This window comes from Ixodes scapularis, unplaced genomic scaffold (genome assembly GCF_016920785.2).
Source record: "Ixodes scapularis isolate PalLabHiFi unplaced genomic scaffold, ASM1692078v2 PGA_scaffold4__175_contigs__length_147842914, whole genome shotgun sequence".
Taxonomy (NCBI): Eukaryota; Metazoa; Arthropoda; class Arachnida; order Ixodida; family Ixodidae; genus Ixodes; species Ixodes scapularis.
This window is the reverse complement of record NW_024609879.1, coordinates 144,685,934-144,748,439: the sequence shown is the minus strand read 5'-3', so window position 1 is coordinate 144,748,439 and position 62,506 is coordinate 144,685,934. Positions and strand designations below refer to the sequence as shown.

The window sequence follows — 62,506 nt, the reverse complement described above, 5'->3', positions numbered from 1 at the left end:
ATTTCAAGCTTAAATCAACCCTCAAAAGCAACCATTAAGGACGCCATATTGACATGCAGACAGACACCCTGTTATAAAACATTCATGAAATAGTATACACTTGCGCGGCGAAGCTTAGCGAATGCGTACTTGAAATTGAAATGACTTTGCCTTTCTTACCTATGACGGACGAGGCACATTTTGACAAGAAGACCCCGAAACAACATTACGCTCAACTCCGACAGTCAATGGAGACGTTGCACTCATCACCACTTGCCCGACCTTTCCGCTACCGCACCAGATCAGGTCCCTCCTTCCCCAATAGCCCCTACACGAACGTTGAGCATCTCCGGACCGCTTGCACCACAGCAATCCGAACTCCGCAGTACCCTCCTTTCCAGACTGGCGGGAGTGGCTGGAATCGGCGGTTCACGTCGATCAGCTGGCTCTTGCCAGCTTAGCGTAGGAGCACCTCTAGGGTCTTTATTTGACCCAAAATAAAATAATTTCTCTCTCTAGGTTGCGTTACACACCTTGCCAGAAATGTTTGATATTGATCCGGAGCACGACTCGAAATTTTTGCTATGCACCCAGACACCTCAAAAAGCTTGCATAGCCTCGCCTTGTACCTTCTAAGCCCGTGTTTTTAACAGGAATTTTTTTTAAAACGAACCGTTCGTATCTCACGGGAAATGCAGGTGTTTACATATGGCTAAAGCATTCATCCTTTTACCGGACTATTCCGTGGAGGGCAATGGTAACACAAATAGTGTTTCGGTTTACTTTCCATTGATCTTGCACAGATAGACTTGATAATAATAATAACGAAAGTATTATTGATAATAATCTTTTTTAGCGAATATTGATGCACTCTGGGCAGCTCGCAATGCTAGGCAGATAGGCGTAAGCCCGTACGCGTAAGCGTCTGCTAGCCCAGGCTTATCTCGTGCTTAAACAGCGGAAACATCAATGTGCCCAGCGCCGGTCCTCCTTACAGCAGGCGCTCCAGCGGGAGTGGAACGCGAAGCACGCGTTTCTCGTGGTCGCATGCCACTCTCATATTCTCAAAAAAATGTAAGAGCCTAATTCATTTTCACATTTATGTTCAGGTAAACATTCGGTTCTCTTCCATGAAAAATCCAACAGTGAGCATAAGACTGTGTACTGTTATAATCATGCAGGTGAGTAGCACTAATGCACCTATACAATGCTTATGGCCCAGGCGAAATGTGCATTGTTACTGGGCTGTGGACGTAAGTCCGGAGCATGACCTAAAGCATAGAACACATAAGCGGTGAAACTGGGCGCCTCGCGGCATCCGCCGCTCGCCGCTAGGTGCACCACGGGCGCACCTCGCGGCATTATCTGTATTGCGATCGACAGGGTACGAGCGACGCAGTGCCGCGTGGAAGTGACGTAGGGACGCCAGCACCGCGGTTACTATGATATTGCAGCGCGGCTCCCTTTTTCATCGCTCATGTGTCCCCTGTTTAAGAAGGTTCCTTACACATGACGAACTTCCGTTTCGAGATTTCGCGGGACGTCATCTTGAGAAAATTTCGTCCTATGTCGCCCTATGCGTGCAGGTAGCGTTTTCCAGCTTGCTTGAGTTGAGGTAGTCAACTAAAGCGTCGTAATGCGCGCAGGCAGCGTCGTAAGTTCCAGCACCAGCCAGAGTTGTCGAGAACATAAGAGAGCATCAGCCAAATGGTGGGCAGGCGTTGGTGGGAATGGGCTATTGCCTGGTCTAGGGTCCGGGGCAGCTGCCGCAGCCTGGCAATCGGCATATAAGACCGGGGCCAGGACAGCAGGTGCAAGGAGGTCTGGGCGGTCCATCTGCGGCAGCTGCACGCCTGCCGCCACGCTAATGGAAAAGGAAAATTACTCAAGGTTGTCTCAGTGTAAGAGGCCGCCCTCCTGGGCCCTAAGGTAGACTAGTGGGACCCGGCAAAGCCAGCAGAGCTCCGCCCCGCCCACCGAATGCATCACTGGAGACAGCTATGCCCCCGAAATGGAGGCGAGATCTCGTGCTTGTGCTGTCCCGGAGTCGGTTCGGCTGGTCTCGCCAACACAGCCGGGAGATGAAATGAATAGCCTCCCCCTATGTCGTCATATTCCAAGTCGCCATGATGTGGCGATTTGGTCACAGTGGTCTACCACCCTGCGGGTTGGGTCGCCAGGTTCTCGTTCAAGCGCTCTGGGTGCCAAGAGGGGCGGTTCCGCCCCCGTTCTGGACAAGTTGACCCCCCTGAGTGGGGTCGTCCAAGGCCGACGACACCTCACGCTCCTCCTCGACCGTTCTTCTAAGCAGCATTTCGTATGAAAACGAACACTGTTCGAAACGCAGAGAAAGACTGTACTTTAGACTGAAGGTTGTAACAACGGTCAGAGTTATCTGACGTTCGCTCGACGACTGCGTCATGCATCGTTCGGCTGCCGAGCCGAGTCCGCGCTCCAGGCTGCACGTAAGAATCGCCTAAACAGGTATGTCCTCTGCTCTCTCTGAGGCCCCTTGTCCACTGTCGTCTCGGTCGCGAGGCAGTAGCCCTTCAGGTCAGCCATGTGAACAGGGCCAAACTCCTCGTCGATATCCGCCGAGTGATTCTATATGTAAATCGCGACACTCGCGACTTTTCATCGTAAGACACTTCCCACTTCGTTGCCAGGGATGCTGCGAACCCACTAGCTGCGTTACTCACCGGGTTATTCCTTCTTAAGACCAAGTCCCCGGCGTTGGATTCCTGGGGACGATGGCTCTTATCGTATTTGGGCTGCCCGCTCGATCTTTTGTGGCATCAAGGTTTTCCCTAGCCTCGTGAAATGCACACGAAAAGCGATCCTTGAGCTCCGCTAGATACTTAAAATAGAACAGCTTGATTATCGGCTGCGGCTTGGTAACCCGTTCTCTAGTGGAGACGGTTTCTCTTTACCCAGCTTCAAAACACTGGCGTAAATTCGGTCGATATTTTCACAATCGTCCGAACGGCAAAGCTCATCTCGACGATGTGCTCGTTTCAGTCCCTATGTTACTCCGTAAGCGCAATAATCATGTTTTGTATGTCCCGATTCAGTCTTTCAGTGATATTGGCCTGATGATCATATGGTATCGTCCTCTTCTGCTTCATATGGAGCTCCAAACAGGAGTGCACGAACACCTTGCTAGTGAAGTAACTAGCGTTCTCGCCAGCGAGACATGTGGGTGTGTCGAAGAGCTGGAAAGAATCTAAAAACTTCACTCAAATCCTCTCTGGAGACAGCTTTCCAAAGGGGTACATCTCCACCAATTTCTAGAAATTATCAGTTACTACCAGCAGATACTGGATTAACAGGGGATCGAGTTCTTGGAAATTGGCTTGCGATGTCGCAAGCGACTATCTCCCACGGGTGATGACTGATCACCGCCGACTGCATTAAACACGGGGGTTTTAAACCTCTCGGTATCACCTTATGGTAAGCTGGGCAACTACGAGCATACCGAAATACGTCTCGCCTCATGCCCGGCCAGGTCTCGACGCGACATAACTTTTGAAGTATTGCTGCCACTGGCATGACCTGCTAGAGCTGAGTCGTGAAAGTACGCAATAAACTTCTTACGTGGCCTCCTGAGAATTACAACCCTGAAGGGAGAGTGGTTCCCTTCCTCTTCGTCGAAAGATTTGATGTAGCAGAGCAACAAACCGGTCTTCACCAACACATATGAATCGAACGGCGAATCAATTTGTCCGGCAGGGTTTCCGGTGTTAACTGCATTGTCCGGGAGTTTTCTCAGCACCCGCTGAGAAACTCATCCGTTTTCTGGGCCTCTAGCAGGTCTTCCTTGCTCACCGATTGTCCCGAAGCCCACGACTCTTCGCCCTCTCATGCAGCGTCCTACAACAACCACAAGCTCCGTGCAGCGTCCTACCGCTGCCACCAGTCCCGGATGCTTCACCTCCTCACAGCTGCCTTCTCTCTCCAGCGATTGTGCTTGACCCATTCGCACCCCGCGGTTCTCTTCATACACCCCGCGCTCCTCGCCGCCCCCCGATTTCGTCAGCTCCTTCCAACCACCATCCTGGGGCATCCAAGAGAGTGCGCCTGCCGCCTTGTTGGTCAAGTCTTTTCGTTACTCGGCGTATATGAGTAGCGCTGCAGGGTAAATGCCCAGCAAGCCAACATTCTCGCCGGCTCCTTAAGCCTCTGAATCGAGGTTAGCGCCGCGCGGCCCGTCTGAATGAAAAAAGTCGTACCGCCCATATAAATGTCAAATTTCTTTAGCACGAACATGACGGCTAAACCCTCATTTTCCCTTACGCTGTATTGCGCTCCGACGATGCAAGCGTTCGGCTAGCGAATATCACAGGGCGCAGCTCTGCACTGTGCTCCTCCTGTAACAACACCACTCCAGCACCATAGTCGCTCGCATCCGTTTGTACAACGAAATGCCGGTTGAGATCTGGCAAGTGTGGGATAGCTGTGTCTGCTATTGCCCTCGCTGGAGTTGCGAAAGCAGCCTCTTGTTCTCGTCCCCAGACCCACCTGGAAACTTTTTGAAGCAGCAGGTTTAATCGCCGTGAAAGCTCTGCGCATCTAAGAATGAACTGCCGATTACAGCCAACCGTTCCAAGGAATCTTTGAAGACTCTTTAGTAATGTGGTGTTGAATACTTAGGGATGGGCCCCAATTAAGGTACCGCCATCCGGCTTCAGTTCCGTTGTCAAGGATAAAGCATAAGAGGTTAACCCCTGAGGCTGCAAGCTGCACCTTCCATGAGTTGACTATAACCTAGCTGCCTCATTCGTCTCAACATTCTGAGATGAGATGGGTGCCCCTCCAACGACTTAATAGAACGACGTCGTCTATATATCACATGGAAAAGTTACGTTGAAACCAAGAACGATTTCGAAAGCATCGCTCAAGGTAACACGACCCATTTTCGGACTTATTTACAGCACATTCATTCCAATTCTACAAGTTTCGTTATTCCTGACCAGGACTATAGACGTTAACACATACTACTACATGTACTCATTTTTACCCACTCACACATACAGGTTTCATGAGATAAACTATGACAGTTCTGTTATATATAAGTTCTAATGAATCGCTTTGGTGGTAGCCGGCTGCGCTGAGACCGTCGCAGTCTTGGTACTTGGGGCGGTGCTGCTGTTGAATTTGGTTCCGCTGACCCTGGTCTCAACCGAGGTGTCGGAGCGACAGCTGTTGGCTGCCAGTCATGATGACTGCACATCTCCCTTTCTTTGTCGTTGTTTTTGTTTTCAGGGAGGCTTTTAGGCACAGTCACCTCCGGCGCTGGAACGGTTGCTAGCTTGGAGGCATTCCATACCTTGCCGTCCTCAAGTCGGTAGGTCCACCTTCCGACCTGCTGGGTTATGCGCGTAGGAGAACTGAAAGCTGGGCTTCCCTTAGGCACTTTTCCAGGCTTTTAGAGCGCAGCTCTTAGGGGCCCGTTTCCGGCTTGAGCGGCGTCGCCGTCGGCGTAACCGCGAGATCACGTGACCCCCGAGGTCACCCAGGTCACGTGACCCCCCGAGGTCACGTGACCCCCAGAATTCACGTGACTTCAGGGGGTCACGTGACCTTAAAGGGTCACGTGACCCACCCAGGTCACGTGACCCTCTGAGGTTACGTGACCCTCTGAGGTCACGTGACCCCCTGAAGTCACGTGACCCCCTGAGGTCACGTGACCCCTTGAGGTCACGTGACCCCCCTAAGGTCGTGACCCCTTCAGGTCACGTGACCCCCGAGGTCGCGTGACCAACAAAGGTCACGTGAGCCCCTGAGGTCACGTGACCCCATGAAGTCACGTGACCCCCCTAAGGTCGCGTGACCCCCTGAAGTCCCGTGACCCCCTTGAGGTCATGTGACCCCCCTAAGGTCATGTGACCCCCTTGAGGTCACGTGACCTCAAGGAGTCACTTATCCCTCAGTACGCTTCCATCTTCCTCCTCAAGAGCTGCGCTCTAACCGGCGTTACAGGAAATTGTAAACGGCTTTCATTTTTCACTCTGACGAGGTCTCCCACTCTGAAGCGCGGCGTCCTAGCCGCCCGTCTTCCATCGGTATATCTCCTACAGCGGTCTTGTCTCTGCTCTACACGCTCACGCAGTCGCCGCATCTCCTCAAACGGGTTCTTGAGGAACTCTGTGTAGGAAAGACCCAAAATGTGCAGCCTGTGTCTTGGCTTGCGACCGTGGAGCAGAAGAGCCTGAGACAACCCGGTGGCGGCGTGCGGCGTACAGCGGTAGACGAAAAGGTAGTCCAGGACTGCAGCGTGCAGTGCGCGGTTCTCGAGTGCTGCGCACTGTATGTAGGACTTGAGGGTTCTGTTGCATCTTTCCACCTGCCCGTTGGCTTGTGGATGGTAGTTAGAGACAAGCTTGTGTTTGATTCCCCGATGAGCCAGGAATGTTTTGAATTCCTCAGAAACGAACTGGGACCAATTGTCGCAGACGAGACTGTCGGGATAGCCCTCGCGCGTAAACACCAGATGTAGAAAATTAGTCACCGTTTTTGTGGTGAACGTTAGAGCAGAACTGAACTTCCGGCCATTTAGAGAAGTAATCCACCAACGTGATTACGTAGCGGTATGCCGGCGGCGCTCTCTCGAAAGGGCCTACTATGTCGAGGCCGACCTTTGACCACGGGCGATCCGGCAGAGGCACCGGTTGCAGAGGCGTGGGTGCCGCCTTCGCGGACTTGTAGGCTGTCTTGCAGATGTCACAGGCGTGAACTGCCTGCTTCACCTCCGCGTTCATGCGGGGCCACCAGTATAGTTCGCGAAGGCGAGTTGTCGTCCTGACAATGCCAGCATGACCTTCGTGTGCCCTAGCGATCAGCGTCGCTCGCATGCTTGTTGGGATGACAAACTGCTCACCCCTTAACAGAAGGCCGTCATCCACCGAGAGTGTGTCTTTCTGATCATGGAGAATGACCTCATCTGCGGACAACGCCCTCCAGGGTGGCCACTCAGAGATGATGTAGGTCATTACTGCAGAAAGGAGCGGGTCCGCCGCAGTTTCCTCTTGTAACTGCGCTTTTGTTACGCATTCACTGTCCAGGGAGACAAATGACACAATCTCTTCGTCGAATTGTGTTCCGCCTTCGTCATCTGGCACGGGAAGCCTGGAAAGCGCGTCTGCAACCTGATTTTCACTGCCCCGCTGGTACTCGACTTGGAAGTTGTACTTCAGGAGACGGGTCGACCACCGCGTAATTCTGAGTGGGCGAAGGCCATTTCCTCGGGTGTCCCGAGGAAATGAAAGCAGAAGCAAAGAAAGATGAAGAAGAGCAGAATGATGATAGCATCGAACTATTTACAACACTCTGAAGAAGATGAAGTGGAAATCGAAACTAGGTGAACACAACAGTCCGTCAGTAAGCTCACGTGGTGCAACGCCCCGCCGTGCATAGTTGCCAGTATAGCGCCAGTCGTGGCGAGTCGTGTCCTCATGGTGACTGACTGTACCGCCGCCCCTACGGTGTTGATCCGGGCCGAGTTTGCGCTGGCTATTCTACGCGTTTCCTCGTAGGAAAAAGGGTTCAAGGCCCGAAGCGGGACGGTTCCATCGTTCCCACGCTCTGTGACGGCCACGTGCGGTGCGGGGGAATCGACGTGAGCGCCTGCGGTTCGCCTTGTCCAAGCACAACCAGGCTCTAATAGCTCCTCGGAACTCGGAGGGGGGCGATATTGCAGCTCAGCGAGCAAGCCTGCTTGGACTCTACGTGCCTTCCAGGCAAGCCCTTCCGAATCATCAAAATCGCGTCCGCGGAGGTCTGCATTAAATCTAGCGTAAGACATTCACACTGACGAATCGCCGTAGTCACCTTCTCCGCGTTCGTCGCGGAAGTGTCGGTACGCGTGCAGAACTCCTGGGGCGCGCGAACGTACTCCACGAGACTCTCCTCTCAGTGCTGAGTGCGGCCGGCTAATTCATCTCTGATCGGTGTCTCGTAGTCCGGAGGGAGATACTCCTCTCGGAAGTCTACCATTGATTTGAACGGCCGTCGCAGCCCTCTCCAACGCGCGGCGTCGGCCGTCAATACAATCGGTACGATTCACAAGAGGGTCGTTTCATCTGATACACCCAAAGCGGTTGCGTAGGCATCTAGTTCCTGCAAGAAATAGTGCACGGATTTTCCGTCGGAGTTACACAAATACGTCGTTGTCGGTGTGTTCAACCGCGGCCGAGGTACGGACGAAGACGCCACATTTTGAACACTTGGCACGATGCCCATTTCTAGCGAAACCAGATCGAACATCGCCTTCATTGCACGCACTAGCTCCCCTACGTCTCCGCCGCTTGCCATCCGAGCTTGGGGCGAAGCCCCAGCCTCCGAGCGGTTGTGAAGCAGTGAGTGCCCTCACCTGCATCTCCGGCAACGTCCGACTCTCGCCCCTCGAAAGAATTGTCGTTACTCGCTCCGCCGTTGGATCTTGTTTCAGCGGACATCGTTTACTCACATATACACGTACGCTCGGAGGACTCGACGTGAATATCTCCTTCAAGAATGAACGCGGATTCGCGGTATCTGCGACTCCCCTTGGACTATCTAGGGCAACGACTGATCGAACGGGCCCCACCTGGGCGCTAAATCAATGTGGGATTGTTTTACCTTATATAACGCCCATTCGATCACAGTACGCTCCAGTACTTTCCAGCAAAGTCACACAACGCATCAAGTTAAATAAAACACTTTATCAACCCACATTTCGTCGCCCTCAATCCCGCTCTCCTCCGGATGCGGACGCAGCTTAAAACCTCCCCTCAATAAGCACTCCTCTACCGAAGACTCTAACTGGAGACCGTCAAATCAAGACTGCCCCCCCCCCCCCCCAACCCCTGCAATCTCCTTATATAACCAGCCCGACTTCTTTGTCTCCTGCCCTCTCTCACTCCAATCAAGGATCTCTTGTCCATATATGGCCGTGGGCACGGGCGAGCGCTGGGGCGCCTGTCCGGCAAGAAATCCCGGCTCGATACAGGAAGGCCAACCCAGACATGTACGCAACGCGTCATAACCAGTTTCTTTTGTCTAGTTATTTCTTTCGGTTACAAATAATGTATTCAGTTATCTTTATAAAAAAGAGAAATGAGAGTAACTTGCTTAGTTACTTTTAAGGATAACTAACGAGTAACGATATTTAGTTACTTTTGGGGACTAACGGGAAATATATCGTTTAAACAGCGTTGTTTTAATTTTAACCTGGGTATGCGTCTATTGCGGCAAGAGCAGATGAACAACCCGAATCAAGTAAGCGGTGATATAGTATAGCAACGTTTATCGCTGCCCACATCAGTTGAACTCTGTAGCTTGGAATGTCATCCCCCAGAGAACCCAGTAAGGCTCGTTGGTTGATCCTTCGGGAGTCGCGTACAAACCGAATGTAATCCTGGAGGCTGCCAACGCGGGAAGGCACAAAAGCCATTGTCAACTTCGGACTTTAGAAGTAGAGAGAAGAAAAGAGAAAGGGGAATCCCCGATCCTCCAGCTCTTATTGAAGCACAACACTGCCGTCCCTTGGACTGCGTCAGTAGAACGACTTTTCAGCGTCACCGGAGATGTATTTTCAGTGAAGCGGGGAAACATAACCGATGAAAAAATTGAGAGGCAGCTACTGCTAAAGTGGAACGACTACTGAAAAAATAGACCATAAAACAAAAACAGTTGTTTATATGATCGTAACAGTAACATGAGTATTAGCTGGCTACTTTTGAGGTAAAGTTACGCATCCATTTTGAGAATCGGTAACGAGTAATTTATGTAGCTACTTTTTGAGCGAGTAATGAGTAACGGTATTTTGTTACTCTTTTGGGGTAACGTGTACTTGCCTGAGCGAATCTCAGTGGAGGTTCGCCGGTAGGCAAGCGTGGAATGTCGGCTTCTGTACTCGAGACGATGATGGAGTCAACAAGTGTTCACACCAGCAAAGTGCCAGGGCAAAGTGTATCTACACCCTTTAAGAGTTTTGTCACGGGTGCACGAGTGCAAATATAAAGGATTTTTTGTTAAGTAGATATGCACAACAGCTTACTAATTGCATTACAATAACCACTGTCCAACGGATGCGGCTGTCCATCGCGCCCATTGCCCACGTTCTCCGGAGAGGTCTTGAGAGAGGACGTAAGAAAGAAAGAGAGAAGTCGGCCGCCGAAGCGACAGAAACAACTAGCCCACGAGGTATGGTGTGGAGTACACGGATGTTTCGGCGCTGCCATCTCACAGTACAATGCTAAGTAGCGGGGTGGCCTGTATTCCCCATAGTAAAGCCTTAGTCGCGTCTGTTGCGTGTCCATCTGCTCTGCCGCGCCTTCGTATTGTTCCGTTCCCGTTTTGGGGACTTGAACAGCAGCGGAGGCCTTGAGCGATTTATTGACAGCCAGCAAAGCGTGTGGTGTCTGAACTCACGTGATGAGCATGCTGCAGGTCTCCGCAAAAAAATATAAGTGAACGTTGGCCAAAAACAAAACAAAAAAAAAAAAAAAAACGTTCTCCTCGGCACAGAATATAAATAAAATAGAAAAACGGCCGGAAGCGGTTTACCCCACTTCATATGGCGAAGAAGTGTCGCTTCACACACCCTTGAAATGTCCTTTTTTGGACAGCCCGTAAAAAACACTATTTGGGGATTCTGCGTGTTTTTTCTTTTTGCTGTTGTGCTGGAGCTGGAATATTCAGCATTTATTTCCCCGCATATGACGGCTTGTGAGTCGTCGTGTTAAAGCTGTACTGCCACCACATTACAAGCTTTTACGTCCTACTTTCCGTGTTTCCAGTACAAGCTCATCCTATCAGACCAAAAGAGAAAATACAATTACTTCGTGACAAAAAAAGTATAATGACTTCTAACTTGAGCTAATAAATCACATGTGCTTATTGATATGTTGAGCAAATTTTGACGCAAAGCTGTGACTACCAAAAATTTGTTACAGTTGTTATTGTTATTATTGTTTAAGCGGGGTTTCGTGACCTTGCATATATTCGAAGTATAACTGTAAACATTAGTTGCGCGGCCTTTTTATATTAGGCCTATCATACCCGTATGTATTTATAACTCTATTTGCTGACTCGCTGTCGTCTATTGTTTTCCTTGTTTTGTTCTTTTTCTATTGTATGCCTAGTTTTTATGGCATTGTATTCGTACGTTACCGCATATATGGGCGCAACTCCTAGTGCACGGTTTTTAATTTACACTTTTATATCCTTTTGCGTGATCAATGAATAAATAAGTTATAATCTAAACTGTGCAATCATGTATATCAGAATGACCGAGCTCTTCGCACCTGCTCCTAATAATTCGCTGTCTGGTCACATTTTTTCCGACAATCTAGAAAGCTCTACGGGTGAAATTATATGGGCTAGTAAAAGCTGGAAGTACAGAGTATCTGGAAGCAAATTCTACAATTCATAAGCTTAAGGCTGAAGTACAAAATCAAAAATACAGTAACTATGACCTTGTCTTCATATTAACAAAGTAAGTATGTAGATTTGTCTTTAAAAGAAAGATGCAGATATAAAGGGGCGTCATATTCTCTGTGAATTTCTTAGAAAGTCCGAATTTCCACAAGCTTTGTGACTGAATGTGCACTTCCACGTGCAGGCTCCATCTTGCAGTGGCCAAGTCTATCGACACTTGCGTGTTTAGTTTCAACTTCCCTTAAGAGCGTGAAGCTTGTATTACCTCCGAAATTGCAAAGGCCAGTTGTTTTTAAATAAAATGCCCATTCCTCATTACAGTATTTTATGAACCTAAAATTGGGAAAATAAATATATATAAACTAATTGTAAAACTGATATTTCTGGCCTGAAAACAAAAATATAAGATACACCTCCAGATAAGGAAAATTTTGTAAATTGTTATACTAGGATTGTAACACCAATAGTGCTTACAATCGGCTGCATTTATGTTGCCTGGTTGTAAAATAATAATTATCACCAACATGCTGATGTTACCACTCTTAAAAAATTATTAGAAATTGTTTTTATGCAAGACTTTTTGAGAAAGTTTCAGGCATCGGGTAAATATAAGCAAACAATAGGAAATAAGTTTGTAAATTGAATGTAATTAAGCTGGACTCAAATTGGCCTGAATATTACTAAACTACAACAAAATGCTATAATTCACTTTCTTTCGTTTCTAAAAAAAGGCGCTAACTTATTGTTTATATATTAAGCCTATCAATTTATGAACTCAAAATAAAGTTCTGGAGCAGTATACGATATGTCAGCATTCAATTGATGCCTGTTATATTAAACCCTCCTGCAGGGGTATTGAAGAGATATATGGTTTCAGTGAGGTATTCCTTTTTCTTCTAATGATTAGACACGAAATGTTTTGCTCTAACCATCTGTATATCTGGCAAAAAAAAGGAATTTTGTTGCTATGAATAAAAAGCTTTTGTGAATTTAAAACTGCAAACTGAAATGATAGCATTTTAGACAAAACCCCGAAACTGGGGGGAAAAGAAGGACAACACAACACTTCTTTTTCCGCCAGTCTCGAGGTTTGGTCTAAAATGTCAAACCTTCACCAGCTCGTTTGCGCCCTAATGTTTTGTTCGTTGAAATTATAGCTCAATTTTCAGCTCAGTTGACGAAGTTGGCGTGCGATGAAGGTTCCTTTAATTTTTTTTTTTTTTAATGCCTTTCGAATCAATGGTACAAACTAACCGCAATCGTTTTTTTTTATTATTATTTTTGAAAATGACAGCTCGAGGTTGGACCCTCTCGGGGTGCTCCTTGTAACTCCTAAATTAATACTTTTTTTTTCTGTTGTAGTTCAAATATTCCAGTGTAAAATGGAGAAATATACTTTAAATACAATTTACTGCTCAACACGTTTCACAAATATTAGTGTCCACATTTATTCATCACGAGACATTGTTTCAAGCCAATATATATTTATTCACCAAAAAATTTTATTTAATGCTCCAGAAACCCATGAGGAAGGTATCACAGGCGATACAATATATGTGTTAGTCATATACTAGAAAGAAAAGTATGACTAAAATGACACATAAATTTGAGTCAGCAGTATCAGTAATACGCGATTATAAAAAAAACAGACACTTTTACATGTTTGGTGCACAAAACGTGCATGCTTATTAATAAAAGGCGAACTATAGGGAGAAATCGGCAATCTGGAAAATGTCAAAAGAAACGCGCTGGAGGCGATATTTGGATTACAAAATTGGTCGCACGATAGCTTTTGCCTTCGTAACTGGAATTATGGTGGTTTTGCTTTACAACCACCAAAATATTAACATTAAGCGAGACAAGAGTAAAGATGTATAAGATGTCCTTCAAGCTATATTTTGCATTCACTAAAGCTTTTCAGCGACCCTAAGGTGACCAGCGAAATAATAGAAACTAAGATAATTACATAGAAAGAAAAAGAAAACAGATACCTGGAAGTTATGTTTACGACGAATGTCAAATAGAATAATGAGTACCCACTGAAACGCTGATAACACGTTGCTTGACTTGTGTCTCTCCTATATATTTGTATTGATGTACAAGGTGCTACTAATTTTGGAGGAAAACCTCATTTAGGGGAGTTGAATTCTCGGCAAACTTTTTAAAGTGTATTACAGTACTACATGTCGTTGAAGAGTAGTCATACAATAGCAATTCTTCCAACAGGTCCGAATTGGTAAGAGTAGTTAAAAACACAGTGGACAGCTCACCACAAGGTATGCAACTTTGACTATTCAGACAAAACGCTAGTTAGCGACGTTCGCTTTGTAAGCCCGAAGTACCAATTTGTAAATATCTAAAAAAATGACCGGCACATAAGCGGAAATTAAGGAACTAAGAGCAATAGAAAGCGTGGTAATAATAATAAAAAAAAGAAGTGGAAACTGCACTTTCACCATATCTTATGACACCGTCATACGTAGAATACTTTTTTTAATCACTAAATCTCGCTGCGGGCTTTTACGTACCGAGGAGCGTACCACAGCTTCCAACAAAAGCGACACTGGTTATCCGTAACGTTATATGATCGCGTGAGCAAAACAATGGCAATAAACGACCACCCACGAGAGAGCTCTGATGCGGTGGGGACATTATCGCAGCAGATGCACCGAGTCAACGCAATCTAAATTTGGCGGACGAGACATATCACGCTCCAGGTCTAGGGGAAGGGGATCATGTGACAGGATCACATTGCCACCATAATCGCTTGACTACATTATCCGCAACATCTAATCAGAGGGACCAAGTAGCTGATGGCGCAGAGGACATCGCTTGCATGACGCGATTTTGTGCCTGTCTCATTTTCTGTTGTTTCTTTTTCTATATCGACAGCCCTATATTGTTTTCCCTGTAAACATGTTTTTTTGAAGAAGGCTTCTCCGCATTCCCAGCCCGCCCTCAGGCAGCGGCGAAAGCTCGAATCGCGAATGGTTTGAAGGTGAACATATCCTGCTTTGAGCTTTACTCATTTTGCGTCTTCTTCACCTGAGAGGTTTCGTTGCCAATAAAAAGGTACAATCTGGAACGATGACCTGAATGACGTGTATTTTGTTTTTATAATATCGGTGGAAATATTTAGTAGACGTTGGTGGAAATAGTTATTCGCTCCAACCCCCCCCTCCCCCCCCCCCCCCCCCAAAAAAAAAAGGCGGTGCGTGCAGCTACCAACGTCCCCCAATACTGATCGCGGTCAACTAAGGTTGAATTTGATTAGGTGTTAACCATGTTTATGATGCTACGGCGCAGGTTGAACACATAGAATGTTAAACTCTGATCTACCTTACTACGGTAAACCAATAAACTGAAACTTAATATCCCACTTTGCAGATGCAACACTTTTCCTGTCAACTACGCAGCACATTGGATATTTAGTTTGTGTGTATTTATTTTCATGTCGGTGCTACCTCAAATTCTTGTAAAGTTACATGAACCCCTCGCCCCGCCCCCCCCCCCCCCCCCAAGAATGCTTGTAATCAAGAACTAAATATGATCAATGCCCCGCGTTCCCTCGGCGAAGGGGCTGACCGCCAGCTTACCTGCAGCAGACCAAACACATACGGATCATTGAAATGCGGTGTGCTTCTGCGGGGGCTCTTGGTAGCCTCGTAAATCTAATAGAGCGGTGTGCCAGTGTAAACTGGTAAAGGCGGTGTACGTAAATCTTACGAGCCTTATACACCATTCTTATGTTTATAAATTCACAGCCCAGCGTGCAATCTCCAATCTCCGACAAACATGCACGCGCATGTTTGTCGATGCGCAAAGCGATAAATCACGTGCCTTCCACACCAACGTTGGACGTGGCACCGGCCAGAAGCCTGAAAAAATTAGAACGGCAGGGCGCATGTTTTGAACGCACGTCACCGTTCCCCCGCTCCCTGCGTTTCGCCGTGCTTTGACTGTGCGCGAGTGCTCAAGCTCCACGAGACCCCGAAACGTTGTCGATGTACGAAGCTCGCTCATCAGACGCATCAACTGAAGCTCCTCGCTGCCGTTCCCACTTTCACTAAAATAGGAAGTATGCACTGGCGGCCCTAGTTGTGTGCACGACTGCTGAGCGCGTGCTGATTGCGAGCTTCCCCGGTTCATTTGCAACGTGCATTTCCACACCATGAAGATTGCCGGCCTTAGCAGCCTATTGATGTGGGCTCGTTCAGAGTATGCACTTTAGACATCACCCACAAATATGGCGCCCAGTGAATACTCCTTATTGTCGAAGGATTGGCTCACCTGAGTAAATCACAAAAAACCAAGACTAATTTGCGTATACATTTAAATAATATTTTGTGCCACTGAAGCGCTTATTTGGGTCAAATGAAGCGAATAATATGTAAGCCAGTATTATTTTTGTTCCATTTCGCCGACTGTTCAGTCGCAATAAACGTTATAATAGCGTAAAACGATTTTTTCGTGATTAAGTAAAATTGCTTAGCCATTAAGTTTTTAAAGACAAAAAAAATTTTTTTCTTTTCTTTTGGTTTAGAGGCTTCATACATTCATACTCTCAATTATTGAATGCACCACTTTCGGGCCTCTATATAGGCCTCCTGCGCTGGCGCTTTGAACAAACTGTAGCGCCCTCATTTTGGGTAGTACAAGCTCACCTGATAGAGCCTCGCACTACTTATGAAACGTTGGTTGATCTTGTTTAATTCTGCGTGGTACTGAAGAACGAAAAAACACCTTTGGACGCCAGAAATGGGCCTGACTCAACGTTGCAAGACAATCGAAAGTGCCAAATTCATTACACCACCTCTAGGACACGCGTCTCTTATCTATGGGTGGTGACGTCAGAACACCTGTCTCGCGACGCTTTTATTTTGTTTTCATTTTCATGTCTACTTTGGAACGCGTGAAACGGCGTCTCTTTGCTCACGCTCTTAGCGTCTTAGCTTTGACGGCGTTCGAATTTTTGTTGTTTCTTTGTATTTTCATCGCGACCTCGCGCTCCGCACCAGAGCAGGCACGCTTCTGCATGCGTGACAGTTTGAGACGCTAAAATTTGTACTACCCAAAGCAAGTCCTAACAAGTCCCTTTTCGCAGCACCCCCTGGGCAACGCAGGAGGCCTATATGCAGTAAATACCAGCGCGATTTGTTCAGAAACCAATTTTTTGCGGAGCGTCGAAAGTGGGATCGATACGATACACTGGTAATACATCATACGAAAATCCGTCTGCAAACGCGAGTCCGCAATATCCGTGGTTCGAATGCCGCGTGGCAAGATTCTCCTTGAACTCATTGCCATGCGATATTGGAAGCACGGATCTCGCGGTGACTTGCGTTAGAATCTGCATGCGGTATGTCTTTTGTGTGATGTATAATTAATGTGACCCCGGCCTTAGTGCACTCAATCCAGTGTTCGGTTCGGTACAACGGCACTGGGTCAACGAGACCTTGAAGTAGTAATTTATTGACATTCAACAACTATATAGGCATGAACAGCGACCCCACAATCGCCCATCGTAGCGCCATTCGCGACTTGTTGGCTGTGCGGTACATCATAAGGTGAAACAGAGTATAGTAGCTACTACAGCGTGCGAGCGCGTGCTAATATTTATCATACTAAAGGCGCGTGCATGGAGCGCTTCTAGATTGCTTTAGCGCGTCACTACTCAAGTTTGAAATAATCCAAATGAGCGGGAATGGACGCAGTCTATCTTGTCAAGCCTATTTGACAACATGGCAAGGGGTATCACGCATATTGGTCGAGAGGGTGCGCAGTTTGGAAGACAATTAGATTTATTTAGGCACCCGCCCCTGCGCTACAGGGGGTGTTGGATATTTTTTAGCCAACCACAACACGGTTTGCCGAGTGCCATCTTGTCGACGTTTTTTTTCTTTTTTTTTCTCTTTTTTTTTTTTGGTGGGGGGTGGGGCGAGAATATATCACAAGACATGTTCACATGTTGTGTACCGCCATGAGCACCTCTCGATGCTCATGGCGGTACAACATGTTGCGTCCATTTCTCAGTCATTACAAATATAAAAAAAAACAGAAACTAAAGAAAGGGATCTTTTTTGGTGACTCATTTAACCAAAACACGTAGAGTAGTACCCAGTGAAGTTCACTACTTTTGTGCTTCAAAGATGACAACGCACTGTCAGTCTAACCATTTTCCTGATAATGAATACGAGCGTAGCACATCCTCAGTTGTGCGGCCGGTGAAGAGGAGTGAACGTTTTAGATAGCATACACATTCTTTTTACATGGATATTTGTAGGACAAACGAACAGCACTCGATCGCATAATAATAAAATAGTGGTTTCTATTAATAAACTTCTTTGTTGCACCAAGTCATCCCCACTTTAGCCGCGTATGTATTAGCCCTAAGATGTCTTCGGTAATTCCCTTTTTATGGCTCCTCTCCGCGACTTCACAACCAGGATTTACCCCACCGTGACCTTCGGAGTTGTGATCCTGACTACTTATTATCAGTTGCTAACGACAGGCCTGATATCGGGCTTATGAAAAAGGCAGTGGAAGCCTGACGTCATGACATTGTTAAAACAACAGCATCAAAGTTGATAATTTGACATATTAGTCGTATTTACGTTTTATGAAATCGTATTTTACTAGATACATCGTAAGGAGAATTTGCCTAATCGTGGAAAATCGGTTACAGACACGCTTTTGGTCGCAGACATCGCCAATCATGCAGGGTCGCGCTATAAATAGTTCATCCCAAAACACCTAGATCGATAGGATATTCGCTACACCCTGCCGCATGACAGATGCCCGCTTAATGCTCAAACTTACTGACCCTATTATTGTGCTGAGAATGTTTGCTGCTTTATTATGCAGGGTGAATAGTTTTTATCCTAACATTTTTTTGAAGCAGGGCGAAAATTAGTCGATAGCCGGTATTTATCAAATACGGGCCTCATCAGATATAGGGACTATCGTCAGGTAGGTTGTCGAATCGACTTAAATATGTTAAATAAAATGTTTTTATAATTTAAATAATAATTCGGTTCTCAGCCAAAAACCTTAGCAGGAGTGGAAGTTTTTGGAGATACACAATGCATGAACACACAAAATGCGGCCTAAACATATATCTGATGAAACAAGTTATCAAAAGGGTGAGTGATAAAAGTGTGACAATTTAATTTCACAGTGAATTTCAATCTTGAATTGACCCAGGAGAAAATGAATGCTTTAAAACGTTATGTTTAAATCTGTACCTTGAACTGAATTGATATTGCCGCGCACAGGGCCGAGCAACACAGTATTCTAGAAGATTCACGTTAATTCTTATCAGGGCGTAACTTTTATCATATCGTCTTAGTTTCTTGTTCTCGAAAGTGCCTGTTCATCATCGCCCCGAGCGCGCAACGCTCGAAGCTGCTTTGCCGGAATTTTTTTAAGATAGTCACGCACACTATATAAAACGCTGCGCGGGATCTTTTCTAGTCAGTCTCGCTCTCGCTTGCTGCTACGTCGCCAAATCGCCGCCCGCGTTTTTGCTGCCTGGAAGCTCGTTAATTATTTTGTTTGGCACAAGTTCGCCGATTAAACCTTTATTTTCGGTTCACTGTTCATCCTCTCGTCGCCTTCATTTGTGAGAATACCCTTGATCCTTACCAATCCGGTCGATAAAAAAAGTGACGTACTGTTCAATCTGAATATACTTGCCGAAAATAAAGAACTACGGACATTTCAATCTATTAATTCTTGCTGTAGTTTCCGACGCCTTTATAATGGCGCCTCTAAAGATGTGCGTCCCAGAAGTCCGATTTCTAAATCCGTTCAAGATGAACCTAAGAGCTTGCTTTAGACCGCCTTCAAGTCTGCGAAACCCGTCTCTTGTGTGGGGAAACCAAACAGAGTTAGCGTACTCCAGCATTGGTCTAATTAGATTTTATATGCCAGTCTTTGTCTCGATATCTGAAAATTTAAGAGAACGCCTAGCGTAAAAAAATTACATTTACCCTTGCTATCAATTTGATCAACTTGTTGGTCAAATTTCGCTTAAACGTATTGTCGTTGCATTTATAGTAATCGACAAACTTTATATGTTTCCCATTCACAGTGTTATTTAAATATAAATAATATTTGTTTTGGTTTGATTTGTTATTATGCAAATGCAGTACTAAAGACAAGTAATATTAAAGGACAGACCATTTCAAAATTTTTCAAAAAGCTAACGTTTTTATTTAAATGTTACTGGATTAAGTTTTGTGCTTTCGCCTAATTTAAAAAGTGCGCGTAAAAAAAGCAGCAAGCTATTGTCGCAATGTCTGTTAGACTAATGACATGGCTGTTTCAGTCACGTCGTCATTTGTGCTGTCGGAGCATCGAGCAAGCACACACACCCGAGATAGTGTAGACATAATTGAAACGGTGACGTCACACTTCCAAGCATGAATATGTGCAGTGCCTGCGGCGCTTTGTATTTATCTCATTGTTTAAATCGGCCCAAAACAGGCGAAAATGCATTGAATAGTACCTAAAAACCATTACATCTTTGCAAAGCCTTCGAAGCGGTGTATCATCTAATGGTAATTGCCATTAATTCTGCAAGGTCAAGACTACACAAAAAGCTAATTATTAAAAAGTTAATTGACAAATTTTAGTTGATTAGTCAATTTATCATGACAATTATCCCCTCTTTTAATCTCCGCCGGACCTGATACATGGATGGTAAAAACCTCAAACGCCTAACTCTCGCCCCCTTTTAAATAAGTTTGATTGATCGTAAATCACACAGCCTGTATACAAGCTATGCTTACACTCTCTTCAGGTTTTGCATTTGTGGGGTCCCCATGCACGGCCTCTAAAGTAGGGGTAGTGCAAGATGATGGCTTCTCTCTGATAGGAGTTACCACCATGGCACATGAACTCGCACACGCGTAAGTCACAACGAATGCTCTGTATGCTCGAAAAGTCTCCAAGATGTTTTAACACTAGCAATGCGCCAAAAAACTGAGGGAGAGGAGGAGTCGAGAGTGCGAGGGGCACTCCTCCTCTCCCTCAGTTTCTCGGCGCATTGCTTTTTTACGCAGTCAGAAGAGTAGTTGTGGGATACTCCGTCTCATCCTACGATGGCCGGAGTATATCATTGCTTCAGGCCGCCGGGTCCAATCACGAGTCTGTTGAAAAAACATGCGGTGTATTTGCTCTGCCGTTCGTATCAGTGCGCCAACACGCGTCTTGCGTAAAATTCGTGCTCTTCGTGCTTTGTGTATTTGAATGACTCTCGCTGACTCTTTTGCAATGCGGATGCAAGCTTTCTGTTGTAGTGCTCTGCCCGCCAGCCTTAGGGCCCTATTCCATCCTAGGGTGAGACGGAGTTTAGGAGAAAAACTTGTTTTAGTCCTGCACGTCCGAAACTGTTGCAGCACAAAAAAAGTTAAAGAAACTCTTCTTAGTTTAGAAAACGAACTGCGTAACGTTAAGTAAAAAAAGAGAAAGTAACTTTGGAAGCCAATATTTCTTGCTTCATTTGAGGCTCAAATATTATATGTAGGGTGGTCACCTTTTATGTGAAACCTTATGTTGCATACCGTGAAAACTCTGCTCCAACGGTAGCTATACGCCATGTTGTGTGTGGTTAGAGCTCAATACTTTGTGCCTTTAGCGGTCTTTTTTTTTTTGTCAGCATGAACGAGGTTGTGTAATATGTTTCTTCGTAGGCTTGGCTGCCCTCACGACGGGGAACCAGCACCATATTATTTACGAGGCGCTCCAGGGTCACAACATTGTCCGGAGAAAGAGGGCTTTCTAATGAGCAGAAGAGTCGGCGGCCCACATAACGAAAATATATATCGCCTATCACAGTGCTGCCAAGCTATGATTCGGTTTGTTATCAGGTAAGAAAGACACAAAAATAGAACATACTGGAGTTTCAAACGAAGATTTGAATTAAAACAGGGATTCGCAATTTTTATAGACGCTTTACAGCAGCTGTGCATGGGCGCCGCCATAACTGACCTTCAGTTTTTGTTCCCCCTTATTCCGTTCGCTTCACTTCATCATTACCACAGCAGGACAGGTTATTGCCATTTTAGATGCTACTGTGTTCTTGTGCCCAGCATAGGCCCTTGTAAAGACCCGTCAACGCCCGCTTCAGTGGCTCGGCGTCTCGGTAATACAAGAGAAGGGCGGCTATGGCGGCTCAATCTGGCGCGTGTGTAAAGCGTCTATATTCAGACAAGCACTATTATTGTTTTTGAGTAGTTACCGCGAGGCGCGCGCTACTGAACTTATGGTGGCGGCGTGCGTGTTTGTCTTCTTTGTCGCCCTCTATGACACGTGCCCTTTGGAATAGTACGAGAGCTTCTGTTCCTGGTTACTCGGTCCTCAGAGTAAATATCGTTTTCATGGTCCTCCGGTCTTTTATGTCTGCTGCCCCGTCAAAACATGACAACTTGGCGAAGAGGAAGCTTTTCTGACCTGCGCGGAAGCCGACATGGCAACAGATGACCCAGTAGCGACGGGAGAAGTTGCGCAACTCTTCGCTCGACTGGGCTTCATCGTACTTTTCGATGAATCGAATTGCGACTGGCCGTCGTATGAGGAACGATATACATTGTTCCTTCTTTTCAACAAAATCGCCGAAGACGACAAGGTACACGAATTTCTGAGTCTCATAGGCTCGAAAACATACAGTCTTGTTAAGCCGTTGACGACGCCAGAGTTGCCGGCAACAAAAACGTTCAACCAGCTTAAAAAGACCTTTGGGGGCCACCTGGCACCGAAACCATCGGTTATCAGCAAGCGTGCAAACTTTCACAGAAGAATGGACCTCGAGAACGAGTCTGTAGCAACGTTCGTTGCAGAATTACGTAACCTGACACAAACGTGCGACTTTGAAGCCTCTTTGGACCAGTCCTTGAGGGATCGCTTTGTGCACGGTCTACGAAGAGAGCACATTTAGCGTATGTTGTTCACAGAAGCCAACAAGCTAACATTTCAGAAAGCCGCCGGGAGAGCACTGGCCACGTAAGCAGCGCGAAAGAATGCAGCAGGAACACATGCGTCGGAACCTGGTGTGTTGGAAGTACACAAAGTGGAGGCCGTCGCGGATTCGGACGTGACACAGCGAGACTGTTATCGTTGTGGCTCAGCCAAACATGCCAGTCGGATATGTCCGCGTATTGCGGATATCTGTTTCAAGTGTAACAAGAAGGGTCATATTCAACAAGTGTGTCATGCTGACAAAAAAACAAAAAAAGTGAAAGCCGTTTACAACTCCCTGTAACGCCGAATCGGAGCGCAGCTCTTGAGGAGGAGGAGGGAAGGGGACTGAGGGGAGGGTAGACCCCTCCTCCTCCTTCTCCTCCTCTTCCCCTCATTCTTTAATATGCTCCGGGGGGTCACCTGATCTCGGGGGGAGGGGGTCACGTGACCTCGGGGGGGGGGGGGGGGTCGCATGGCTTCGGGGGGGGGAGGGGGAGGGGGGGTCACGTGACCTCGGGGAGGGGGCCACGTGATCTCGGGGGGTCACGTGACCTTGGGGTGACCTTGGTTACGCCGACGGCGACGGCGACGCCGACGCCGCTCAAGCCGGAAACGGGCGCCTAAGAGCTGCGCTCTAAAAAACAGAAGTGGATGCCGCGTAAAACGATGAAGACATTGGTTCCTGTTCAAGCACCAGTTAGCATGAACGAAATGGCTAAGTCTGGTCTGGAACCGAATTACATTACGATACAAGTGCACGAAGTTGCCTTGGAAATGGGATTGGACTCAGGGGCGACTGTTTCTTTAATGTCATTGCAGGAGTTTCGTCAGCTATATTCTTCAACCAAGATCATGGCAACGCCACTTAAGCTACGCACGTTCAAAGGAGACATCGTCCAGCCTGTCGGTGTTGCTCACGTCAAAGTGCAGTATGGACAGCAGAGGGCCGAGCTTCCCATCTACCTCACAAGAGAAAAAGGACCGCCCCTGCTTGGCCGACAGTGACTGTAAGCCATCCGATTGAACTGGCATCGAATTTTCAAACTCAACAGAGTAACCACGTCGGAAGTTTAGGCGTTTTGTGAGCGAGACACAAAACTGGGTGCACTTTTTGACAAGTACCAGGATCTGTTCAAGAACGAACTGGGGACTATTACCGAGGAAAAGGTGGAGCTATCGCTTAAACTAGACAGCGTACCGAAATTCCTCAAGGCAAGAAATGTGCCGTTTGACCTAAAACCTGTTGTCGAGACTGAACTAAAGAAAATGCAGGACATGGTCATCATATCACCAGTTACGACGATTGAATATGCGACGCAAGTTGACCACTTGTGAAGAAGGACGGCGTAATAAAGTTGCGCGGCGACTACAAAACCACCCTAAACCCTTGCCTTGATATTGACCAGTATCCGCTCCCGAGGGTCGACGACCTGTTCGCAGCACTTACGGGAGGCCAGGAGTTCTCGAAGATTGACCTAAACCGTGCCTACCACCAGGTCGTGTTGGCTGGGAAGTCGAGGAGGCACCTAAACCTGAACACACACAAAGGACGGTTTGCCGTAAACAGATTACCGTTCGGAATCTCCCCAGCTCCAGCCATATATCAGAGGATTATGAACACAATACTGAAAGATTTGAAAGGCGTCAGTGGCTACTTGGATGACGCCCTTATCACCGGCAGAACACCGGAAGAGCATTATATTAATCTGGAAGCCGTTTTAAAGCGGCTGTCAGAGCGCGGAGTTCGTGTGAAGAAGGAAACGTTTCGCGGAAACATGTTCCTAGTAGTGGTGGATGCTCACTCAAAGTGGCCAGAGGTGTTCATCATGCAGAATACGACAACCGAGCGCACAGTGAATTGCCTGCATGAACGTTTCTGCACATTCGGAATTCCAAAAAAAAGTTGTCTCAGAAAATGGGCCGCAGCTGCTGTCAGAGGAATTCGAGGCGTTCATGAGGGACGCCGGAATTCGACATGTCGTAAGCGCCCCGTATCACCCGAGCACAAACGGCCTGGCAGAACGTTTTGTGCAAACTCTAAAATATGCACTACGCAAGTCAACCGCTGGTAAGTCTCTCGGAGAAGCTCTGCAACACTTTTTGTTGGAGTACCGGAATACTCCACATTCCACAAAAGGAAAGACTTCAGCAAACTTATTGATGAGTAGAAGACTGCGTACCAGGCTGGCTGTAATCAAGCCTACGGTAGAGGGGAAAGTGATGCACAAGCAATTTATGCAAAGTAAACAGAGGAGGTCAAGCAGAGAAGATTTGTGCCCTGATGATTATGTCCTAGTGCGAAACTACAGGGGTTCGCCGAGGTGGCTACGTGGCACCGTCCTGAAGAAGACAGGTCTGGTATCTTACCAAGCCCAGATTACTACACCTCGAGGCAAGTTCATCTAGCGTCGGCATGTGGACCAACTTCTGAGTCAAAAGCGGCCGACGGCAAAGCCAGTAACGTCAAACAGGGACGACACTGAGGGGTTCCTGGTCTACCCGCCAAACGAACCAAGCGTCCAGATTACGGAACAAGGACCTGGGCCACAGCAGCCTCCCGCCGTTCGGAAACGGCCGTCCGTGCCTCCTACAGACCCATCCGTTTCAGAAGGACGTTACCCGTTGAGAGAACGACGTCTGCCTGATAGATATCAAGCACACTTCTGACTTTTGTGTAAGACCACCGTTGGAGCTACCTCGTAGTTAAAAAGGGAGTAGCGTTGTGTAGCTACCGCCAGGGGCGCGCTACTGGACCTATAGTGGCGGCGCGCGTGTTTGTCTTCGTTGTCGCTCCCTATGACACGTGTCTTTTGGAATAGCACGAGAGGTTTTGTTTCTGGTTGCTCGGTCCTTAGAGTAAAAATCGTCTTCATGGTCCTCCGGTCTTTTATGTCTGCTACCCCGTCAAAACGCGACAATTGTAGTGGTAACAAAGGGGAATGTCATGAACGATAAAAAATTTGATATAATTCGAAAATGAGGGGGATCGTTAAAACAACGTCTTTATACACACCCAAATTATGGTCGTCAAAGCACTAACTATGGAAGCTTCAATGCTGCTACCTTGGAAAGCAATATGAGGTGTATGTTATTTAAGATCTAGTCAATGAATTGCATACAGCGTTTAGATAATAAAAAGCTGGATACTCCTATAATATTCCTAGTGTGTTCACCTCACAACTGCAGTAAAATGGTCTCACGTGTGTACATAGTGCAACCGTTTCGGCGAGGGATTGCAAACAATTGTCATCGCCAATTGCTAAAGTATAGTGCAGCATATACCAAGGTACCAATAACACTTCAGTTATGTTAGTAGTACTAACGAAATCCCATTAAACCATGAGCGCCAAAACACTATCTTACGGCCAGCCACAAAATAAAAAAACTGTTATCACAATCATTACCACATTGTGCAACGTAAAAACGTAAAATTGTTTATGTGTTTGTAGTGTCGTACAGCGACACCCAGTGACGAGTCGTAGTTGTAGCGCCTTCTACGAGATGGCGCCACCACCTTGTCTATGTACAGCACGGCACGAGACAACTCAGACAAGTAAAATTCATTCTCTTCCGGATCGGCACACAGTCTGGTTCTTGTCTGGGTTTCTCCCCTTCCGCGGCCGTCCGGCCCAGAACACTACAACTGGCGACGAGGATGAACGTCACGGGACTTGCGCCTCCGCCCCTTTCTCGCCACGCCCGGCACACCAGCTGTGCCATGGTCCCGCTGGTTACGACTTTTTGAGAACTTTCTGCTCGCCTCCGGCGCCAACGAGCTGCCCCGGCACGTCGGCAAGCCCTGCTCCTGCACTGCCTGGGACCAGAAGGACAGCGCATTTTTGACGCGCTTCCGCAGCCGACGCCGAACTCGCCAGCCGCCGCCGCAACAGCCGACGAGGCAGGAAAGAGCAGCAGGCCAGACAAGCCAGACCCGTACGACGCCGCCATCCTAACCCTAACACGCCACTTCGCTGCCCGCTGCAACGTCCGCGTGGAACGACAACGGTTCCGCGAGCGTCGTCAACTTTCCGGTGAGCCAGCAGCGGACTTTGCCCTTGCGCTCCGCGAACTGTCAGCGTCCTGCAACTTCGCCGCTCAAGCCGACGAAAACATGTGCGACCAGTTCGTCGCCGGCGTCACGTGCCCGCGTCTGCGTGAGAGACTGCTCCTCGAAGGACACACGCTGACTTTCGACCGCGCAGTGGAAATTGCGCAGCTTCGCGAGCAGGCTGCACGTGAGTCTGAAGCCCTCGTAAACCCTATCCGTCGCGTCACGTCGCAAGCTCCACGGGGACGGAAGTTAACCAGACGCAACGGTCGAGGGAGCCGTCGTTCTGACAGCCGCTCACGCGGTTCGCCGTGCACGCGCCCTTCACGCACGCCAGCGTCACGAAACTCCGCCAGCGTCGTTCCGTACTCCGGCCCCAACGGATCCGCTGCATGTGGAAACTGCGGCACATCAGCGTGCGACTCGTCTCGCTGCCCCGCACGTGGCCGTACCTGCTTCGGATGCGGACGCCGCGGCCATTTCCAGAAAGTCTGTCGACGCGCCTGCCACAACCGAGGGAGAAGTTCAGCTCGAGTTCATGAAGTGGTGCCGGACGAGGATGCAGCGAGCGTTTTTAGCATTCTTCCAGTTCACACCGACAAGCGTACAGGAGTCTACGTCGACGTCCGCGTGACGCCACTTGCTTCGACGTCGCCGCCGCGTGTCGTGACGTTCCTCGTTGACACCGGCTCTGCTGTCTCCATCATCGGGGAGGAGCATTTCCGGAGCCTGTTCCAGAACAAAGTACAGCTGAGCAGCCCGCGAGTTACCCTGCTGGACTTTTCACGGCAGAGGATTCCTGTGTGTGGTTCCTTCTGTGCACGTGTCGCTCTCAAGAAAGAAGAGGCCCTGCTGACCTTCTACGTCACGCCCAGTGGAACATCGCTTCTAGGCCTGGACGCCGTAAAAGTTCTGGGTCTTCAGATTTTGGGCGCCGAACTTCGCTGTTTGTACACCACTGCAGAACCGAGAGCAGCCACGCTTGCCTCCACACCTTCCAGTTGTCCTTCAGGCACCGTGAAGCCGACCCTGGTTGCTCCAAGCCCTGGTCTACCAGCGTCCCTCTGGACAGAGTTTGGTCACCTTTTCTCACCGGGTTTGGGACTTGCCAAGGGAGTGCAGCACAAGGTCAAGATCAAGCAGTCTGTTGTTCCAGTCGCGCTGAAGTTGAGGTGTCTACCACTTACTCTGCGGCAGCAAGTCACCGACGAGCTGAAGCGTCTTGAAGCTGCCGACATCATCGAAAGAATCAGCGCATCCAAATGGGTCTCCGCAGTCGTCGTCGTCCACAAGAAAGACGGCAGCATCCGTCGTTGCGTCGACCTCAGAGAACCCAACAAGGCCGTAGTCGTCGACAACTTTCCCTTGCCGCATACGGAAGAACTGCTGCACGCCCTCAGTGGAGCCCGTCACTTCTCCAAACTGGACCTGGCAGCTGCATATCACCAAGTCCTGCTTCACCCAGACAGTAGAGACCTCACGGCATTTATAACCCATAGGAACTCTTCCGTTTTAAGAGAATCTGCTTTGGACTTGCATCGGCCCCAGCTGCGTTCCAGCAGCTGATGACAAGAATTCTGCATGGCTGCAGTGGCGTCCTCTGCTACATAGACGATAGGCCTGGCCTGGACGCCGTGTGACTGCTGTCGTTGCAGGCCTCGTCATACAGGGAGCACGGGCCGTTCATCAACGTCAAAAAAGTGCAGCGATCGCCTCTGCAAGTGCTCTCGTCGACAGGCTGCGGTTGGTCCACGTCACAAGACTGCGTCACTAGCCGCCGAAGTGAAAAAGAACTGCTTCCCCCTTGTGCGGCTCACAGCAGTGGCGGCAGCGCACCGAACTGCAAGACTTATCGTGACTGCTATCGTTGCAGGTTGGTTAATTTTTTTACTACGTCCATACCTTGTTGGTGCATGCCGCTGCTGCCGCTGCTGACACTGTCTACTTTCAATAGCTGAAGCATGGCTGATATTTGTCCAAAGTGTAATAGGGAAGTGTCAGATATTGATTCAGGGTTAACATGCTTGGATTGCGGATACGCGTATCACCTTAGTCCCTGCTCCGGCATCTCCGAAGCGACTTTTAGGGCAAAAGGCAGTGCCTTACGTAAGATATGGCGGTGCCCAACGTGCAAAGTTGTAAAATCCCGAGGTGAAAGTCAGGGTGCCAAGGAGGAAAGCGAACTTAACTTAGCTGTCATGTTGGCCTCCATCAATGGAAAACTAGATAGTTTAATGTGCCTAAAAGAAACCGTGAGTGGCATAGAAAGATCGATGCAGGTAATGTCGGACAAGTACGACGAAGTGCTCAAGGACCTTGCTGAGCAGAAAAGAGAGACAAAACTTCTGAAGAAACGAGTAGAAACTCTGGAACAAACAGACTCCGGCGGGGAAATAAAAAGGCTTAGGCAGGAAGTGAACGAACTGGAACGGCGAAGCCGAAAACAAAATCTAGAAATTCACGGAATTCCTAAGACTGACAACGAGGATTTGCTTGCCAAAGTGAATGAGGTTGCAAAAAACTTGAAGTGCCAGACTTAGATCTCAACGAAGTGGCCGCTATCCATCGCTTATCATCTCGAGCAGATAAAATACCAGGCATCATTGTTCGCTTCGCTCATCAGACAATCAGAGATGAATGGCTCAGTAAACGGCAGATTCTAAGGAAATCAAAAGACGATGCTTACATTCAAGAAAATCTCACCAAACAAGACCGAGCCCTTCTTTGGGAGACAAAAGAATGGGCCAAAACAACGAACTATCGGTACGTCTGGTACAAAAACGGCCACGTCCTTGTGCGCAAGAAGGATCACGAGCAAGTGCACGTGATCAGGTCTTTGGATGACTTAGAGAAGCTGGTGTGATGCCTCATGTGACACGCACTCAGTTTTAAGATGTTAGTCTTTTTTTTTTTTTAAATGGATGGCACGGATAGTGTGTTGAATAAACGGAACTTTATGTCCAGTGATTATTTTCTTCCTTCGAATGTGAAATCTTTTTTAGGAAACGAGTATATCGATTCTCTTAAATGCTTTCATCTGAACGCTCGATCAGCGCGAAATAAAACAGATGAGCTTGAGTTATTCTTTGATCAGTTCGAATTTTTGTTTGATATAATTATGCTTTCAGAGACGTGGTTCACGGACAATACTAACGTTTTAAATCTACCAATGTACAACAGTTACTTTTTAAACCGCACAGAATGTCGTGGCGGGGCGTTGCCCTAATAGTAAAGGCTGACATTTCCTGTGAGATGCTATCTGATTATTGCTGCGTTCACAATGACTACGAGATGCTGTCTTTACTGATAGGAGAGAGCATTATAGCTGTCTGTTATCGCCCACCAAGTGGGAACTTGTCTTCCTTTTTTGCTTACTTAGAGTCTTTTTTTGAGTTCGCGAATGAAAATAAATGCAACGTAATTTTGGGAGGCGATTTTAATGTTAATATGCTACTTGATACGACATGTAAATTACAATTTGATGCGTTAATTAAATCAAATGGATGTGAAAATATGATAAATACTGCTACAAGAATTACAACGGAATCATCGACATTATTAGATCTATTCATTACAAGCTACGATACATCATATATCAAATCTGGCGTAGTGATAGTTGATATAAGCGATCACTTGTGTATATTTTTGTGTATAAAGAAAAATCAAACAATAAACATAAAATATAATGATCAGTTAGCTATACAGTTTCAAAATATAACGCCTGATAGCATGAACGAATTCAGACAAAAACTATCTTGTGTGGATTGGGACGATGTCCTTCATGAAATGAACGCACATAAAGCATATGATTTGTTCTTGAACAAATTCAAAAAAATATATGAAAGCTGCTTTCCATATAAAAAATTAAGCACCCATAGGAAAAGTCGTAAACCGTGGATTACAAAACAATTGCGCACAAAAATTCGTACTAAAAACGCGTTGTTTCAAAAATTTGTAAAAACAAAATCAATGGAACAACTAATAGTATTTAAACGTTATCGAAACCAATTAAACAAAGAACTCCAAAATGCAAAGAAAATTTATTTTTGTGACTTTTTTCTTTCTTGTAATAACAGAGTCGACGTTATGTGGAAAAAACTAAACTCTGTGTTGGGTCGTTCGTGCGCCACGAAGCGTTTTAAAGATCAGCCACAATGATCAAGAGCTGTCAGGACAAGCATTGTCAAATGCGTTTAATGACTATTATGTAAATCTAGTTAAAGAACGTCCAGAGTCAGATGCTTGCAAATATATTAATGCTCGAAATAATGAATCTATGTTTCTTATGCCTGTTACGGCTTCAGAGCTAATATCTGTCTTTAATGTACTAAAAAATAGCCAAAGTTGCGACTCCGATGGATTGCAGATCAAACCAGTTAAATACGTAATTGATCTTATTTCTCTTCCCTTAGCACAGATATTCAATCTCTGTTTCATAAACGGTGTGTTTCCTTGTCAAATGCAACTAGCGAAGGTAACAGTGTTATATAAAAAAGGAAATAAAAACGAACTGGGCAATTATCGACCTGTTTCAATCCTTCCTGTTTTCTCTAAGGGTTTGGAAAAGGTTATACTACTTCGAATGACAACATTTGCTGATAATCATGACTTGATTAGCTCGTCGCAGTTTGGTTTTCGAAAGCATCGATCCACAGAACTTGCTCTCCTTGCGCAAAAAGAACATATACTTAGAAATTTTGAACAAAAGAAACTCACTCTCGGCTTATTTGTAGATTTCACTAAAGCGTTCGACTATCTAGATCATAATTTGCTACTAAAGAAATTAGATATGTATGGATTCCGTGGTCATGTATCAAAACTTCTACGTTCATATTTATCTTCCCGCAGACAGTATGTTCATATAAACGGGCACTCATCTGAAATAAAACCGATTGAATCGGGGGTTCCGCAGGGAAGCATTCTCGGGCCATTCTTATTCAATGTATATATAAATGATATCGTAAATATTAGTCACTTAACTCAATTTTTTATTTATGCAGATGATGCAAGCCTATTGTTTGATGGTAATGATGTGTCGGAGCTCATTGATAACGCGAACGAAACACTAGAAAAGCTTAATAGATGGAGTAGACATAATGCATTAAAAATAAACGCCGGTAAGACAAAGGCAGTTATATTCCGACCTAAGAATAAACATATTAATATTACCAAGGATATTTTTATAAATTCTTCTCAAATAGAAATTTTTCCCGCGTTTAAAACTTTGGGCGTTATTTTTCAAGAAAACTTGTTATGGGACGACCATATTAATCATATCAAAGTTATCTAGCATCGTCGGTATTCTATACCGTCATAAACACATCCTACCACTTAGAACAAAGTTAATATTATATAATTCATTATTTTATTCACATTTAAATTATGGTCAACTCATATGGGGCACTACTACCTATACCAACCTCCACAAAATCCTTATGCTACAAAAAAAGATATTAAGAAGTATCTCTAATGTGCCACTAGAACATCCAACCGATGATCTTTTTTGTAAGATTGGTGTGATGAAAATTTTTGATTTATATAAATATCGTTTATGTGCAAGGTATAAAATAGAAACAAATTTATCCCAATGTCACCTTAAAAACTTAGCGAAGCTAACAGAAAAAATTTATAGGTACCCAACACGAATTAAAGAACCTTGGGAAGTACCCTTTTTTAGAACAAACTACGGCCACCAAAGTTTAAAATATACTTTGCCCTCTACCCTTAACCAGCTTAGTAGGCAAGGCATTGAGCTTAGCAATATATCGGTGAGCATCTTACGAGAAATGTTTATTTCAAATGTTTATTTCGAGCCAAATTGTCCGTGATAAGCGCTAAAATCTTTTGAATCGATGGTTTCTTTCGCGTTTATTTCAGTGGTGTTTAACGTTCTGTGTGTGTATTCACTATTGTGTAAACTGTATCAATATGCTACTTATCTTGTTTAGCGTCAGTTCTTTCTTTGTAAAGTTGTTCAAACATGTAGTACACATGTCATGTTTCAATTTTGTATAAATCTTTAGTGCCTGCATCGCGACTGCTGGTGTAGGTGGTTTGGGGCTCGTCAAGCTGTTTTTACAGCTTTTTTCCCAAGTCACCTTTTCAACATTGTTTTTGTTGGAAAAAATAAAGGTACTATTATTATTATTATTATTATATAATAGTCTTCGGAAAGACTCTGCAAGAGCACACCGAGAACCTCCGCGAAGTTCTTCATCGGATCTCCAAGGCCGGACTCAAGCTCAAAGAGAAGTGCGTTTTCAACTCATCTGAGCTCTCGTTTCTCGGACATTGTGTCAGCGCTGAAGGCATAGCACCCCTTCAGGCCAAGGTCGACGCGATCGCCCACGCAGCCGTCCCATCTGAGCCTGGCATGCTGCGTTCTTTCTTGGGCCTCGTTGAGTATTACGCCAGGTTCGTCCCCAGGTTGGCCGAGGAGGCAGAGCCGATGCGCCGACTACTGCGGAAAGGTGTTCCTTTCGTCTGGGATGCCGCAGCGGACGGTAGCTTCACCAGGGTAAAGAGACTCCTCGCCTCGCACCAAGTGCTAAGTATGTTCGACCCAGCGCTCCCTGTCGTAGTTGCCACAGACGCTTCTGCATATGGCCTGGGTGCCGTCCTACAGCAGGTCGACGGGCCTCGTACTCGCACTGTTGCCTTCGCGTCACGGACTTTGACCACAGCCGAGCGGAAGAACTCGGCAGGTGAGCGAGAGGCCTTGGCCTGTTTGTGGGCCTGCGAGAGGTGGCACACATACTTGTGGGGACGGCCGTTCACTCTTCTCACGGATCACCAGGCTTTAGTGGCCCTGCTCTCTGCACGAAGCACGGGACAGCGTCCTCTTCGCATCGCACGGTGGACAGCACGGTTACTCTGCTACAACTTCAAGGTTGAGTACAGTCGCGGCTCCGACAACAAAGTGGCAGATGCCCTTTCTCGACTACCAGCGCCAGGCACTGAAGGGGGAGAGCAAACCGAAGAAGAGGTCGTGGCCCTGGTGACATCCGTTGTGCATCGGGATGACCTGCAACGTGCCACGGAGGCGGATGGCACGTTACAAAACGTCATGCACTGTGTCCAGACGGCGTGGCCTGCTCGGAAGAACCTGACTGCAGACCTGGTCCCATACTATGAGGTCCGCAGCGAGTTGTCGGTGGTCGACGGTCTGCTTCTGCGCTCGGAACGGTTCGTAATTCCGGCCAAGCTAACGGCGACGTTCGTGCAGAATGCGCACGAGTCCCACCCTGGGATTGTAAAGACAAAGAGGCATTCTAGAGAAGTTCTGGTGGCCTGGATTAGACAAGCAAGTCGAAGGCACCATTCGCAGCTGTACAGTCTGCCAGTCTGCTGACAAGAGTGTCAAGACAGCGTCAACACCGCTCCAGCCAGTGCCTCTGCCCGAAAGACCTTGGAGCAAGGTCGCCATCGACATCGTAGGCCCCTTCGAGCAAGCACCAGCGAACTGCCGGTTCGCCATCTCAGTTGTGGACTATTACTCAAAATGGCCGGAGGTTGCCTTCGGCAGCGACATCACATCTCAGACAGTCACGAATTTCCTGTCTACCGTCTTCGCACGAGAAGGCTACCCAACAGAGATCGTCTCCGACCATGGCCGACAGTTCACAGCAAGAAAGTTTGAGACGTTCCTCGAAGCAAGAGGAATAAAGCACTCGTTCTCGTCAGTCTACCACCCCCAGGCAAACGGCCTGGTGGAGAGGTTCAACAGGGTGCTAAAGTCGTATATCCAGTTGGTGCTGCTGGAACGACGACCACTCAAGTCTACCGTCGTCGAGTATCTGGGTATCTACAGGGCTACACCACACTCCACCACCGGGTTGGCTCCTGCTGTGCTGCTCCACGGACGCCCCATGAGGACAGCACTTGACGTCGTTGGCCTTCCCGCTGCTGAGCTCGACTCCAATCTTGCCCGGGAGATGCGTCGCCTTCGCAAGAGAGTGAGAGACCAACAGGCAAAGAGTAAGGCATATGCCGACCGGCGTCGCGCTGCTAAGGCCCCGAGCTTCCAGGTGGGTCACTTTGTGAGGGTGCGAAGACAAGTTCATGGCCCAAAGGGTACCCCCACTTTCGGACCACCGTTGAAGGTCCTCAAGCGCGTTGGGCGTTGGTCGTTTCTTCTAGAAGACGGACGGACGTGGAATGGGTCGAAATTATCGGCAGTGCCCAGGGAGTCATGGCCGAACCAAGACTCTTTGCTGCAGAGTTCTCCTTGGTATGACAACACAGACTTACCTGGCACGTCTGGGTCGACTCCCACCACGTTACCAGTGGGCACGCCTCCCCAGTCACCGGTCAGTGCGCAACCAGAACTTCAAGCGCCACAGGTGGAACAGAGTTCACCGATGCATGGCCAGGAAGGAGAAGGAGAGCACGTACTGCGACGATCTTCTAGAGAGCGACGCCCACCACAACGTCTTCTGGACTATGTTTAGTGACTGTTCGTACCTTGCAGAAAGTGACTGCTTATGTTATTCAAATAGTGACTGGTTGTTTTCCAGACAGTGACTGCTAGTGTTGTGCAGACTGTGACTGCTAGTGTTGTGCAGACAGTGACTGCTAGTGTTGTGCAGACAGTGACTGCTAGTGTTGTGCAGACAGTGACTGCTAGTGTTGTGCAGACAGTGACTGCTAGTGTTGTGCAGACAGTGACTGCTAGTGTTTTGCAGACAGCGACTGTATTTGTCTGCAGGCAGGTCTGCTTTAATGTGCGTTGTGCAAGCAGCACATAAACTCTTAAGGGGGGAGTGGATGTAGTGTCGTACAGCGACACCCTGTGACGAGTCGTAGTTTTAGCGCCTTCTACGAGATGGCGCCACCACCTTGTTTATGTACAGCACGGCTTGAGACAAGTAAAATTCATTCTCTTCCGGATTGGCACACAGTCTGGTTCTTGTCTGGGTTTCTCCCCTTCCGCGGCCGTCCGGCCCGGAGCACTACAGTGTTACTGCAGCCTTCTTGAACGTTTCGAAGTTGAAGTAGCCAAGCTGTAAGTTTTGATAGGCACAGATCCCAGCGGTTTTGTAGAAACGACTGACAACTCTTCAGAAGCCTAGGAGTTGTGTTAAAAATATTAGTCTAAGTTTGCCATAGCCCCCCCCCCCTCCCCAGAATTATACACAATCGCGTATGAGACTAAAATTCTCGTTTTTATTTTCATGCATTTTTATTTCCAGATTAGATTACACTTTGTGCCTAAAGACTGAATCGTGTAGGATTAAAAAAGAAACGAGATTGCCTGGGGATTTTGTGAGTGCAAACGAAACCTGTAGAAGAAAATTTGAAGCAAGTAATAAGCCTGGTGGATACCATGAAGATCAGGTAGATAGTGCTACATTTATCTGCTGTTGGTGTTAGGAAGAATGTCTAATTGACATGTGTAGTACAGAGTTTCAGTAGCATACCGGTTTAAATTGTATAACCAGATCATTTTCTTTGCTTTTATAAATACCAAGAGTTAGTCAAAGTCTACGTTTTGTTGCAAATAAAGTACGCATATGATCAGTACTTACTTTTAAACTGTTTTTGTCATTCCAGACTCAATTGTATTCTTGTTTTTTTATTTGAGCTAAAGACCCGTTAGTTTTGTCTCAGGTCACTTGAGTCCAACCTCTGTTAACGGTAGCTAAATTTCTTTGGTGCAATGACAGTAGAAATAGCCCACCTAACTAGACTAGCTGTGCCTTACTGTACAATCGGATAAACAGCACGCATAAATATCCTTTTGACCAAAATAAATAGAAATGTCTGTGGCCTTTTGTCGACATTCTTCATTTGGAGCTTATCCATCTCGCAGAGGTGCCTGCGGAGGTACCAAACTTTTAAAGCTCTGCGGAACCCAAGTTAGTCTGCTTCTTGCACAGACGTTGCGATTATGTCAGAACGCAGAGCTGTTATTGGCTTATTGAAAAAAAAATTGGTCACACCACAGCAAGGCAATAAGAGAGAGTGTCGGCAACGAACGAAACATGTTGGATTGACCTCGTAGCGCGTGTGACCGATGGCGTCGCGCCAAGCGGAGTTGGCGGTGGCGACAGCAACGCGCTAACATTTCTTCCTACCCACTCCACTGCGCAGAAACGTTGGATGCGTACTAGGGTACTCACTATAGAAAATCGGGTCGTAGAAGAGCTCTTAGTAATTCTTGAGCTTGTCCATATTTTTCTCCCTATAAAGTTATATTAAGCCCCCCCCCCCCCCCCCCCCTCGAAAGGGTCTTCGTGAAAACAGCCTATAATGGGTTATTTTAGGCTCTATTTCGATGCGAGAGAGTTGTTCATCGCCCAGTTGCCTTTCTAGTGCGCCAGGGGATGATAGTGCTTACGGCGAAACCGTGCTTCACGAGCTGAAAGAGTTCTTGGAGCGACAAAGCACTTTTCAAGTACGATTTATTTTTATTTTTTGAGTGTAGAGGAGCGGTGTATTAGTGCTATCCAACCTTCATTACACTTGACAGAGTGTCGGAGTCAGGCGATTTTCTTGCTCCTCTTATCTCGCGGTTAAGACAAGCAAACGGCGCCAATCGGGATATGTCTGAACCTACACAGTGGAAACACGTTTGATCAGTGACGAAATAAGTATCGTATCCTGCAAAAATCAAATATCAAGAAACAAGTTGTTATTTTATTCCTTCATACCTTTACGATTGTCGGAGTAACATCGACGTCCTTATTTCAAAGAGGCTATAGTCAGTGGCAGCATAAAAACTAAGGACATGGCCTATTGTGTTCGCACTTCTTGCTTTGTATTCTGTTCTTCAATCTCCTTAGTGGGTAATGCTACAATTAATTTGACTGCGCAGCTTTAATAAGGCACCCGTGGCTCACCGCGCCCTGCGTTTTTTTTAAATTCTGAGTGAATATAATCTCAACAGTAATTTTTATTTACAAGGATCATCTAAAGTTTTATTTTTGCACGAAAAACGTTAACAAAAGTTAATAACCATCCAAATAGTGGGAATGTATTACTGCTATTCGTCGAGATTGAAACCATTTATAAATGTTAATGATATTTGTAATAAATAATACTTGCAAGTCATTACTCTAAGCGGCCAAAGCAGCACTCAATATAAATGTCTACATTTAACGATGTATGGCAAAAACTATAAAATATATTACGGTATATTGCAGGATAAGAAGCTGGAAAAATGTATTCTGCGATGCAGAACGCCTCCACAAAATCTACAATATTGGCTACTAGAAGAAGTGGCCATAGACGGCACAAGTTGCGGTAATAGAAAGGTAGGCTCAATACTTGATTTTGTCCGTGGTGAACAAGAGTTCATTCGCCAATATACATAGCGAGGTTTTAGAATGTAAACAGATTTCTTTTAATGTGACTCACTGCTACGTCGATACCCTTTTCGTTATTTCCGAACTCGTCAGGCACTAGATGTGAGAGCAACCGTCACAATGAGCGCGCCAATGAGCTTAAACATGTTAAGTACATTTTTATTTGATTGTTTTATAGTTTATGTTGCAATTAGACTATAGGAGGCAATTGCTATTAGACGCATACAACAACTTGAACAAATTTGCGTGAACGGGAAGGTATGATGTGAATCGGCCGGTTTTCTCGTTTGTGTCAACCCGATTTCGAAACTCAATGCAGAAAGTGTGCCGAAAGTCCTGCGCACAGTTATACTTAGAAGAGTGACGTGGTCGATAAAGTCACGTCGTTACGATTTTGAGAGCAGGTTCTTAGTAAATGCTCCGGCGGCGCGCTGCCGGAATGTAACAACGTGGCGCCCAAACATCGAGTACGACATTTTTTTAACACATGATTGGGCTCAAGATTCGCGGTGCCTTTCCTTGATGAATTTTCGAAGTCAGATGGCAAGAACGCGACAAGAGATTAATGACTATCTCAAGACTTGTTGTCATCTTCTCGAATCTTTAAATATGCCTAGGATATAAAAGTAATTTCCGTCAGTACTTCAGTTATAAGTATACCCAGTATTTACAAAATTAAGTGAAATATTTAGCTAATTAGTTTACTAAATATGAATGGTATATTCAATCTTGTTCGCTGCCGAGACTTATAAACACAGAGTGAAGGTGCCATTGACAGAAAGAACTCTTACTGTTTTATGAAATCTGTTGTTTAATAAAAATATATATATTCTTGTACATCGCTCGCTTATTGGTTGCTGTTAAATTTTAAATGCCATAAAGTATGTATCTGCTTGTATACCCCCAGATCTGCAAAGCTGAAAAGTGTGTTTCATCCAGATAAAAGTCAAGACAGCGTTCACGCCTCAAAATAAAGTTGTTCCAGCGAGAAATCAACGTGTTATATTTTATTTTAATTTTTAAACAATAAAAAAAAGTTCAGGTACTTCTTCCACTATATGCACAGTGTGTTTCCACAGTACTAAGACTCTAAAAAGAGATCGTGTTTTCTGACTTTTGAGATAGTAAAGGGAGCTCATTGTTATCAAATAACTCAGCCAAATGTAAGTAGTGTGTTTGATATCTGTTCTACGTGGTTATTTTAATTATCTACCACATTCCTGTTACGACAACAATCCGCATATTCAAAACTAAATGTATTATAAACTCACCTATATTTCTTGAATAATAAAATGTTTATTTATAACAATATATTGCCGCGCGCGCAGCTGGCCAAGTAGGCAGCGCGCGCGTGGCCTGACGGTTATCGCGCTTGGTTTCCACACTGAAAGCCAGGGTTCGATTCCTGGCCGCGGAGGCACATTTTTGTTGACTCTGTAAAGTAATGTTCTGGTAAATTCGAGAACCATGTTGCTTGTTCGAGGTCAGAATGTTCTACACGCCGAACCTTCTACGCCGATTATTCCAGAAGCCCATACGTGTACATAAGGGGCTCCGCGTGGCGATCTGCATTCAGTTTCGCCCCAGCGTTCGACTCTGCTGCTACGCCGACTTCGACGCCCGCGACGCTCTGTTATTATCTTTTGTACCCTTTTATTTTTGGCAAAAGTTCGCCACATTAAACGTTTATTTCTTCCTGTTTATTTATTGTTTTTTTAGTCACCACCCGTGACATTCTGGTGGAGGTGCGGGGTACCGCATGTCCGTGCAGCGCAGCCCTCCGAGTTCCCGCAGTACAAGTCCGAACCCAAGCTCCCGAGGACCCAACGAAGACCAGATCGAGACTCGATCAAGTCGCCGCACCCAAGGGCTACACCCGGAATACGGACTTTTACCACCCAGGACCAGGCAGCCGACGATGGCCAACCAGTCGCAGACCCCCGCCGCTCCTTGCGTCGTCTACCTACCCGTCGTCCCTCAGACTCCGACGCCATTCCACGGGGACGCCCACGAAGACGTTGAGGACTGGCTTCAACAGTACGAGCGGGTGGCCCAGCACAAGCGATGGACGGACGACCAGCGCCTGCAGAACCTTATTATTTTTTACTTCGCGCTCGAAGGAACGGCCAGGCACTGGTTCGAGAATCGGGAGACTTCGTTGATCTCGTGGACCGCCTGCAAGAATGAGTTGAGGCTAACTTTCACTAACCAGTATCGACGGGAGAGGGCCGAGGACCTTCTTCGAATGAGAACCCAGGGCGCAAACGAGACCATCACCAGTTTCGTCGAGGATGTCCTGCGCCTGGTCACTCGCGCCGACCCTCAAGCCACCGACAAAAAGAAGTTGCGGATCCTGATGCAAGGCGTACGAGATGACATCTTCAGATGCCTCGTCCGCAACCCGCCGACCACCGTCGAAACGTTTGTAACAGAGGCGACCAACATTGAACGGGCCCTGCAAGCACGAGCCGCTCACTTCCATCGAGCTCCTGCCGTCGCTGCACCCACGCCGTCAAGCTGCGCCCTCAGCCCCAATAATCCGGTGATCCGATAGTCCGGGACATCGTCCGTGAAGAACTGAAGAAGCTGATACCTGCCGCCGAACGTCCAGCTTCACTCTCGATCGCCGAGATTGTTCGAGAAGAGGTCCAGCAAGCGCTCCAGCCAGACGTTCTCGCCGACGCTGCACCGGAACCACCTGCTGTGACCTATGCCGCCGTTGTTCGTCGTCCGCAGCCTCCTATTGCTCGGCAGTACCCAGCTGCACCCCGACGAGAAGTCTCTTCGCCGCAGTACGCGCCGCGCCAAGAGCCGCGTGGACTTCAAAAAACCGACGTGTGGCGCACGGATGACGGACGGCCGGTGTGCTTCCACTGTGGGGAGGCTGACCACGTTTACCGGAGGTGCCCCTACCGCCAGCTCGGACTGCGAGGATTCGCTCCAAACGACCGTCGACCTCGTTTTGGAGAACGACCAAGGGACATCGAGGAATACCTCCGTCGCCCTCCGTCACCAGCGCCCACCGCACCACGAGGTTCCCGTTCTCCATCCCCCCAACGTTCCGCGTCGCCTTTCCGTCGGTCGCGCCGTGACAGCCTGTCCCCCCTATCTCGTCGGGAAAACTAAGTGCGGCAACGCCTGGAGGTGCCGTTGCCGAAGACGACCCGAGTAAAGAGCCTCCAAGAACGTTGGAGCGCTCCCACTCTCCCGACGCCACGCATCGCTACGACGCCCCTGTAACAATGTCCAACAACCTAAACGTCGTCATCGACGGCCACGACGCATCGGCACTCGTGGACACCGGAGCAGACTACTCAGTCTTGAGTGGGAGGCTCTCCCGCCGCCTTCGAAAAGTCATGACGCCGTGGGAAGGGCCCCAAATACGAACCGCCGGAGGACATCTCATCACACCAGTCGGGAGATGCACTGCTCGCGTCGAGATCCACGGTGAAACGTGCCCTGTCAAGTTCGTCGTTCTGCAAGACTGTTCGAGGGACGTTATCCTCGGAATGGACTTTCTCTGCGAGTATGGCGCCGTCATCGACCTCGGAACAAACCGGCTGACGCTACGAAAACCTGCTCCACCAGCGGAGGAACCCCAAGCGACGTCACGCACGGTCCGAGTCCTCGCAGACCACGTAAACCTACCACCGCGGTCGAGTGTTTTCGTACTTGTCGGGATCGATGAAGCTTCCTGTGGCGAAGTTCTTCTCCAGGGAAGCCTCCAATTGCTCCTGGGAAGAGGCATAGGCGTCGCAAGGGGTGTAGCTGAACTGCAGGATGGGCGGACTGTGGCCCTCGTGACGAACTTCCGAAACGAAACGCAACACCTCACGAAAGGTGCAGCCGTGGGCCACGTCGAGGAACTCCGAAACCCCGCCGAAATCACCGGGATTACTGACGAATCCTCGCCGCCCCAGCAAGACAGTATGTTGCCAGCGCAGCTCGACATTGACCCTAAGCTTCCAGACCCTAAACGACGTCAGCTGGTTAACCTCCTCGCCGAATACAGTGACTGCCTCGCGACGTCGTCGAGGTTGCGCCAAACCGCCGTTGCGAAACACCGCATCGTTACCGAGGACGACGCGCGCCCTGTGCATCGATCGCCGTACAGAGTCTCCGTTAAAGAAAGGGAGGTGATCCAGGAGCAAGTGCAAGAGATGCTGAACGACGACATAATCCAACCTTCAAGCAGTCCGTGGGCCTCTCCAGTCGTGCTGGTTAAGAAGAAGGACGGAACTCTTCGGTTCTGCGTGGACTACCGGCAGCTCAACACGGTTACGAAGAAAGACGTCTACCCACTCCCCCGCATCGACGACACTCTAGACCAGCTGCGCGCGCGGCAAGCGCGATAACCGTTAGGCCACGTGCGCGCTGCCTACTTGGCCAGCTGCGCGCGCGGCATTATATACAGCCAATGAAAGAACTATTCATTATGTTGTTTCGCAGGGAAGTGCCAGTCGCAAACTAAAAGTGTTCGTGCAAGCATCGTACTACCTACTTGTCAATGCAGGCATATACTAATTCATATAAGTGCTTACGTCCTCTCCGTAATATTCGGATTAAGCTATACAATATCCTAATATTCGGATTAGACTCTTTGTATACAAGTATACAAAGAGTCCTTCTATAAACATATGTAAAAAAGTAAAAGGGGCAGCGTTTTTGCGGAGCTTAACTACATACTTATAAACACTATAGCATCGTCTTGTCTGATGTACAGTTGGCTATATAAAATATCGCCGAAAGTAATCGACGACCTGAAAGGTAAAATCGATTTTCACTGTCCTGCATTCGCGAATACACCGAGAGCGAAAAGAGTCGAGGGTGCATCGACTCCAATGCGCTTGTTAGTCTCGGTGGTGTTTCAGCAGACGGTTTTTACTTGCCAATAATATTTTTGCTACATCAATACTCTCATCTATCAACCTTGCCAGATTACCGCCTTAAAAACCAGCAAATACGATAAAATTGTGAATTAAAACGTAAATATCGCTGCTCGCAACAAGCGATCGAACCGGGGTCCGCGTGAAAAATCATAATTGGCCGAGAAAAGCCTGAGGCCGAAAGGCGGTATTCCGAAAGCGTGCTGTAGCAGGGTGCAGAACGGCTTATGGATGCCGTTCTGCACCCTGCTATAAGCTTGACAACCAACAGGAAACCTTCCTAGCGCCACTACAGAGCCACGTATCGCTCTTTCGTCGGTTTGGCAATTGCTCGTTCGTGTTAATCCATAGCCTCCTCCATACGGAGAAACCCTGGCACGTAGCGAGAAGAGACGGCCGCCGTAAATGGGAAAGGAGGGGCCGGGAATCGGGAGCGAAGGGGAGATTGCCTGCTAGCGCCACACAAGAGCGAGCGGCCAAACGCAGAAACACTTTTTTTTTTCCTCTTTTCTCTCGGTATCGTGGAGAGGAGAAACTCAACGTCGATCCTTTCCCGTTTCTCCCTGCGCCCGCATCCCCGCAACGGTCCTTGAACGCGAAACCGACGGTCGTGGCCGTCGGTTTCCTTTAGTCAAAACAGCATGGTTCTTCCGCGGCACGATACGATGGTCCGACGACGACACACTCCGCTGGCACGCCGACAACTCCGCCGACGCCACCGGCATGGTGCATTGTTGCCAGCGCCCTTTCGAATCGCCGCCGCCGTTTCTCCCGGAGTGCGATAACGAAGGTGTCGAAAACACGAAAACAAACATGGTTCGGGGAGCGGCCGCTCGTGACCCAAGCGCTCGCACACTATCTCTGCCCTTTCTGCTCTGCGCTACCATATTGGTCACCGCTTCGCGCGCTCCTCCTCTCCTTTTTTCTGCGGCCGCGCGCCCTATGGCTCCGCCGTCGATGTGCCAGGCTTTCTCCGTATAGACCTTTTCCACAAGGGTGCCGCCATCTTGAATTGCCGTTACTTCCAGTATGGGCGAAAACACTGTTTTGCCGTCGCCACGCCAATAGAATACATTTAGGATATAAGCGTAACCGTCACACATTCTCGTTTTGGTTCCCCTCTATTTTTTTTTTTTTTTTTACTGGTTACAGGTTGAAAGCTTTTATTAATTTTTTCGTCGCTAATACCGGATACGCCTGTTTGGTGTCTGGGGACGAGAGTGCACGAAAAAGGTCTATAGAGGAGGCTATGGTTAATCGCTTTTAGTGCTGACTCTAATCGTTTCAGGCACGTCATGATTAGCTCGTCAGCAAACTCATTGTATGTGTAGCGACGGCATGCTGCCGAGGTGATGGCAAGCCTCTCAAAAGGAGTACACACTCCTCTGCTTCATCTGTGCTTTGCTTTATCATAAGAGGTTAGGCGAAGGCTACAAGAGGTATATAAGCAGGGACACACACTAAAAGCTGAAGATGGCCGCGCATTCAGCTATGCTTGAGAGGTTGGCCGATTATAGTGAAGACAACACAAAGTGAGGAATGTGGTGACGTTGCGCTTTTGGAGCTCTTTGATTGCTCCCTTCAGCTCGTAGCGTCGGCTGCCTTATGACTTGAGGTGTAAATAGGTCTAATACTGAAATCAGGCGAACAATTGTATTAGTGTGGCGATGGGGGTTAGTTGGTTCATACTGATGAAAAGGCACACAGCGCACAGTACACGGGGACTAAAGGAAGTGCGAACAGGACAAAGCGCTGACTCTCAACTGAACTTTAATAACATGACAACAAAACAAAGAAAACAACAACCCCGCCCACGTCACATGATGCATTCACCACGTGCCCCAAAAAACAATCTCTTCACTACTTAAACCCAGTGACGTTTGGCTTACGCAGTTGGCGCCTGCTTTTATATTTGCATGCGCCTCTAAAATTTCTCTGTTCACTCTTTCCCTTCCATTTTCAATGATACCAGTCTTACTGAAGGTAGGTTTGCACCCACATTCGTGACAATGCAATGGCAGATACCTCCTTTCAGCCCCCCACTGATCGCAACGTCAAGTCATGCTCCCACAGTCTGTGTTTAACATATCTGCCCGTCTGATCGACGTAGGCTTTTCCACACGTTAGTGGAATCGTGTACACAACTCCCACCTTGCAAATAACATTTTGATTTTCCTGCTTCAGCGAACAAGCGGGGCCTTTGTCCTTCTTATCGCCAACTCTCGCGTATAAGAGCGCCAGCTTACACCGAGCGGAAAACACCAATGGCACATCGTACCTCAAGGCAACTTTTTTCAATTTGTGTGAAATTTCATGGAGATACGGTATTACAAGCGGACTCTTATTTGGCCTTTCCCTCTGGAGACGAGGTTCCCCCTTGAGTTTCTTTCACAAACCCTCCGCAACGCTCAATAAAACCGAAGTTCTTTGTTTTGTTTTCATGTGATTAAAGTTCAGTTGAGAGTCAGCGCTTTTCCTTTTTTCACTTCCTTTAGTCTTCGTGTACTGTGTGCTGTTCGCCTTTTGGCCGAACAATTGTGTATACCTACTAATAAGTATCCCTCAACCCGTTTATTTATGAATGATTGTATCGATTAGTTTAGTGTGTACTAGTGACTGATTACCTTTATAACTGCAATTGCAACAACACATAAAACCATGAATTGAAAGAAAGTTGATGAACTACTCTAATGTCCACAGAACCCAGTAAACACAAAGTGAAGACGGTATCCGTGTAAAAGTCATACATTTGTTTTAATAAATATTCAAATTATAACTAGCACCCTGCATATCCAAGAAAATTTCTCTACGCAAACCCAGTATATTTTTGTGGGAGATGAAAAGCTGATTATAAAAGTCCAATTGGGTCTGGACAACCCATTGAAATCGGTAGTTCCATCCACATTGCGTCGAAAAATTCAGGTTATACTTTGGTATTTAACTAACACAAAATTAGTTTTTGTTTATATATGGTGAGCTATATATTCTGGCACATGACAAAATAAAAATGGCAGAAAGAAACGGAATGAAAGCTCGGTTACAGCTGATGACTGTTTGAACTAAGAACATATATCTTGTTCTTGACAGAGCGGGCGCAAATGTCAGCGGTTTACACAGAGCAAAAGAAAGAGAAAAGTTTCCTAAAACTAGACTCACATATTGGTCATTTTTACTATGCCCATACTTTGACTTCTGTCGCCAACATTCAGTCGTTACATATGAATACGAGTTCACTCATTTTACTCAAACGGTGCGTCTTGCAACAGAGTTAAAAAGAAAAAATTGTAAACACTGACGCAACCCGTAAGGGGAAGCACAGCGACAGCTGAGGTGTGACGTCGATGCGGCTAATGTGTCATTTCGGAGCAGATGGACCGAATAAACGGTAAAGGTGTGAGTGCATACCAGAGAGTCCGGCTGGGCGTTTCGTATTAAACCGTGTTACACTCCGGATAAAAATTTTATGTCATTTTGGAACCAATGAGGGTGTATTAAGTAGGGAGCATTTCAGCTGTCTGCGTAAGATGAGAGCGTCCTTTTTCCTTTTCTCATTTTGGTACGAATATTCATAGGTGCCAAACAAAAAACTCAGAATAACCGAGACATGGAAGCATACAAGACGAAGCGCACTCTCAAGTCGAAGCTTTATTGAAACAAATATGCACTATTAACATTAAATTTCAGGCTATTCGTTTAGAATATAAAAACTCTGTATCTGCGAGGTGCATTGGCGGGGCACTAACAGACTTGTTTTCGCCTGGCCTTCTCACGGCTGATGCAGAGTGGATTGTAAAATTATAAAGCAGTTTTATTTAGGTATTTCCGGAGAATTGTTGTTTGTGCTAATTCTGGGTCACGTGGGCACCTATCCGCAGCGCAATCTGCCCTGCCAGATTGCGCGGCGGAGACAACTTCACTGACCGTCAGTTTACCTTACTTGGCTGTTATCTCGTTATCAGCGGCCGGTGAAACGTTTTGGGGGGGTGACCTAAATGGCCCGCGTCGATATGGAGCGTGGTCGACGGCACGAAACCTCGAAGTCTCCAACAAAAGCTATCACTGTACAATCGCTGTAAAATTGGCAGCGACCTTTATTTCCAAAGTCCTATATTGCATCAAATACCGTATTTAAGGAGCGATCATTTAGGAGTGCTGAGAAGACGTGACATTAAACCCTCGTTTTGAGGAGTGAAGAGCATATTGCCGCGCGCGCAGCTGGCCAAGTAGGCAGCGCGCGCGTGGCCTGACGGTTATCGCGCTTGCCTCCCACGCTGAAGGCCAGGGCTCGATTCCTGGCGGCGGCTACACATTTGATGTTCTGGTGAATTCGAGAACCATCTTGCTGATTCGAGGTTAGAACGTTCTACGCGCCGAACCTTCTACGCCGAAACCCCACGAGGGTACATAAGGGATTCCGCAAGGCGAGCGGAGTCAGTTTCGCCCCAGCGCTCGACTCTGCTGCTACGCCGACTTCGACGCCCGCGACACTCTCTTATTATCTTTTGTACCCTTTTATTTTTGGCACAAGTTCGCCACATTAAACGTTTATTTCTTCCTGTTTATTTCTTGTTTATTGGTCACCACCTGTGACAATATACTGTTCATAAATCTTACCGCTAAATACAACGAGAAAATTGACATAATTTATAGGAAATGTGACGTCGATTTCCCTCTTAAATTTTGATGAAAACAAAACTGATGTATAGGTCATGTGACTTCATGTCACGTCACGTAAATTTTCTGCTAAATTTAGCAAAGAAATTAAATTGGCGTCTAGGTCCTATTGTCACGAAGTACAAATGTTGAGGCGGCGAATAACTGAAGAAATTAAGTGTTTAATGGGGCGAACTTGTGTCCAAAACAAAATAGAAGAAGGCTACCGTCACAGGCGTCGATGTCGGCGAAACAACAGGATCGAGCGCTGGGGCGGGACTGACTTCGGCTTGCCACGTGGACCCCCACTTGTACACGCGAGGGCTTCTGGAACAATCGGCGTAGAAGGTTCGGCGTGTTGAACTTTCTAACCTGAAATCAGCAACAAAGTTCAGATCGCCGCGTCGTCGGATGAGCTTGTTGGGTCCGAAATAGCGTTTCAGAAGTTTATCGCTGAGACCGCGGCGGCTTATCGGTGTCCACACCTATACCCGGTCTCCGGAAAACGAATACCGCTTAGAACATACCACTGACGTTAATGACCTGTGAAACATCCAATCGTTTTTCACCACACGTAATCTAAGTCCCAGAAAACATTAAAGAAAAACGATCAGCGTTCACTCCCTCAACTTGCAGCTAGGACAAGCGGCCACATGATCTGGAACCAATTATATACCGCCAATGTTGATTACAGGCACGCAGAGTGGTTGTTTGGGCGAGTTGGTTTGATATCTTATACAATCTTGTGCGCAGCAAAGAGGAGCACAAAAGAAGAGAACAGGACAGAACAAGGCGCACCTTGCTGTGTCCTGTTCTCTTGTTTTGTCCTCGTCCTTGCTGCGCACAAGATTGTATAAGATATAGGCACGCGCTGGGATTGGCAAGGCACAGGACACCCGCTGAGTTCCAGACAATGTTATGGTTCGGCTATTGTCGTCATTGCAGCGACTGGACACGGGCTATTTCCCGACGATTATCACAAACCCAAATCGAGTGTCTATGCAATGTTCGGGTCCAATCTATGAGCCGCGTTCAAATATCGTCCCTGGAGGATACCGCCATCCCCCAGTTACATCATCAAGTTTTGCGAAGGAGATATTGAATGAAACGCTCGCTTTTGTTCTTGAAAGTACACAGCAACCAAGACGTTTCTTGGCCAGTGTCGTTGCGTTCGAGTGTCCTTGAGCCCCACTAGCGCCAGTAAGCTCGTGTAAAGTGTAAAGGTTCAGCCTTTCCACTCTGGTGAAGAATTTTTTTCCTCCACGCAATGGCAGTCGCAGAACAAATTGATCCCGTAAATGATGACGTTACAATATGGTGCTGAGCTCTAAACAAACCGTTGCTATACTCCACGGACCAGCGAAGCTGTACGTTCGCCCCGTGTGTTTCTTCTTCGTCCTCGTCTGTGTTGCGCGCTGTTTCCTACGGTGAATTCCCACCAACTCGGCCAACTCTCCATTTTTCTATAATACTTAAAAGTGTTGCCGCCATCTATGAGTGACGGCGGCAACCAGACTGGTTTTTTGGGCCGTCGCTCATTGATGGCGGTAGCTCTCCATAGTTTTGTGTAGTTTGGTGTCGACATTTGTGTGGTAACGGGAACGGAACTGGAGTAGCTAACCCTGAACAGGTCTGCTGTAAAAATATTCCAAATGAATAATATTGCACCGCCTCTTTTATACAGACTCGTTGGTTCAAACACGCTATGGAATTTTTGTCGGGTGTGTTACCCGGTTTAACACGAAACGCCTATGCGGACTCCATGGTCCGCGCTCACGCGTTCACCGCTCATTCAGTCCATCTGCTTTGAAATTACATCTTAGAAGATCCGGAATGAAAACTCAGCTTATGCGCCGTTTTACCGTACGGGTTGCGTGAGTTAACACTTTTTCAAGCATTCTATGATATCGCTGACAGGTGCCCTACAATCGATTCCAAGCTTCAACTACTACTATATTTACTACACTACAAGGACAACGGACGTCTGTTCGACTGGTGGTGAAATTCCATATCAGTTAACGCTGAAAAAAAATCGATATGACGACGATATTACGTCCCGCTTTGTGTGTTCAGATGCTAGGCATAATGAGACAAGCTCTTAGTTCAGAGCACTAAATTGAGTCCGTTTTGAGTATTACGTTTGAATTGAAGAAAAATTAACTATACAAATTGACGGAGTTGAAAACTCGTCAATTTGTATAGTGCTGTGGTTGTGTCGATCTCAATGTTTAGTTATGCTATTCAGGTTTATCTGCTCAACCTAAAGATACAGGACGTCTTATTTTAATTCGAACATGACTTCTTTTTAGAAAAAGTCGGGTGACAGTTAGACGAGTGCCATCTTCAACAAGTATGATCAGGCTCGGCGGACATTAGTTGACAAAATCGTCAAAGTTAATTGGTTAATCAGCTAAAACCTCTTAATGAACATTTAATGACTTGTTAACGGGAATTGTAAGACTTGCAGTATGAACGGCATTAACTAGTACAAGCCTGAACAATAAAAAAAAGGTTGAAAGGTATCGTTCTAAAATATTATTCGATACATTTTCTCGTTTTTGCCCAATTTACAAATTTTGCGCAAATAAGGGAATCCAGCCCTGCCCACCGTGATGCTTGGAGAAGTGGCGTAGTCGTTTAGGTCACTTTGTCACTTATGTCATCGGCGCATCCGCCAAGGACACGCTGGCAAGATAGTGACGATGCGACATACACGACTACGACACTCTTCCAAGCGTAATTGGGAGAAGGGCTTGACCCGCTCTTTTTCGGCACAATATTTAAATTGGGCGAAGAAACACGAAACTTGATCGATTAATATATTTGAAACAATTACCTTCTCGCGAATTACATAAATGTATCTGGCCTCCAACAGTTATTGCCGTAAATTTGGTAATTTCAACATTATCCCTAACACCAATAACTAAAACTGTATTCAAATGAGTTTAGTTACTTAGTAAATTTACCGCGGTGATTATCCCTTCATGTAATGTCTGCTGAGCCTCATAAATAAACGGTGGAGACAGAACTCCGCTAACTCGCATCCCCTATTTAAAGAAACAAACATGCTCGAATAAAAATTAAATACCCTGTATATTGCTAGAAAGCCAGAACCATGCTCACTCGACTTTATGATTACCGTCGTTCTTGCACTCGACATTCGAATGCTGTGGACAGGTATGATGCAGAATGTCATGTCCGTAACAGACCGATCACCAAACGGCGGCTATTACGAAGAATCACACACGTCGTGTTAAAACACGAACAGAAATAAGTAGCGCACAACGAATGCCTTGCTGCTTTGCCACCAGAAAACTTGTTTACTCGAAAAATGACAAGAGTGATTGTTTTCCGACAGCCACAAGAGTCATTGTTGTTTGACAATCCAAAAGGGCGACATGACTGGGGCTTCAGCGAATACCTGCCAAACTCGTACCTGCAAGGTAATAGAAAAAAAAGCCTATTTTTAAGAACAAGCTATAAAACACGGCAGACCTCAGGGCGTGTAAAAGAATAGCCACAAAAATACACAACAATCTACTATCCCTCCTTGTTATATAAACATGGTTCCAACTAGAAGCTTGCTGAACGTAATCGAAATCCCCCAAGTCAGCCAATTGTAGGTAGACTGACGAGCTCGATTATAATAATAATAATCTTTATTTTGTTGGGTGTCCAAAAACAGCACAATGCCTAAATAGTGGTACACCGCTCGTCATCAAGGATAAATGCAGGCAACAAAACAAGGTCGTGACTATGTACAAATAATTGACTCAAGCCTATGTCGAAAAACAATCAGGTCGCTAAAGATATCTACAGCAGATTGATCCAGTTTGTTAAATTCAAGTTGCATTCTTGTTAGTGGTGACGCGACATTCAAAGCAGACGGGTAAAAAGGACTTTGAAATCGATTGGACCGCAAGGGAACGTGAAAACAGACAGTGCTTAACAAAAGTGGTGAGTCAACAGCACCGTTTACAACCTTATGTAAAAACATTAGACCACGTAATCGTCTTCTATCGAGTAACGTACACAACCCAAGTTTTTTAAGTAATTGTTCGTAGCTGTAGTAGCAAGTACGGTCGAAATATCTGTCGTAAATTATGCCTATGAAGCGTTTTTGAACACGCTCAATACAGCATGATGCAGTGAGGTTAATGCAGTTCCATACAGAAGAAGCATACTCCAGCTTCGTACGCACTAGGCAACAAAATAAACGCACAAGACAAACAGGCGAAGAAAACTTTCTCGTGAAACGAGATATCGCCCCAAGGTTTCTAAAAGAGGCGTTGCAGATAGTTAAAACGTGATGATTAAAATTTAACGATGAATCAATAAAAATTCCAAGATCACGAATGACGGAGACTCGGGTGATGACGCTGCCACCTATTGTGTAGGAAAATGCAAGCGAATCACGCTTTCTAGTGAGAGACATTGTTCTTGTTTTTTGTTCGTTCAGTGGAAGATAATTCTTTGCACACCACTGTGAAATTTGCAATGCGTCCTCCTGAAGAAGTACGCAATCGGAGTGAGATTGTACATGTCGAAACAGTTTGATGTCATCCGCATACAAGAGCACTTTTGAATTTTTCGCACAGAGCGAAATGTCATTCACAAACATCAAAAATAATAGTGAACCCAGGTTGCTTCCTTGGGGTACTCCAGAAGGCGATGAAAAATAATCGGACATGGATCCTGACACACGAACATAATTTGTACGACATGTAAGATAACTTTTGAACCATTGGCAGTAAGTCAAGCACAAACCATAGCTATCTAGTTTCGTCAGAAGTGTGCTGTGATTAACCTTGTCGAATGCCTTCGTCATATCAAAGTATATTACGTCGACTTGCTCGCGGTTGCAAACCAATGGAACGGCATAATCTAAAAAAGAGCATAGATTGGTTTCAACCGACTTACCCTTCAGAAATCCATGTTGTTCTGGGTTCATTTTATGTCTAAAGTGCCTGTACAGACGTTTATGCATTATCATTTCAAAAACTTTGGAAAAACTGCACAACAATGAAACGGGACGATAGTTGTTTACAGTACTAGGGTCCCCTGCTTTATGAATCGGAACAACAACAGAGCGTTTCCAGATAGAAGGAAACATTCCTGAATGTATCGATAAATTAAATATGTGTAATAAGACAGGAGTTAGCAGTTCGGCACACCCTTTCACAATAAAACTTGGAATTCCATCTGAACCAGCAGACAGCTTCGATTTCATATTACGAATGCTTTCCCTGATTTCAGGTTCGTCAATTGGGATAAAAGACAGAAAATCAGATGTGCCATGGCACGTCGCGTTATTGTCAGGGACAGATGCTGATGAAAAACATGATTTAAAATGCTCAGCAAACATGTTGGCAATTTCAATTGAATCACACGTATAGCCAGAACTATTTCGCATCGGTGCCACGCTACTATTCCGCTTCTTTTTTGTCGGTACATATTTCCAAAAGTTTTGAGGCTTGGCGTACATGGCAGACTCAAGCCCATGCAAATGTGCACTTTCGTCTTTTTTAAAAAGCCATTTTGCCAAAGCACGACACTCACTAAATTTTGCGTACCACTTGTCCAATCCCGACCTTTTAAAAAGACGGTGATAATGAAGCTTACGTCTCAAGCAACTTCTTAATTCCTTTGAGAACCACGCAGGGTACTTGTTTAGTCTCGAAACACGTTTAGGCACGAAGTCATTTATCGCGCTCGAGACCACTTCTGTAAGTGCCTCAGCAGCTGAATCAGCGCACTTGTTATTCAGGATAGGTTTCCAGTCATAGCACTGAAAGTACTTGTACATATTCAAGTAATCGCCACTGCTGTACAGTAAGTACTCATAGCTGCATAGGGCCTGTTTACGCAGCGGAAAACAAAATGACACAGCGAAAGGCGGATGGAAATGGTCAACACGTGTTAGGGGGTCAGTGATTGGCGAAATATAGTTGATTGGAGTAGAAACTAATACAAGGTCAAGCACATTTCCCGCTGAATTCTGGATGGTGTTACGTTGTTCAAACCCATTAATATACATAAAGTCAAACAGGCTCGAAGCTTTCAGGCTGGTGACATCGCTCGTAATCAAGTTATAATTGGCCAGCCAGTCAATTCCAGGTAGATTAAAATCCCCATATATATGCACACGAAACTTTGTCACGTCTAGCTTCCCTTCTAAATCCCTAAAATGACGTGCAAAAACGTCCGAGCTAAGGTGTGGCGGAAAGTAGTAGTTACCTATTAAAAAATTAAGCCCATCACGGCACGTCACCTCGATCCATACACATTCCGAGTACAATTCAAGATCGTACCTTCTCCTTGCACACAGAGAAGTGTCAACGGCCGTTAAAACACCTCCCCCATATCGCTGTCGCGTGGCGGCATAATCTCGGTCCTTCCGAAATACTGAATAACACGGAGGAAAATACTGAGAGCTGGGGATAGTGTCCTCGAGCCACGTTTCAGTAAGGGAGATGATAGTGTACGAATTACCTATAACTCCGGACAAGAACTCGGATGACTTCGTCCTAAGACCACGAACATTCTGGTAATAAAGCGTGCACTCCATGGTACCTGATTATGCGTTTACATCGACCGAGGTGTCCGTGTCCGAGAGTTCTTGAAGAATGCCGAAAAAAGGGCGAAAAAGGCACCCTGCCGGCCAAATGTCAGGTGTGTTGATTTCGTCAAAGTCATCGTTCTCGACCAATACATGAAAAGAGGCGTAACTATCATGTTTAGTTGCAAGCTTGGTGCACTTCATCCACTTGCCTTTGAGAACACCAGCCAGGGATTCCGTAATGTCCGATTCAGTCGTATGTGGATTCAACCGGGAAATGAAGAGCGCTCGACGTCTTGGTTGGCGCGGCACGCAGCTCAGCTTGCTGACGGTGTTCCTTCCTTCGATAGGCTTGACCCTTTTCTTTCGCGTGAATGTCTGGAATCCTTCGGCGTCCACGTCATTCCTCTTTGGTTCAGGTTGAGTGGCCGTTGCCAAATTTGAGCGTTGTGGTAAACGAAAGGGTTTAGTTGATTGTCTGCCAATACCATCATCGTCGGTGTTTGTTGTAGACTTGCTCGGATTTTTCAAGGCAGCAGCGAAGTTACTTGATTGTCTAGCTGGCAAACCTTGCACTTCCAACGGTGTGCTCGCTTTGCGCAGCAGTTCCGTGTTTTCCGAAAGCCGCAGACGCAATGCCTCGTTGTCTGCTTTTAGCATTTTCACGTCTTTCGCTAGTGCATCGATTTTGTTGCAAAGCTGGGCAACAAGCATGTGAAGACTGACCTCGGTAACGGACGATTCATGGTTGGCGTGCGAACCAGTTTCTTCCATTGAAATGGACGAGTGGGCGTCACCAACCTTCGTTTCCTGAGAGTCCAGGCGCTTCACACACGTAGAGCACTTGTAGCTGCTGACACCGTTCACCATGAGCAGGTCGTAATCCCCTTCAACCACGTTGATGCATTTGCAGTGAAATCTGCGCCTGCAGGTCCCGGAGCAAACAAGAAACTGCTGCCTTCCATAGAAGGGGGCGGAGCAGCTCCCGCACACGTCCTTACTGCCCGTCATTCCGAGCAGGAATCTGTGGAGTTTGTCTGTCTCGGCCAAGAACAGTGGAGGAACCTTAAATTTAAAGTTGTTTATGCGGGAGCCTTGAACTAACCTTGCTTGCTCTTGTTGGTGTCCGGCTCACCACAACGAGGCAGTGGAAAATATTATCTGAAACAAATCCAGCTTGATGGTTTGACTTCGTGGTGCGGGCGATCAATGGCATTGCGCCACTGATTGCTTAACTTTCTCATGCATGGAATGATAGTGACTATATAATAAAGTATATATTGCGACGTTTATCTTGGCCACATCTTTAGCAGATGAAATATTGCTATCTTAATAATATAAGCTGCAAGAGAAGAAAGGAAGTAGCAAATAGAAACTTCGAACCGGACGAAGAAAAAAAGAGGCCAAGACGGGCGAAGTACGCAAAGGAGCAAGTGAACAGAGACATTTCCATTGGTCGGTCATGAGTGACATCTTTCCGACGATTGACTTCAATGTCACACGCACCCTCTGTACCAGCTGCCCCCCCCCACTTCTCGCTCCGACAAAAATCATGTCCAAACCGAAAAACGGAACGATGCGTTTCCGCGTTCCGTTTTTCGGCTAAAGAGTGGACAGTTTCCACTTTTCTATGCTTGGTTTTGACACATTTTACTTCTTCGTCCTTGTTGCTTTCGCCGCTTTTATATGTTTTAAACTGTGAGCCACCCAGACACCTGGACCACTTTATTGAAGACTCCCCCCCCCCCCCCCCCCCGGTAAGGGAGCGAAAGACGAGTGTCCCTTAGGAAATTCAGGGAATAGGTGAAAGCTCACAGCGGATGCCATACTTTGTTTTGTTCGGTGCGAACAAGAATGTAATAGCCAAAATACTTAGTGAAAATTTCCAACGTAAACAGATAACTTTAAATTGGGTCCGCTACTACTTTCACACACTATTCGCAATTTGTTTTTGAGCTCGGCGAGTTTTCATGTTCACTTTAACTTCACGTGAGAAAACAAACGTCACAACAGTATGTTAGCTTATTTTTATTAACGTTTTAATTCGTTGTTTTATAAGTCATATTGCAGTGGCCCTATAGACGGCGCTCGCTATTAATCACTTCAAAACTCATATAAATTTACGAACATGTAACGGGTTTTGAGATAATGATTGGCTAGTTTTCCCTGTTATGTCACCCGATTCCGAAACGCGATGCTGAAAGGGCGCCGGAATTCCTTTTCGCAGCCATGCTTAGAATAGTGACGTTGCCCGCACATCGTCATCAGGGAGTATTCGTAGATAGTTTATGCCGTCTTGCAGCACTCTACGCAACCTGCTACGATACCCAGAACTCTGCATTCAAGGCCACCGACGCGCAGGCACAGTTGCGGCTTCCTCGTTGCGGAGGGCTTAGCAGAGAGGGAAACGCGGTCTTGGAAAACTCCCTATTATCTCTACACTGCCTCCTTGGTAGATGCGCCGACAGCTTTCTGTTAAGTTAATTACGAGGTACCCTTGCACCAAGCACGTCACTCCTCTAATCATGATTGTTTACAAGGTCTCGCAGTGCTTTTTTTCTGTATATATTTTCAAACTTAGACGACAAAAAAAAAAAAGCGAAACAGATTAATGTATATCTCAAAACATGTTACCTTCTATCCGAATCTCTAAATTGGCCTAGGATTTAGTAGTAATTTCAGTAAATACTGCCATTATAACATCACCCGTAAAACAATTACTCAAAAGATCTTTAACATAGTTTAGTTAATTAAACTACAAATTCTGAAGGAACCATTGAACGATTTCAAATTAACTTTTAATTACTCACTGCACGTCGTTCATGGGATCAAAAGATAACAAGCAGGCAACCTTAGGAAGGCTAAATCCTAATTTTTGCCATGACATTTTGCCAAGGAGTATTTTACACTCTCTCCCTCGAACGCTCGCGACCAAGCTCTGGTGCCTGGAGCGCGTCTTCGACTGGGGTATCTGGGGCGCTATGCGGCCCGTACATCAAAGTCGGTCCCGAAGTGGTAACAAATGAAGTTACAGAAGCTCGAGTGTCCTGTTGCTGCGTGTCGCGATCCTGGCGGTTGGCCGCAGAAATGCTAACGAGAAGCTGCGAGAAGCGCGCTGTCGTCACGGCGTCTGAACTTCTGGCTGCTGAAACTTCCGTGGACTGCCACACTGGAGAGCGACCTGCAGCAGAATAGGCGTCGGCCCCACACCACGGCTGGAGGGACGCTGACAGGATCACGACTGGCGACAGCGTGAAACTTCTATGACGTCATCAGGAGCAAATCGAGGGACCACTCTTTTGGACGCGGTAAACACACCAGCCGGAGACGCATTCCAGGCACCCCAAGGACGTTTAAACAGACAGGACCCGGCATGACTTCAGCCTGAGTGAAGCCGGAAGAGGCGTCCCAGACTGCCTCGCGCACCCGTTCCTAGGCCGTGCGGTTGCGCACCGGCGGTTCGTCTGCTTTCCAATCCGCTCCGGCGTGTGCTTCACGAGGCTAGCTTTCGATGCGGTCGGCGTCCGCCGTGGGCGTCCACGATGCAAATGCTTTGCAGCGTGAGTGTCTATACTTAGTTCCACATTATGTGCGAGCCAAGTCAGAACTGGAAGCGCGAGCCCGTTGTTCTGTGCGCTCCTGGCTTGCATGCGCGCTCGTGCGATCTGTGCACTGTCCAAAGCTGTATGCTCGTTCTTGAAGCTCCGGCTCCGCTCGGACCGCTCGGACCTACGATGAAACGTACTATAATAACAACACAGGAATCAAACGCAGGTGTCCCAAAACGCCAAATGCTGGTGCGGGAGGCAGTGGACAGTGAAATCTGCCCGCGTACGACTACGATAAGCAGCGCGACAAGGCGCGGAGCGTAGAGACCCCCTTCGTTCAGAAAGTACGTGATCAACCCAAAATCGATTCAGTTTGAGTTGCAACTTCTCTAAAATCTAGGCATTCTAAGCTTACGAAGCGAGCTGCGCGGGGCCACTATTTGGCTGGAGACGTGGCGTGGTGGAATCGAACAATAAAATATGAACACAAAACAAGCCGTTTTCGCTCTTCGTCACTCTTAATTAGATCTACATCGAATTCTATACAATGATGGTAGCACGAACGAAAGGTCGAGGTCTTCCGTATACATAAAGGTAAGACACGTTAGTTTTAGTTTATAAGGAACAACGACAAGCAGCTTCACGAATCCCACTAAAGAGCAAGTTATCCCCATCTAGAAGTATAATTCAAGCTCTGTTTGGAAGTATCAGGTGAGTAAATATATTTACATATCTAGTGAGATCAAACCCTGTCTTGTTTGATCTGGATGAGCATCGTATCGGACACGGGCTCGTGAAAATCGTACTTTGAAAGGTAGACCGCGATCGCATATGCTCTATATGAAAACTCGAAGAGGGGGATCGGTGGACTAGTGCGCTAACGCGTCGCAGCTAGGAGCATGCAGCGAAAGCTCACGATGCAGAGCACAGGGAATCCTGGGTTCAATTCCCACCCCTGCCCGTTTCGACCTTGATAGGGATCCTACCGGCACAAGTTCGTGTTTCACTACTGCGTGACGCACGTTAAAGACCCCAGGCTAGCGGTTGCATCTCTTGAAGGGCAGACAAACATCCCACAAACCAATTTAATTTTTTTTTTAAACCCAAAGAATTTGTTTTGCATTTCCCTATTGTAGAAGAAAATTAAAAATCAGAAGTGTGATTGTGAAGTCAACGTGGTTGCATCGAAGCAGACGCCCAGTGGACGTCATGTGACATATTTTGTCCGCGAAAAAAGTATATGCTCAGTGGTCAGAACTGCTCACGTGACACATGGGCGCACTGACTCAAGGGAAAAGAGCGCGAGATTCATTTCACTTCCTGCTTCCGTCGTCTGCTATAGACGTGCTCTAGCTGAGCTTAGCAATAGCCTTTACTGCAGCGCTTGCTGTGCCGAGCTGCTGTGTGACAGGTTGTTATTCACGTTCGTCGTCACAGGAAAAGATCTCGTACCACACATGAGTTATTTCGCTTTGCGTAACGAGATTTCATTGACGCTATAGATTCCACACTATACTTCGTCTCCAGCCCGGACTCGCGCGGTTTCCTTTCCCGTGCGATGTAAAACACCCACTGTTTGGTTATTTAGGCATCCCCTAACCACAGTACGTCGTGTGTTGTATTATCAAAATGGATATTTGTTTTAGCCTAAATCAAAATCTGCGATTTTACCCAGTTAGAGTATGTATTTTTACATTGCAACACGCGCATGTGACTATCTTGAACACGCAATAATTATTGCAAACTTATGAACATCGGGCCGCGTACTGTACCTTTTCGGTCCACTCTGCTGTCTTCTGGAAATAGGAAGGTTCGATTGCTACATTGTTTCCTTAAAAGACAAACCGAATAGTGTACAAACAATATAATCTTCCTAAAATTTCTTTATTGCCAAAAAACGAATTAAATGCATTAGGCATCATTACGCATAGCCCCTAATTTCGATAACTGCAAGGTGTGAATCATAAAAAAAAATACTGATATGCTACATGCAATTTTATTTACTGCTTTGCTTCAAACGCCTTTATTTTGAAACCTTATGTATGGGCGCTCTAGGCACACTGCTGTAAGGTCATATATTGGATCGTCTATATTTACCACCATCTGAAATTCAATCACAGCAGAATTAGGGAGATGTAAGCTATAAGCATACTGGGCCATAACTAAAAAAGGATAGTGCCATCTAGGTTAGCAAAGTTATACATTTATTCTTAGCAGTAAGGCAGCATACTATATCTGCGACACCAGAATATGTGAAAAACATTTGTCCTCAATCCTAAACAGAATGTTAAAAATGCATAAGACGTTGAACCGCTGCTCACGCAAAGATGATTTAATGACAACTAATAATGTTTTACAGCTTTCCAAGAAATCCCCAACTTCGAGCTGAATGGGTCAAGGCTTTAGGGAAAGAGGATGGCTGGGAACCACCAAAAGACGGCAGAGTGTGTTCTAAGCATTTTTACCCCAATTGCCTGGACCAAACCTCGAAAGGATGCGCTCGTCTACGTCAACATGCAGTTCCATCATTTTTTTTTTGCATCAGGTACATATTCAGCACAGAAAGAAACAAAGATGATAGTTAACATTGTTAATATATGATTCAAAAGATTACTTGGGAAACTTATATATTTCATGTTTTTATAAAAAAGAGTGTATGGTGACAACAAAGAAATTTCGTTGTCATATGGGAGCATTAATTGCAGTGGTTGATTGTTTTGGTGGCACATATGATGGACCATATATGAATAAGACGTTCACTAGTTCAATTTACCAAATGCTTACCATTCATTAGACAGTCAACAGCTTAATTTGCATTAATTTCTTTAGCAACCCTCTCATCTTCTGGCCGTGCAGTCCCCAGTTTAGTAAGGTTTCGAGGTGACTACTTTGGCTAGATCAACCTTCAAAGCATACTTTTCTCCTTAGATCAGGCTACACATAATGTGTATGTTTCTTGTAGGAGCAAACCGCAACAGAGGTCACCGCTGCCGAGGAGGGACCACAGGTAACTGCGTCGCATAGGCCAAGCAAACCTCAGCTGAAAGAAACCCTTACAGGAACCCGCCCAGCCACTGGCCGTGCATTCATTCTGCAGGCTCCAATGGAGCAAGGCTTCGAGGTGAGTACTTTAGCTAGATCAACCCTCAGTGCATACTTCTCTTTGTAGACCAGGCTACACTATAATATGTATCTGGATCTGGATCTTCGGTGACTCGGCCGAAGTGATAACAATTCTCCTTCTCTTATAATTGAAGGCGATCAATGGGTTTCCGAGTCCGAGTGGACCGTCGCAGCTGGAACGGCACACAGCTGTCTTCGGGCTCGCTTGAGGTCGTGGCGTCGCCGTACAACTCGTTCGCAGGGCTCTTGGCCGAGGCTGCAGGTACCGCGGCTCGGGCCAACTGGTCAGCAGGGCTCGTGGGAGAGGGTACAGGTACCGCTGAACCGCTGGCGGCTGCGGCTCGGGCCAACTGGTCAGCAGGGCTCCTGGGAGAGGGTGCAGGTACTGCTGAACCGCTGGCGGCGGGTGCCTCGCTGGTTTCCGCCTTGACCTCCCGTAACCGCAGTTGATCGAGATGACGGCGGACGTAGCCTCCGGGAGTAGATACCACAGTCATGCGAGCGCCGTGGTTGCTCTCCACCACCCCGGGCAACCATTTTTCACCTTGCCCGAAGTTCCGGTACCACACGGCAGCATGAGGGCGAATGGTTGGGACCTGTAAGTCAGGCGAGCACACACGTCTTGACGGCACAGCAGTGTCGACGCGCGAGCGTACTTGGAAACCGAGTAAGCGCTCGGCCGGTGATTTCCCGTCCGACAGTGGAGTGCGACGGTAAGACAGCAACACTTTCGCCAACTTCTCTTCCAAATCCCCGGTTGACAACTTGGCTAGGGACTCTTTTACCGTTCTGACCGCCCGCTCTGCCAATCCATTAGATTGTGGGTGATACGGGGCGGTTTTTAAATGCTCCACGTGATTTCGTTCCAGGAACTCGCCAAACTGCTGACTAGTAAACTGAGTCCCGTTGTCTGACACAATCGCACGTGGTAAGCCGAATCGGCTGAACATCTCTCTGAGCTCCCTTATGGTGGCTTCAGTGGTGGCCGAGCGCATTACGCATACTTCGATCCACTTAGTGTGTGAATCCACTACCACCAGCAGCATTTTGTTTTCAATTGGCCCAGCGAAATCAATGTGCAAGCGCGCCCAATTTTCTCCCGTTTCTGGCCAGTTAACAGGCGTGCTTGCTGGAGGCATAGGAGCAGCCTGTGTGCAGTTGTGACAAAGACGAGCCAGTCGTTCTACCTCACCGTTCAATCCGGGCCACCAAAACAACGTCCGGGCTACCCTTTTCATGGCCGTCGCCCCCTGGTGAGCCTCGTGGAGTAGATTGAGCATCTCTTTCTGGGCTGCCCCTGGAATGACGACTCGCTGTCCCCAGTAGAGCAGGTCCTGGACGACAGTCAACTCCTGCCTTCTGCAAAAGTAAGGATGCAGCTCATGCTGTTCTTTGGTTAGAATTTTCGGCCAGCCACGCATTACGAAGCTTTTTACTGTAGTCAGTGTTCTGTCCTCGGCACTGAGCTCTTTTAGCTGCCGTGCCGGCAGGAACGCTTCATCCATGCACTGTATCGCGAACACGTACTCTGGCAGCTCCTCCTCTCGGCTCTCCTCGGTCTGTGGAAGGGGCAATCGGCTGAGGGCGTCCGCGTTCGCGTTGCGTTTCCCGGGGCGAAATTCGATTTTGTACTGGAAGTCGCTGAGTAGAAGGGCCCACCTACTCCCCTGACGATGTATCTGCATCTGGACGTTGCTTTCCAGGGCCGCACGGTTCCTGCAAACCTGGTGGTGTTGGATTGCCTTGGACCCAGCCTTTGTGGCCGGGATGTAATCAACAAGTTGAACTTGCTTGGCGCAGAAGTGGCCTCTGTTTCCGCTCACCGAGACCACCAGGATTTGGAATCCCTGCTGAAGGACTTCCAGGACCTGTTCGAGCCCGGTCAAGGAGCCATCGAGGGGCCCCCCGTACATCTCTACCTGAAGGAAGGAGCTCGCCCGAAATTCATGAAGGCAAGACCCGTTCCTTACGCTCTGAGAGATAAGGTCTCTGAGGAGTTAGACCGTCTTGTTCAAACGGGAGTT

At 46.9% G+C, this 62,506-nt stretch overlaps 1 long non-coding RNA gene and 2 pseudogenes across 2 annotated transcripts; 2 read left to right on the top strand and 1 right to left on the bottom strand.

Moving 5' to 3' along the window:
- The first annotated feature begins 25,860 nt into the window (after positions 1-25,860).
- LOC120840485 lies at positions 25,861-27,041 on the top strand (annotated as a pseudogene).
- An 8,254-nt stretch (positions 27,042-35,295) lies between these two features.
- Positions 35,296-38,707, top strand: LOC121837705. 2 transcript variants are annotated; one of them, XR_006078310.1, is made up of 4 exons: positions 35,309-35,411; positions 35,599-35,743; positions 37,552-37,662; positions 38,621-38,707. It is a non-coding gene; the product is annotated as an uncharacterized LOC121837705 (long non-coding RNA). The 2 variants fall into 2 exon arrangements; XR_006078309.1 differs by lacking the exon at positions 35,599-35,743 and having other exon boundaries at positions 35,296-35,411.
- Positions 38,708-53,673: 14,966 nt separating this feature from the next.
- Positions 53,674-54,525, bottom strand: LOC115320066 (annotated as a pseudogene).
- Positions 54,526-62,506: the final 7,981 nt, after the last annotated feature.